This window comes from Brienomyrus brachyistius, chromosome 15 (genome assembly GCF_023856365.1).
Source record: "Brienomyrus brachyistius isolate T26 chromosome 15, BBRACH_0.4, whole genome shotgun sequence".
Classification (NCBI taxonomy): Eukaryota; Metazoa; Chordata; class Actinopteri; order Osteoglossiformes; family Mormyridae; genus Brienomyrus; species Brienomyrus brachyistius.
The window spans coordinates 20,178,802-20,250,890 of record NC_064547.1 but is presented as its reverse complement, the minus strand read 5'-3'; the positions used below and the strand labels follow the sequence as shown (position 1 = coordinate 20,250,890).

The window sequence follows — 72,089 nt, the reverse complement described above, 5'->3', positions numbered from 1 at the left end:
ATGACTTTAATAGCACACCTTCAAAGACAAAGTAAATCAAAACCTTTCCACGGTTTTCACATATTTCCAAAGTTTTTTTTCTCCTCTGAAAAACATTCCCGCTTATTTGCATTACTTAGTATTTCAGCTGAACAAGCATCAACTGGGCAGGAATTTGAAAATGTTTTTTTCTCCCCCAGTTCCAGATTCTCCAGTGTTCTCCAGCAGTCATGACACTTCAAAAGTGTTTTCTTTTAGGTGCTTCTTACCCAGAATCCTCCTGTAAGATGATGCCTGACCCGTGAATCCAAACACTCTAAATGCATCATCGATATCCATTTTCCACATTGTGTGATTATTGTGTTGTTTTCCACGTTCATGGTTCATGTGAGTGTTGCTGCTGACCCTCTCAGTTATCAGTTTCTTACAGACAGTCCAGGGAAGGAATATAAATATGGTCTATTTTGGGTCACAAACAGGGGCTGTAACACTTTACCGAAACACAGAGCGATACCCCGGTTTACCCAACACTGGTGCCTCTCTGAAACTGGAAATGACTATGACAGTCAACAGAGTGAAAATGGCAGCTGTGTGAGAGCTTCCTTGCAGCATTTTGTTAGACAGGAGCTGCCACTGAGATAAAAACTGGCATCGAATCACCAAAAATAGTCGGAAGATTCTGTGTTTTAACCACTGATTTTGTTCAAATTTCTGTCCTTGGAGAAGTAAAGCCTGTCCATTATGGGGTGGTTGTGGTCACTGAGGTGGATGAATCTTCTGAATGAACCATTTATGTCTTTCACTGATTTTAATTAAAGCCTTAAGGCTGTGTTGTGTTTCTGACGGGCAACACAAAAGCCACCTCATTCTGGGCCTGATTAAACATTGTCAGAATTCATTCAGGTATAAACAAGCTTCACTTAAGACCGTTTTGTTTGTTGTCGCTGCTTAGATGGACTGAGATTTGAAAATCACAGCCTGCCAGGTGCGATTCCCAGCTGACCTCTTCCAGAGACTCGCTTATAATCTGGTAGTAGGTGCCGACGACCCTGGATTTCAAATCATTCGTGGCTCTGAAATCTTTTCCGCTCGGTTAAGTTAAACATGGTCTGAGAGGGATTTGTACATTACGTCACTGGAGGATTATAGACTGGATGAAAGGAGTTCTCTGCTATCGCTCTTCTGTTCTAACACTTACAGGCTTTTCTGCCTTTTGAAGGATTCTGTGTCCAGGGGGTCTTGGTTAACCAGAGGACTCTAGACCCCGGAGTTTACAGTCCAGTAACCACCATGGGGGACTTCCCTGTTTCCTTGCATTGTCTTCTGGCTTTCTGTCTATAGCACGATTCATCATTTGGGGAAATCATGTAATCCATCCATCCATCCATCCATCCATCTGCGCCAATTTATTTATTTATTTTCTTTTAAAAATTTACAAATCTTAAATTTGTACATATTCCAACTGCATTTTTGCACTTTTGTCTATTTGCATTATTCTACCTCAATACAGTATTTTATCATGATTAATTATATTTAAATGTACCTGGTTACCATGACAACTTAATCTCCTTCCACAGATTAATAAAGTTATCTATCCTCTGCTTCAGCTGCCAGGTTTGCATTTTGCATCTTTTTCCTTTTGTATGCCTCACCGATTGCTTCCTCCCATGTGACTGTCAGCTCTACAATGAAGACACGTTGACAGGATCTGGACCAGGTCTGGCCGCAGGTTGGTTGCAGCGATTTCAGGTGGGAGAGTGAGCCTCTGCTCTACATCCACCTGCATTTCCCAATCCCAGGCCTGAGCCTGGAGATGCTCCTTCGGCCTGCTGCTTCCTCCCCTCCCGGATGAAATATGTTTGTAGCCAAAAGGCAGTTCCGATTTCCACGGGTATAGCATTGGTAGCTACCCTCTTGGCCTCTAGTGCAGCCGCCAAGCACCTCAGCACTTGGTTGTGGCGCCAGGTCTATCTGCCTTGGGTTAGGCTCGTCTTACAACCCACCAGGATGTGTTTTAGAGTTGCTGGACCAGCACACTGAGGACAGGCTGGATCCTCTCCAAACCAAAGACGTAAATTTGTTGGAGAGGGCAGGACATCATATGTGGCTCTGATGGTAAAGGCCAGCATATTGGACTCCATGTTCCACAGCTCGCTCCAGGTTATCTTTCTCCTCTCCACGCCATCCCACTTCATCCAGCAGCCTTGCTTGGCTTGGGTCACGTCCCTAGCACACCTGCCTACTTCCTCCTGGTGGCGCTATCGTTCTACTGGTGTAGACTTCTGCCATTGTTCCTAGTGTTCTTGTTCCCAGTCCTAGGCCCCCTGTGCCGATTTGCACTTGGCCCACTATGCCCCGATGTCTCAGGGTGGTCTTTGCCTGTACCACGGCTACTCCTGGCCTCCACTTCCTCCCTGTTTCCAGCATGGGGGCAACACCTCTGACCAACGGATCCTGGGATTCTGTAAGGGTCATTCAAGCCTTGCTTTGGAGCATTTGTACTCTTCCATCAGACTTGACATTGAGAGAGAGAGAGAGAGAGAGGCCTATGCTACTGAGGCATCTGGGTAGTCCACGCCAGTTCCGCACCTGGGCATTCAGCAGCCTCTCTAGCCGCTTGGCCTGGCATTAGGTAAGCGCGTGTCCCAGGTCCTCTGACATTTGCTCTCCTGGCCACTAAAGGCTGCAATCTGCCTGGCTTGATGGTGATTGCCACAGAATACCTTTGATGTAAAGGCTATTCTCACAGCATCAGGGGGCCGTTGCTTCATGGACTTTATTCATGAATAAGAAAATAAGCGCGACTGCTCATTAGATAACTTTCTGGACGGCTGCCAGGGACCTTTTTGGGTGGGTGATGTTTCTGCGAACAGGTGCTCCATGTGACATCATTTTGGCTCATGAGCTCGACCGCTGAGAAGCTGCAGTTTGCACCCAGCCAAAAATGTTCTCTGTTCCTCAATACCGAGGAGTTTCCCCAGAACGCGACTTCCCCGTCGACAGAAGGACAAACCCACCGCACAGCTCCACGCAGGCTTTTACCGCTCTGCTGTGCCGGGGTGTTTCTTTCTCCGTCAGTATTTTGGACTTGGGAATGCTTGACGGAGAAAGCTATTTATTCTCCTGCTCTGTTAAATGCGGTTTAGAATGCAGAAAATATATTTAGTTCTCGCCAACAGACAGCAAACGGCACCAGGAGGTCTGGCTGTGCCCGAGAACTTGCCGTGTTATTTCAGTCGCCGGGAGCTCGTTTGCTTAAGGTAACCGCTACTCGACTCCTCCAAGACGTGCTGCACCAAGAAAATCATTATATCACGATATGCCTGGATTCTCAAAAATAGCGTATGATGGCTTTTGTTCCTCCTTGATAAGCTCGGGCCGCCTCAGGCGTCTGTGGCCATTCTGTGCTGCTTGTGTTTCGGGGGACATTTGCACACCTTTCTGAAAATGCACACACTTGTGGACCTAAACACCCCAGTTCTCCTCCCCAATGCATCCATGCACGTTGTGAGCTGCATGGGAAATGGGAAGGACAGTCAGCAACTGGGGTGGGGGGCGGGGGGTGGGGGGGCACTCGGCGGAAGGACAGGCGTCCATTAGCACCAGGAGTGGCCCGTCCCTATGGCACCGGTCCCTCTCAAGGCGGGGGTGGAAATAGTGAAGCAGCTGGCAGCCAGGCAGGGGCCACGTATCAGGTGCTCGGCGTGGGACCCTTCCAGGGTGAGGCGACGGGGCCCGTGAAGATTTAAACTGACATCCCGCTTCTCAAATTCGACCCAGTGGGTACGGCTGTACCATACCGGCGCCTGAGCATGGGATCGAGGGGCCAAAACCCAGAATGGAATAAGCTCTGTAGTGGGTTTCTAACATAAGGTGCTGGACACTCGTCGGATTTAACGTGTTTCTGTGGGGAGTTTGGAACATTTAAGTTGCTCAAACAAAAACAGCTTCCTTTGCCATTATATCTTTGTGACCTAATATATTACTGATAAACATCACAGTGTTATATTTGTTAAAAAATCGTATGGATAATAAAATGTTATTAAAAGCAGGGGATGCATGTTGTTGATTTGTAGGGTGTGGTGTGGGGGAGAGGATTTAGGCATGAGGGGATGAATTTCAGATAAGGTGTGTTTGAAAAAAGAAGAAAGGGGCTTCTGCCCCTTTAAGAAAACAGACCCCCAACATGGAAGTTGTCAAAACTGAATAAAGCAAAGAACCCACACAACTGTCTCATTTCCCAAATAACCTACACAAACGGCCTCACTTCCCAAATAACCCACACAAACTGTCTCACTTCCCACATAACCCATACAAACTGTCTCACTTCCCACATAACCCACACAAACTGCCTCACTTCCCACATAACCCACACAAACTGCCTCACTTACTAAATAACCCACACAAACTGCCTCACTTACTAAATAACCCACACAAACTGCCTCATTTCTCAAATAACCCACACAAACTGTCTCACTTCCCACATAACCCATACAAACTGTCTCACTTCCCAAATAACTTACACAAACTGCCTCACTTCCCACATAACCCACACAACCTGCCTCACTTCCCACATAACCCATACAAACTGTCTCACTTCCCACATAACCCACACAAACTGCCTCACTTACTAAATAACCCACACAAACTGCCTCACTTACTAAATAACCCACACAAACTGCCTCATTTCTCAAATAACCCACACAAACTGTCTCACTTCCCACATAACCCATACAAACTGTCTCACTTCCCACATAACCCATACAAACTGTCTCACTTCCCAAATAACCTACACAAACTGCCTCACTTCCCACATAACCCATACAAACTGTCTCACTTCCCACATAACCCACAAAAACTGCCTCATTTACCAAATAACCCATACAACCTGCCTCATTTCCCCAATATCCCATTCAAACTGTCTCACTTCCCACATTACCCATACAAACTGCCTGACTTCCCAAATAACCAACACAAACTGATTCATTTCTCAAATAACCCACGCAAACTGCCTCACTTCCCACATGACCAACACAAACTGCCTCATTTCTCAAATAACCCAAACAAACTGTCTCACTTCCCACATAACCCACACAACCTGCCTCACTTCCTAAATAACCCACAGAAACTGCCTCACTTCCCACATAACCCATACAAACTGTCTCACTTCCCACATAACCCACACAAACTGCTTCATTTCTCAAATAACCCAAACAAACTGTCTCACTTCGCACATAACCCGCAGAAACTGCCTCACTTCCCAACAGTCCAGTTGATCATGGAGGATCATTAAAGGCCAGCTAAGTGTCATTTTGCAGATGAACTTGCTGCAGATCTGGATTAATCAGCATGTCTGTAACAAAAGCACAACAAGGTGAGTGCCCTCCGTCTTCGTGACACTCCTCGCCATTCGCTGCACATGCCAGGGGAATTCCATAAGCTCTGGTGTCTTTTGAGAACAGGGCGGAAACTGCTGCATTTTCTAGGAAACGTATTCAGACTTTTGTGGTGAAGTAACACATTCATTCACTGAAAAACAAAAAGGAAAACTTCGCTAAATTACGTTGCGAGGCCACCTGGAAGGCAGAGACTGGGGGGAAGCAGGGAGTGCAGGATGGAGCGGCCCCCGCAGGCCGCGGGGGATCAGCAAGGATAAACACTCAGAGAATGGGGTGGAGGGGACAGGCGGGTGTCGCGCTGGGTGGCACCTGTCCTGGGAGCCGGTGTGTGTGTGCGGTGGGGGGGTGTTGACCGGAGCTCAGCGGACCTAAAACAAATCCAGGGTTTATCCAGGGCCAGCAGAGAACAATGCAGCGGCAGAGCGGCGGTCCTCGGCCTGCAGCTAAGCAACCAGGACACCTCATTTCAGCTGGCGGCACAAAGGGAGCCCTCACTGTGTTTAATGAGCACGTAATTGCAGAGGAGCTGCCCTGTTCACCTTTGTTTGCCCGGTCCCTCATATTCCGGTTGAACATTTTACCGTTTAAACACACTGAAGATGGAGGGGATGTTGGTTAGGCCTGGCCGGTGGTGATCCTCTGGGTCTCACGCTTTCTCATGCTTTAGGTCTGATGACTGAATTACCTCGTCCGCTGTCCCTTGCTGATGGCCCCGAGATTCCACTATCCCAATGTTTCCCAATCTGGTCCTCAGGGAACCAACCAGGAGCTGGGCGGAAGCGAAAATGTGGACTGTCTGATAGGGAGCGAAAATGTGGACTGTCTGATAGGGAGCAAAAATGTGGACTGTCTGATAGGGAGCGAAAATGTGGAATGGCTTTGGGTCCCCGAGAATCGGATTGGGAAACGCTGCACTACCCTACGAACTGTCAGGGAGATTGTGGTTCCTGTGCAGCCAGATACCTAAAGAAAGCTGGTGAAATCATAACGAAAAATAACACAAAACAAAAAGAAGATACAAACAGAGCAGCTAGAACAAGCCAGTATGTGATCACAGGTGTCCGTGCCTCGGTGTTCGACAGATGCATTATCCTGAGAAGAATCTCTGTGTGTGGCTACAGATTATTCCTTAGAACATTCTTTGCACAAACTACTTTTAATTGGCTCAGAAGGCTGGCTGGTATAAAGCGCTGGCAGGCCGTCGAGTTAATGATGAACACACCCTCTAGGCAAGCATCATTTTCCAGTGACAGTAATTTGCATATGATTTATTTAGAGAACAAGAGGGTGAGCTAATTTTATCTCGAGATTTCCCTTTGTTTTAGGAGTCATTAGCAGCTCAGTCTAATCCGATTGTTCCAATTTCATCAGGCCATTCCGAGATCGTCTCGAGCTCCTGGGGAAGGCGTGCTCCTTCCTAAGTGTGCTCTATTGCATTAGTACGCAGCCAGGCGGCCTGGGGTAGCTACAGATGTTTATATGCAATTCAGTTAACACTCTGCCAATTTCGTTTTTATTGGGACACAATCAATTTTTATTCATTTTAAAAGCAAAAGCCTTTCTTTCATTGTGTGCCGCCTCTCCGCTTATTAGCGGGCTAAACAAATTACTCAGCTCTTTTAGGCGAAAAGCAAGTTTCTTCATACAGAACCGCCTGTTTATGTCGGCTTGTGTACACACTAGTAAATACGTGCCTCCTTCACTGGCTTCTCCCGCACAGAAACGCAGGTCCTACTCATCTGTTTACCGCAGGTTATTTATTATTTTTTTCTGAACGTCTTCAGCAGATCCATATTTGCTGAACACAGTAGCGCCGAAAGGTCATTCTCCACAGGAAAAGCTGAGGAATATTCTAGGTCTTTATGCCGCTGCTCTGCTGCGTGCTGAAACGCACAGCCTTCTAGCCGACAGGCCGTCCACAGGAGCTTGTGGAGGGGTTGTTTAAACCTGCCGTTATTATGGCATTACGAAGATGGATGAGCACGTTCGGGGTATTCTGCGTCTCTTTAAGTGGCTTATTTGAAAGCGATCTGAAGTGAATTCTCGAGTGAATTACACACAGAGTGAGATTTCTGAGAGCTGATTCACAGGCGATACGACTATTTTTAGCTGTTTCCTAAGGCTTGATGTGATCGTCTTTGTCTCAAGGCCTATTTTTTTTTTTTATCAGAATTCATTCTAACTGTAATGTTGTGTGCATAGTGGTGTTTTATAATGGATCCCAGAGAGTCCTTTATGGAAAGGTCACAGAATTCCCCGGAAAATCGCACAGGTGGGATGGTTTACTGGTGCTTTGTAGAGGCTGCAGGGGGAATGGCTCCCTGTCCTATATCAGACAGCATCACGTGCAGGATGGGTTGGCAGGAGGATGGCACCGGGGGTGGGGCAGGGTGTGAACCCGTGCTTTGCTAACGACATGACGAGTAGCTAATTAGTGTCACTGCCGATGAAGATGACCACAACACCTAAGTGCTTAATGAGCACTGGTGATTTGCAACAAGGACAGTACCAGGAGAACCAGATAAATGGCTATATCCCCAGTCTGTGCTGGCCCAAAGAGCACAGAACCCACTCAGCGCTGCTCCATCAAAGCAGGAGAACAGACCTTCAGAACCGCACTGACCGCTCTACACGACTGTTACTACACTTTCAGTTTCTCAGTGGGTTACACAGCAATACTTTATATCCTATATACACTGTACATAGGATATATATATATATATATATATATATATATATATATATCCGTCCATTTATCCATCCATCATCTTCCGCTTAATCCGAGGTCGGGTCGCGATATATAGGTATATATATATCTACAGTTATATATACGCTACAAGCTTACTTATTGATATTTTCTTATTGAATACTCTATGTTTACTGTTGTGTCATGCGTTCATACATGAATATGATTTATGTCATTACAGAGGCTGCTTGTAAATTTCATTGTATTTGTTTTAAACCACAATGACAAATTAAAATCGTGGATCTTGCAGGCGTAATGTTTTCCGTGTGGACTCTCTCGCTGCTCGGCGTCCTCTGCGCTCTCTGCCTTGGAAGTGGAACAGACCACCAGTGTAAGTGGTAACTCTGAGTGCACTCAGCAGGGTTCAAAACCCACCCCCCCCCCCCCCTTCCCTCCCCATTTTGGTTCTGAAAAGTTATTAGCATTCAGATTCATCAGGGACTGGATGAATGACTGCTGAATGTTTAAACGGAAAATAAACACCCTGAGGAAGCAGGAGGGGGGGCAAGCAGTTTGGGTTTGGCCTCACGGCCTGCAGGAGAGGAGAGGAGGTCCGTCCCGGCCGGAGATCATCTCAAGGTTTCTGTGGAAACACGCTTTGATGGCCCGATTGGATCCTGCGCTTTGTTCTTCATGGATTGGAAAGGACAAGCTATTGTTGTAGCAATTTACCAAAAGCAGGGGATTTTAATAAACAGCCGAATGTACTCAAAATGCGAACCATGTGTTCTTTGTTAACTTTACTAGGTAGAAAGTCTGACCCCTTCCCCCCCCCCACCCCCCCGCGCTGTGAACAGGGACAGGATGGGTCGCTCTCATTCCCCAAAGCTCTCTGGCATTCCTCTCGGTTTCTTTGCAAGGTAATATTAAAGAGAAGCACCTGCTTGTACAGGACGTTTCACTGTCTGGTTATACGGTCGCTGTCTCGCTGCCTTGTTTGGATGTCGATGTGTCCTGGTTTCAGGTGAGACCTCTCTCCTCTACCGGTAGGTGTGTCGGGTCGCTCTCCGTCGGCCGGGCCGCCCCACCCTGCTCTCAGCTGTCCAGATGTGCTCTCTGGGTTCAGTTCTCCCGGAGAGCTCCCGGCTAATGGCTCCCACATGGCTGCCATATCTGCACCTTTCCCCCAGTATCACATATACACCCCCAACCCATTACGCTTTTCACAGAGGCCCGTTTGACCCGAGTCATCCATAAAAGAGCCACTCTTCCCGCCTGCCTTCTCCCAGCACTCTCGGTGGGAACGCCGACGTTCCAGGAGGAATTCCGTTTTAAGATCCGCTGACGGATTTCGACGGGATGATGGGCTGTCATCGATTTGCAAAAAGCCATTTACCCTCAGCTGGGGCTGTGGATCCCCCCCCCCCCTGCCTTGGGCCCCCACCCTCCATTTAATTTAATTATCCCATAATGAAATCTCCCATAATGAGATTAATTTTAATTATTTATCAGCAGCTGATTTGACCCAGGCTGCACATCAATTATGTATACCAGCCCTAAACATTTTTCAATTCATCACCTTTTCCTTTTGTGAAAGGTGCAATTTATTAAGTGCAGCGAATGTGGGAGGGCTCCGGGTTTGAGGAGGCGTCTGGAGGTCAACCTCACGCCGGGGGGCCCGGCTGGGGGTTCGCGGTGACATTTTTGCCCCTGAAAGTTCTTTTGGTTGGGGGGGGGGGGGGGTGGGGGGAGCATGGCCTTAGCACACTGCTACCAGGATAAGAAACAGTGATGTCACAAGGCCAGAACAAAAAAAGTCCTGGGCACCCGGTTCAGCCCGGTTTGGTGTCAATCCGGTGGTGCAAGTGGTTCCGGTTAAAGGTCCGTGAAAACATACCTTGCGATACCGTCGTGGCGTGTGGATGGCGGGTTAGCGGAGCGTGTTCCTTCAGCAGACGAGTGCGTTTGGAACATATCCATCAGGGAACGACAAAAAAGACCCTGGGAGTAATTAGCATCCGCTTTATATTTACGCCGAACCTGCCAAGGAAGCTGATATGTCCTTATTTGAAATTCAGAAGAAAACAGCACCATCCCTTGTTTACCCGGACGGCCTGGTCCGTATGTGCGTGCGAGAAACACCTGCGGCGATCGGGGACGCGGACGTGAGCGCCGCTCGCCGCCCAGGCCATTGTTCTTTTATTAGAGCTCATCAATAAGCCATTAATAATTCAGCTGGAGTGCCGCTCTGTGCAGGGCAGAGTTTCAGATGGCTGTCATCTTGTAAACTGCAGAGTCATCATGTGACTGTCACTCTGGCTCACGCAGAGAGGCCTCTGGGAGGACGGCGCTGATGACCCGACCCGCCCCTCCCCGCCCTGTCTGCCCACCCTCCGGCAGGACCATTAATCATCCCAGCGCAGATTATTTTCAGTTTGTAGAAGGAAATACAGTATTTTGGGGGACCCGCAGTTCTTAAAATTAGAAGTTACAGTCCCGAGGTGTGCACGCTGCCCTCAGTGCCGTCAGAAAGCGCAGTGCGGGTCAAAGCAAGACCTCCTGTGTTTTTCTAAGCCGGAAGAAATGAATGATATTATTTTAAGCCGGTAACGCAGAATTGCTTTGACTTGTTTGCTACAACATTCTCCTTTGGTCACACGACTCATTGACGTTTGGGAGTCTTTACCGCCGCTGAACCCTGTGACACATACTTTCAAAGTCTGATCACTTATCAGGTGGATTCAGTTACGCTCTTTTAACACTCTGCTCGGGCTGTGCAGGGCACCCCGTGGCTGGGGGGGGGATTGTGGCGGTATTTTCATTTGGTCTAATTTCTGGCAAATTCATGAAGTGTCCACATGGTTACGGTAAAGCTGTCGCTGTCGGTAATTGTATCAGGGCAAACGGATAAAAATTACAAAATGATTTTGTCTCTCGGGCTGCCACTGTAATGACATGCTGTCATATTGACATCCTGTGTCAGGTGAATATTAAGCAGATTGTAATCAGCTGTGGTGTGCCCGGTAACCAAGGAAAGCCCATAATAAACAGGAAAGACCTGACCCAATCTACTCGCGTCATCATCACAGCAACCACTGCACAACCGCATGTGTCAAACCTTAGAGGGGAGTGCGATTAGCATCTTATGTCTTTGCCCCTGAGAACACAGCCTACAGTATTTCTGCCAAGATCACAGTTCCTGTGAAGACCGGGTGTGGTCTTTGACCCCCACCTGGCACCCAGGGAGCGTGAGAGACCCCCCCCCCCATTCAGCCAAAGGGCTGTCCTAATCGCCAAACCAGTCCTACCTGCTTCCAGATCCCAGCTATTCTTCTATCTGGTATCCACGGCAACAGGCCCGGTTGCTAAGTAGCTACCACCCTGACCCTACGAATAAGCGTGTAACTGAAACTTAGCTACTAATGTCACCCTAAAGGACCATTATTGCATTTTTAGCACACCTAAGCGTTGTTTGTACAATGTCCGAAAATCCTGTGTTTTATATGATATACAATTTACATATACAGTTTATATCGTAATCTTAAAACACTGGGGGAAAAGGTCGTCCTAGTAGCTAACTAAAGTGTTCATTTTATTATGTCAAAGCATGTGAAATATATTTATTTAGTTCATCGTCTCCTTATTTACACTGTGTGTGTGGGAATTATAAGGATTGACTGAAGCTGCTTACTAACTATGTTTTACTATGTGGACGTGTTGTTAGCCTAGATCCATGAGTGACTTCGGTTTGCAAAATGAGTTTTTTGATTAGCGCTTTAAATATTAAGACATTACAAGCCACACAGGTTACGATCCATGGCCTGTACTACGAAGCGGGGTTACTGGCTTATTGGGGTTGTTGGGTTAAGGTACCACAGTTTAAATGGACTATATGTTCGTTCACTTACATTTTGCCCAGACTAGCTTAAATCCGACAAGCTACTCCAATAAGCCAGTAACCGCACTTCGTAGTACAGGCCACAGGTCTAACAGCTTACAACAGACATCAGGGTGTCATCATCAAAGCACGGCTCTGACACTCAGCCCCACCATCTCTCCGCACCCTGTCGTGTGTTTTGCATTTAAAAGCTGAACTGATTATTCTGACTGATAACTTGATTACTAAGCCCTCGGTAAAGTTGTACATTGAAGGTACAATGATTAGACACGAATCCCGAGCAAGCAGAAGGCTGACTGTGCTGCTGGAGACAGGAGTCAGGACACGCACGCTAACGGCTTTAAGGTGCTAATCCATGGCTGGCGAACCTGATCCATGGAGAGTCGGTGTGAGTGCAGGTTTTCGGGATGACCTCTCAATCAGCCCATAATAAAGCACTCGTTCTCAGCTCCAGTCCAGGGGACCGACTGTTACTGGCTGATTGAGAGATCATCCCAAAAACCCTCACCCACAGCAGCTCTCCATCGATCCGGTTTGCCACCTCTGTGCTAATCTGTTTACAGAGTGGGAATCTCATGGGACTGTCCATCATGATTAATGTGGTGAATTCCATGCTCCAGGTGTATCGCTTAAATTAGTCGGCTAACACACGGCATTCAGGTCCAGGTGGACCATGGCCACAGGATCATCACATCATCACCTGCTTCACTGACCCCTGGATGTTGGTCGAGACTCAAAACACACGTACAGAATTTTCCTGTGACTTGCTTCTCTAGAAGTCGGAAATCCCAGCAGGCCGAGATGGAGCAGCAGCACTGCTTTCCAAGCTAACTCTCTGGCAATGCATGGAAATCATGTTTTAATGATTTTAAAGACATTTTAAGGCAATTATCTGTTTGTGTTCAACAGATCAGTAATGATATAGCTAAGATCTCCACTGACAGAAGTGTCCGTTTAAAATTTGAGCAATGCTGGTTTGGGGGGAGCCATTAATATGCTTTGTTAGCATGTGTCGTTGGCCTGCACCATTAGCATGTTCCGTTAGAATGCACCGTGGTGGATTAATGCATAAGCTATACTAGGCTATAGTCTAGGGCTCCAGCAAACATTGGGGCCTGCCCCACCGTGTCTAGGGAAAAATGGGATGGTTAGTTAAATCGGTAACACTGGAAAGTCGATGCTGGTGTCAGCCTAGGGCCCCCACAAAAGTTAATCCATCCATGAGGATGTAGCATTAGCATGTGCTGTTAGCATGCACCATTAGCATGCACCATTAGTAAGCGTTGTTAGCATGCAAAGTTAGCATGAACTGTTAGGGTGCACCATTAGCACATGCCATCAGTGCACATTCTAGCATGCGCCACTGACATGCAGCGTTAGCATGCGCACCGTTATTGTGCACCATTAGCCGTGTTTGTGTGCGTTGTTAACATGCGGCATTAGTGTGCGCCGCAGCTCCTCCATGCGCGCTCCCATTCGGTTGTTAACCTTTGGCTATTTCTGAAGCCGCCGTAACACCCAGAGTCATCCTGTACGACGCCAGCCCCAGAGCCGGCCGCTAATAGTTCACACAGCTGGTGCCAGGCCCGGGGAGCAGACTTGTGTGGCTCAGCATCTTCCGAAGGGCTGTAAAATGGATGGCATTCTGTGTCCCCCCCCCTCCTCCCCATCAACCTGCACACGGCACCGAGTGTCTCTTTATATACACACATACAGAAGGAGCAGGCTGTTCACAGCACAGCTGTTCTGTGAGTAACCAGGAGTTAAAAATGAACACAGAGCTAGTGAGGGGGGGGGGGGGGGCTGCAGGCCGTGCCCACTGGGAGATGAGGCGGGCATCACTGTCATTATCGCCGTCATCGTCGTCGTCATCAGCAACATCGGCATTCATCTTTCGACAGCTTTCGGTGTTATTCCAGTTTAATTTTTACCGGGGAAGATAGATGTTTGTTTTAATGTCAGTAGGACTTTAGGGCACTTCCTGATCAGCCTGTCTTCTACAACACAGCCAAATTAGCTTCGTGTGTTTACGCACACAAACGCAGACAAACACAGGATATAATAGTTATAAAGCCAGGGTTTATAGAGCCGTTGCCCGCGTTTGTGGCTGTCGTGTTTCGTGTTTATGCCGCACGGCGCGCGCATGTCTTCCTAAGAGCACTTCTCAGGCTTGTTTGGTGTTTTTCGAATTGCGATGTAACCACCGCTGTGGCCGAGAGCCTGTCGCCTAAGCAGGACCAAATGCCAGCAGACGTGGGCCCTCTAAGGGGGTCTCTGAGCCCCCCACTGTGCGGGCGCTTTGCATAGACATTGCATAGAAGATGCTGGCCTGGTGTACGTGCCCCCTGTCTGGGGGCCCAGGACATGGCACACATTCCATGTGTTTTCGTTATTGAGGCCTGCAGTGGGCAAATGGTCCAGGGCCATTGTGGTCTCTAATGGCGGCTCCTCTGTGCTGAAACCAATCCTGCTGGCTGGTCATCCTCCCCGCAGCCCACCACCTCATCTGAGGACTGACCCCTCCCCCTCAGCCCTGCTGAGCACTGTGCCTGACTGAAGCCCAACTGATTTGGCAGCTGTGGTCTTGGGGACGGCTGCCTCCGGGCGGGAGGGCAGGGTGGCCGACCTGGAGCACTGCGGCCAGGCAGTCTCAACCCCTGCGACTTTTATTTTTTTCTTCCTGCGGTCATTTGTCATGTAGGGGTCAAATCATTAGAAGGGATCGAAATTTATTGCCAAATATATCAGTATTTCAGGGCACAGCTAAATCTAAGTATAGTGCTAGGGTGCACTGCTGGGACAGAGTGTCATGAAATATTTGAAAGGTCAGAGTGGGAAAGTGCTGGTGCCCAGTGTAGCCGTGGCCCGCCCAGGAATTTACGTTTGCATCGCTACGCTGCACAGCCACCCAGGATGCTGAATTCATGTTGCACTTGCTAAGCAATATGGAGGGGCCACAGCCAGCCTGGAAAACTGAATTCATGACTGCACCTACTACACCTCACTGTGAGATCACGGCCTGCCCGGGAAGCTGAATTCATGTCTGTATCTACTATACTTCACTGCGGGACCATGGCCTGCCCAGGAAGCTGAATTCATGTCTGTATCTACTATACCTCACTGCGGGACTAAGGCCTGCCCAGGAAGCTGAATTCATTTCTGTATCTATTACACCTCACTGCGGGACCATGGCCTGCCCAGGAAGCTGAATTCATGTCTGTATCTACTATATCTCACTGCGGGACCATGGCCTGCCCAGGAAGCTGAATTCATGTCTGTATCTACTATACCTCACTGTGGGACCATGGCCTGCCCAGGAAGCTGAATTCATGTCTGTATCTATTACACCTCACTGTGGGACCATGGCCTGCCCCAGGAAGCTGAATTCATGTCTGCACCTACTATACTTCACTGTGAGACCACGACCCTCCTGGGAAGCTGAATTCATGTCTGTATCTACTATACCTCACTGTGGGACCGTGGCCTGCCCAGGAAGCTGAATTCATGTGTGTACCTACTACACCCCACTGTGGGACCATGGCCTGCCCGGGAAGCTGAATTCATATCCCTCTTGCTACACCATATGGGGAACCCATGGCTGGCCCGGAAGCTGAATTCACGTCGGCGCCTGCTACGCTAATCTCTGAATTAAATGCTTTTCAGAAGACAATCTGGGGGCTTTTATTCCTGAGTTCCCACCTTAGGGAGTTTTAGGGAAATATATTAGGATTATTTTTCAGCCACAGATAAACACTGAAGTGTGAGTTTCATTTTTAATCTGAGATGAGGAATGTACACAAAGTAATCAAACGTACTTTCATTAGGCTAGCTTGACTTTTGCAAGTTTATTTTGACAATTTTATTTTGAAAACGTATCACATTTTCTGATAAACCATTACATGGCCTATTACATTTCAGACAATTCTTGCAACATTTCTGCATGCTTGAGAAAAAGATATACTGGATTACACATTAAATGGTAACCATTCAATTAGAATTGATTTCCGTTTATCATTGTAAGTTAGCCTCAGCACGGCTACGAGCAGAGTGCCGGACTGTTCCGATTTCCTGCCTCTCAGCTGAGGAAACTTCGGAGGTTAGAAACAGAGCCTGATGTGAGCTGCTCTTGGGGCCTTGTGCAGGGGGGGGCGGCGAGGTTATGGCTCAATCAGTGGTAATAAGCCAACCCAAATGACAAGCGTGTTTGCCAATCATGCTAAATTAGCAAGTGCACGCAGCAGCCCTACCCCCATCCCAACTTTAGAAGAAGGCCTTTGATTAGTCACAGCACGACTCAGACTTTTAAACGGGACTTCTGGAGCGGCCCGATTGGGCGGCCTGAGTGAACGAGCGAACCGCATGAACGGGCAAAACGGGCGGGTAGAGCGGCGGCAAACTCCCAGACCTCGGAGGGAATAGCTGCAGAGCCACAGAAATGTCAGCCATCGGCGTTGCGCGGACACTGACGGGAGTGTTAGCCGCTGCAGCTGCAGACCAGCAGGGGGCGGCGGTGCAGCTTGACAGGATCGCTGGTGTCCCGGCAAAAACCACATCATCCCACAGCGGCGCTGTGCAGCCAGCGATTTTTGTAGTAGGGAAAAAGAAACGCCTTACAGAAACCGTTGACTCACTGGGGGGGCTCCCAGCGTGCGCGATATTGACAGGGATGTGAGGGTGGCAGGGGGAGGGAACTTAATTTTTCTTATTAGCTGTAATTTCTTACTCTTGTGGGTTTTCTTTTAATGAAACATTAAATATCTGCAGCGGTCCGTGAGTATTGCCAGTCCCCCAGGACTAAATCAGGTTCAGTCAAATCACCAGCCATTCTCCTAAAAATACAATTGACTATCATCTATTTTATTCAATACTGGCATTTTTACTTTACCACTTGGTTTACAAAATACACTCAAAAAATGCATGATGTTTTGCCCCTGTAGAGATATTATTTGATGCTGCAAACAGCCCTGATTGGACTGTAATCTGTAAGTTGTATATTGTACGCAGTGAATTGTTTATGCAGAAAATGAGCCCCTTGTCAGACACGGCCAGCCCCCTGTCCGAAGCGGATAATTCCCAGCATCCCGCTGCTCTTAGCATGAGCGTCTGAGAAGCCCAGCTTTGCTCTTCAGTCTGTTTACAGTTCCTTCTTACAGCGTTTCATTTCCATGAAGGCAGATTGGAGCACGGCAGTCTGGGGTCACTGTAACATTTGGTTCACCACAAGAAAGCACCTGGCCCCCCTCTGCCATCTCTCCCTGGAGGCCCCTGAAATGCATTGTTTGTTCCGTCAGACGCTTTATTGTGGAAGCACCTTGTCATCAGCTTGGGTCCTCCTCAAGGGGGAACAAAAGGAGCATTCGATCAGATTTCGGTCTGTCCCACTTGGGGGCTTTTCTGTAGGAGGGGAGAAGCCGAAGCATCTTCTATAGACAGTCATAAGGCATTGTAGTGTTGATGATAGTCCTTCATAAGCATCAATGAAGCTCTCATTTATAACACACTATAGGTATGTTCATAATGCATTATAATGGTCAGCATAAGAATTGGGGATGTTTTGTACTGCATTATGAAGGTATCTATTGTGTATTATAGATGATTATATGTGTATCAAACGCATGCATAATGCATAATACACATGACTATAATGTGTTATACCATCCATCCATTCATCCATTTTCCAAACCGCTTATCCTACTGGGCCGCTGGGGGGGTCCGGAGCAATGGGCACGATAATGTGTTATATCTTTTTATAAATATTTATAGGCATGGTCAAAATACTTTATGACTGCATTATAATGTGTTATGAATGTGTTCATAGATTCTTATAGACGTGGCATTCACTTTTTTCTCTTCAAAATGAACCAAATGTATATAAGGTAAATGTGTAACGTAATTGACTTATGCATACCTGTGTGCATTTTTAAAAACTAGCTTAATATGTCACTGCTGTAATGATAAGAGGTCTATGTGTCTCTCTCTGAGTCACTGGCCTTTTAATCAGCAGAGGCCTGACAGAGATCTCTGCTTTCTAAATGAGTAACAGCAAGTGATATACGAGATTCACCAGTCTAGTAACAGTTCCTGTGAATGGGCCTGCCTATCACGGTGGATCCCACAGCTGTAACATTCCGGAAACAGCCAGAGCCATGGGCCACGTGACTAACTGGTCACATGACCGCTCACTGTCCACCGCAGTTTGCAGCCTACCTTTCTATTCAGTGCCTTTTTTTCGCCCTGACCTCGTAAATAATTCAGCTCGTACTCAGCTCTGCTTCCAAGAAAGTGGTTCACGTGTGTGTCTGTGACATTTCATTTAAATAATAACAGTCATTAAAACTGAAATATTATACACGCCGTGCTAGACATCGCACTTTACTGTGCCTTATTTTATTTGCATAACGATGAATAATTTGCATGGTACCCTTATAATGACGTGTACGACTCTCATTATGATTATTAATAAGCTGACCTCATGCACACTTCGGTGACCTTGTTAAATTCCCCAAGAAAGTGTTGAAATGAAAATGAAAATGTAGTTGTGCTGGTTGGGAGCAGGATGCATACTTTTGGTTGGAGGCTGGTCTCTCAGCAACAGCCAGTTTGGCAAGGAGAGCCAGCCAAAGACAATAGACTCACATCCAAACCAGGGGACAGGGGTCGAGGGGGCAAGTCAATGGAGCCCGTCGGCCAATCCTCCCACCCTGGGTCTCCCGTCTCCAGTGGTCTCGGTCTACCTCTCTGGGCCAATCATATGCCTCTATATTTACGACATCAGCAAAGAGGGCGACTATTGACATAACAGTCATATTTCAAGTCATGCTGCCACCGATTATCATATTACATGATTGATTTCTTATAGGAGGCTATATTTTCCATCAGACATGCATTTTTGCGGCATGCGACACAGTCGGACGTAGTCAAATGAGCAAAATTCTGAAGTGCGTGATAAAATATGCTGTGGAGTGCATAGACGCGGGATGTAGACCACGATGTGGCACGGTCAGAGGCGGGAACAGTGACACGTGATTGACCGGCCCCCGTCCTGTTCGCAATGGCCGCTGTCTCAGTGGTTAGACGCAGATCGCTGCTTGACATAGGTACAGACGCAACAACAAAAGCCCCACAGTGAGTCGACAGGCCCCCCTCATCCACAGCACGTTTGGGATGGCCACCCTATCAGCGCTCAAACGCAAACGGCGGCCCGACATATCGCTCAGCATTCCAGGGACCGGCATCTGCATTTCCTTGTCTCTGTAAAACGTTATTGTGTTACATAGAGGCCCCGGCTGTGGCCCCACCATGGGGCCCCAGTGCTAGGCGTGGGGTCAGTCACTGTGATGGCGCCCCAGGCTCACGCCACACACTGGGTCCCGTAGTAGCCGCCCAGTCGCTTGACAAATTACTGCGAGGCCACCTTCGGGCCCCTTTGCGAAAAGCCGTGAGGATTAGAAACTTCACTTTCCTTGCGGAGGATAGAAAAACATTTGGCTGGTAAAACGTCTAAATAAATATATTATAGGTGTTGTTTTCATGAGGGTCTGGACCAGAGTTCACGTTTCCAATCCCGCGAGTCAGCGGCAGTAACAGACTTGTGTCAAAAAGGCAACTTGACACCCAGAAAGTGTGACACTGTGTAAATGTTGTAGCAGTCCTACCAAAACACTCCCTCATATTGCCACCCCCCCCCCCCCACCACCACTCCCACCCCGCCGGCCACCGGTTACTGTTTTTCTGATTCGCATCATGGCTGCATTTGCATTAACGTATTACTGCACTGCGCAGGCAAAAAGAGCATCCAGTAATGCAGAACCGGTCACCATAGCGACCTGAGATCTTTCGTTGGCCACTGTGCCTTTAAAGGAGGCCTGAAAAAAGATGGATTGAATGGGTGTCGCTGCTTGTGTGGTGACATTGACACGAGTCATGGGTGTGTCTGTGTGCTTGGGTGTCTGTATGCCTGTGTTTTTGTGTGTCTGTGTGCCTGTGTTTTTGTGTGCCTGTGTTCCTGTGTTTTTGTGTGTCTGTGTGCTTGTGTGTCTGTATGCCTGTGTTTTTGTGTGCCTGTGTGTCTGTGTTTTTTGTGTCTGTGTTCCTGTGTTTTTGTGTGTCTGTGTTTTTGTGTGTCTGTGTGCCTGTGTACCTGTGTGTCTGTGTTCCTGTGTTTTTGTGTGTCTGTGTTTTTGTGGGTCTGTGTGTCTGTGTTTTTGTGTGCCTGTGTGTCTGTGTTCCTGTGTTTTTGTGTGTCTGTGTGTCTGTGTGCCTGTGTGTCTGTGTTTTTGTGTGCCTGTGTGTCTGTGTTTTTGTGTGTCTGTGTGACTGCGTGTTTGTGTGCCTGTGTGTCTGTGTTTTTGTGTGTCTGTGTTCCTGTGTTTTTGTGTGTCTGTGTGTCTGTGTGCCTGTGTGTCTGTGTTTTTGTGTGCCTGTGTTTTTGTGTGTCTGTGTGACTACGTGTTTGTGTGTCTGTGTGTCTGTGTTTTTGTGTGTCTGTGTGCCTGTGTGACTGCGTGTTTGTGTGCCTGTGTGTCTGTGTGCCTGTGTTTTTGTGTGTCTGTGTGCCTGTGTGTCTGTGTGCCTGTGTTTTTGTGTGTCTGTGTGCCTGTGTGTCTGTGTGCCTGTGTTTTTGTGTGTCTGTGTGTCTGTGTGCCTGTGTTTTTGTGTGTCTGTGTGTCTGTGTGACATGCTTCCCGGCTGGAGACCCTCATCCCTGGTGGAATTAGGCACCTCCGACAGTCTGAGGCCACATGGAGATCATTTTTAATAAAGAACAGCTTTGCATTTTAATCTCGGCCGGCCTCTCAAATTTCTTGCCAGATATAGTTTTGGCGGGTGGCATTTTCCTGCCAGGCATGCTGCACCGGTAGAGAGAAGCAAAGTCCGTGAACAGCGGTGAATTCTCATTACGAGTGCAGCATCCTCAGCACCCGCATAACGAGAATGTATAAATGTGTAGGTCACATGATCAAAGGACTTTGTCAGATTTAATATATACATATGTAATATCATACATATCTTTATATATATATATCTTTATATATATATATATATATATATATATATCTTTATATATATATATATATATATATCTTTATATATATATATATATATATATATATATATATATATATATATTTAGGTGTATATTTTTTCTTAACTCTTTTGGTTTGTTTGACTTTAGCTTGTGCTTTAGTGGCATCTTTCTGCGCTGAAGACGGACTCTGGTCTTTATATGATGCTGAGACAGGGGTTTTTATTGTGTATATACTCCTGAAATTGTGCAACCCCCCCCCCCCCCCCCCCACCGCCAGCTGCTCCAACAGCGGCTCAGAACATAAGCCAGTGCTTACTGCAGACGAACAGCCATGGAACAAATACGATGTAGTTAGTATGGGAGACGTAAACAATTCAAGGTAATTATACTGTGCAATTTCAAAATAACTCACTTGCAAAATTACATTGGAAGTTAATTCCACGCAGCTGCTGAATGAGCGAGAGCAAATGTAATAACTCAATATGCATTTATAGCTCTCAGCTATTGCACAGAGTTACCTGAGATTCCCAGAGCCGGCATTAGCCTATTGAGTTATCGCACTGCGCTTCGCCATGTAATATGCTTCTTTTTCCCAGTTGGAAATGTGAAACTGCCAGTTTACCTGTAGGAAAGGGGGGGCATCACACTCGCACCCTCGCCCACATGGACCGGATTTGTTCGGGTCGGTGACTCCCGTCAAGCCCTGTAGGACCCTACTAGCAGAACCAAAGATGGGCCACAAACCCTTCGAATCTTTGGCAGCACGGCTGACGCTCCTGAGAATCCGGGCCGAAGCCTGGTTCTTGTGGATGTTCCTCTCTTTAAAAGGTGGTAAAAGGATGCTGCCTCATGTCCGTTCCAGGCCCTGGACTTTTTAGGAACACTTCAGCGTGTCTGAACGGTGACATTTCCAGGGTTACGCCTAAAAAAAACTGCTCCTCGGTGTAACACTTTTTTTTTAGTTTCACAGATGAGGGGAAGCAAATATTTATTGTTGTTGTGAGACTCTCCGCAGTCCCCCAGCCCCCTGAGAGAGCCCTGGGGGGCTTCGCGCTTCGTCCTCCCCGGCTTTGCCTGAAAGCTGCAGCCTTTGGGAAGCGGAAATGTTCCCCTCCAGCTTGTGTAATTCCTTCTTTACCTCGCAAATGGCTTTGGCAGCTACTTGTTGACGGAGAGCTTCCACCAGCCTGGTCTGGGACACCCCGGTCTGCTCCAGTGGGGGGGGGGGGGGGGGGGGGGGGGGCTACTCACCTAATGAATATATCCTGTGGGGGTGACTTCACATCGATCTACCCCTTTTGTCAAATTTTGACCTGACTCAAGAGAAAATCTGCGGTCTGTGTTGGAAAAATAAAAAACAAGGGGAGGAGTGAAAAAAAGCCAAGTGCCCTGGGGGGGGCGGGTAGATTGGGCAGACGAGCGGGATAGCTGAAGGATTTGCCGTTTCATTGTCTTAGGATCACTGATAGGATCTGGGAGAGAAGCCGCATTGCTTAAAGCTGTGAGTGAATGACACTCAGCACCCCCCCTCCATGTGCCTCCACCACACCAAAGCCTCCTGTGAAAGAGCACTGAGCTTGAAACTTTCTGCTGTTTCAAATAGCAGCTCCCCCCTCCCCCCCCCCCCCCCGTCGCTCCCTCCCTCTCTGCCTGTCTTTCTTTTTTTCTATCCTTCTTCCTTAGACACTCGCTAGTCACTGCCCACAGCGGTAATCGGACAAGCCTCATTCCCTTCCACCGTCCGTCACCCTGCAGAGATACGGCCTGGCGCTCTGGGCTTTAAACGCCTAAAATGAGAGCGAACAGGGCTGCCTTGCATCTGTAATTCACGCGTGAGCCTCTGCTTCAGCTGTTGGTAAAGTGCTTTTTGACCTGGAGAGATACAGGCAGCATCGGAGAGGCACGGAGCAACAGGAAGGTACCCCACTTCCCCACTTTTCCAGCAACAGTGAGTATTCCTCTCCTTCCAGCTCATTTGCCTCTTATTTCTGCTAGATTTGTGAATTTGCTGTGGGAGCCTTCTGAGCGCACCGGACAAACACGACGCGCGTTGAAGAAGGTGCTCCTCTTCAGTACACTGCTACTATCAATATTCTTATTACCATCATCCCCAACATCATTGTATGCGTGTCAGAAGTCTAATTTTCAATTGTCAGTCGGTGAAAAGTTAAGAATACTTTATTCTGTGGTTTAAGTTAAATATTTTGAAATGTACAGTTTTATTTTTTTCATTTTTGGAATTTACTGCCAAGGAGATGCTAAAATTAATGCTTTAAAAATGCCACAGTTCTTAGATTTAGCTCCAGTTTATATGATTTTCTAGGAAACAAAATTTACTGAGACTTCATAAATTAAATAACAAACTTCAGGATATTAATATTAATTGGGCGACACTTTTACAGAAGAAAACATTGTCAGTTTTTTTTTATGTAGTCTGAAACAGTATATCTAATATCTAAAAATATAGTTCCAAATTAATATTCATTTACACACTCAGAAAACAGGTAAACAGAGTAAATAATGTATTTAATTTTTAGTTTTAGTTAATCCAAAAAGAAAAGTAATTTTATATAATGAATGTTCATTTATTTGCTTTTGTAAAAAAAAAAAAAAGATTCCTTTTGATATATGCAAAAACATTTACAGTAATTTACACATTTACCACAATTTACGCATCTATTTACAATAATTTACATGCTGCATAACCGTGTAATTTCAAACAAATCTTGGGAATTTCTTTGCAGTGTGAGAGTAATAGCGGGGATGTGAATGAAGTGCTGATATGAGGGTCTGCTTTTGGTTTGTTCGCTGTCTGTCCTTCTCTTATAAATGACAGATTGCTGCTTTTCCGGCAAATTCGCTGATTACAGCCTCTGGTTTCTTCGATTTGCAAGTACCTTAGGTCGGGTCGTCCAAAGTAACACCCTTTAAATACATTGTCTGGAGGATCTTCGGAAAGCTTTTTAAATTGCAGCCTGATAAAAAATAAAAAATAAAACCAAAGCAGGTGTTCGGAGCTGATCAGCTGGAATAATCATTTTGAAAATTTTTTTGAATGGTTTCTGGGGATGGAAATCCTCGCGCTCAAAAAGTCGGCGTTTTCAACGCAACAAGCAAAAACACGCGTGCCCCTGCCCCCCACAGCACCCCTGAGTAGCCTCCCAGGCAGCCCCAGTTATCGCCAAGGAGCTGGGTTAGAGGGGTTGACATCCAGTGACATCTGCTGTAGAGAGGAATGCTGGGTGAGGCCTGTCTCAAAGCCACTCTGGCCTCCTCCGAGATATCTTTGGATTTTTACAAGGCTTACATCACCTCGCTTTTAAATAAAGTCCAATTTATTTTGCTGAATTAAAGGCATGTCCTGTTGATAAGCTGGCTCCAGCAGGATGGAACTTGTAATAATAATGAAAAACCACAAATAATTCTGCTATAAAAAAATATCATGAAACCAGGCTTTTGTCGGCGAGTTTGCTCTTTGGAGTTCGCCAGGTTTTACGAACGGTAAGGGCCGTTGTACGTGTGAAGCCACTGCTCTTCCGTTCTTAAAATTCAGTGATGAAAGTGCAATATCTAAGAGGCTTAGAAATACAGGGATTTATCGGGGAGAGGTAGCGGAGTGAGCGAGGGAGCGACTGAGGAGGCCGAGGGGAGGACAAACAGCCCCTTCCTTTGTATACTAAACAGCGGTAGCAGCAGTGACTGTGCTCCTCCTGCTTCTATTCTCCTCACACAATGAGGCCGCTTATCAAATTAATGGATAATGAGTGGCCTCCTTGCCCTGTTTGTCCTCTCTATTTGTTTTAATAAATCCCTCGTTGGGGCCGGGCCAGACCCTCAATGCGGACCGAAGTGCCGGCGCTGTTTGCAAAAGGGCCCCCCCCTCGTGTGTCACACACGCGGGGGGCTAATTGATACAGTGCAGCCGTTCACTAACAGGAGCGACCCGGGGACAGTTAGTGCGTGGTGATCAGCACGCTGTTCTGTTTACCAAACACAGAAGGAGGGCGCTATTTTGTAAAGGGGCCATACGCCCCTGCGCCGCATCGCCCCTAGAGCAGGAAATGAGGGCCGAAGGCTGAGACCGCTGCCCATCGACCCGACCCCAGTGCCTGTTTGCCTGTTTGTGGCTAATCGACTGTTTATTTTTCTTTTAAGTGGCTCATTAATGGCTGGTAGCTTTTAAGCTCAAATAGGAATCGTGCCTGATGTGTACTTTACACTGCCGTTTGTTACAAAGGGCAACGGCAACATTTTATTTATTGTAATTTGCAATGTGACGGTAGCAGGATGCAGTAAGAAAAAAACGCAAACACTGGAACACTGGGCTCCTCTTTGCCTTTTATAAATTCTTCAAAAGTGTGAACAAATTAATTTGAAAATTTGTTTGAATTTAGCACAAAATGGGTTTTTAAAAACACGGCGACATATGCAAACAATTAATTTTAATATTTGTATTTGAAATGTGTCTGTATAGTTTGGATTTATAAATGTATAATCTATACCCCACATGTCAGAAAAATGTTGATCTGCGGTGTATATATACAGGGTATATATAAGGGAAAGCTGGGGCTGAGTTGCGAATGCCGCTCTCTGTCCCTGTTCCGTTTTTGTTCCCAGATTGGTTTTGTTTGTGGCTTGTTTTGTGCCCGTGTACTGTGTGGCTTCTGCTGCTGGGGGCGGGAGGGGGGGGTTTGGTGGTGGTGGTAGTGGTGATAAAACGGCCCCCTTAAATCTCTGGTGATGGACCCTCGGACTGAAGCTGCCTTCTGGAAATAATTTCTGGGGTTGAAGAGCACAGTATTAACAGATTTAATGTAGCTATTCAGTGAATGGCCGGAGCACCTTGTCAGATTTAACTAAATGAGAGGGACAAATTGCACGTCAACAATCCAGACATCTGTGAGGGATTACACTTTTAATTAATGAAAAGTGAGAATTGAAAATGGTCATTATAGCTTGCTTTCTTGGACGCATATAATTTTCAGTTGAATTTCAGTGTAATAATGTCAAGAGTGGGGCTATGATTAATCGTGACTTTCAAACATATATTTAATATCTGATCCCACTCAGGGATCTCCAGCTGAGGTAGAATCTTTCACATATTTTGACTCTTTCTGTCCTGATTAGCCTCTCTGCATGGTATTGCCCGTAAATTCTTGCCTGGGCTGTGATTGGCGACGTAGTCGGTCACGCCGTATCTTGCCTGAAGGCCTCGCCGCCGCTTGACGCTGTCTATTTGGATGTCCATAGCGGAGAGGATCGGCTGGCATGTAGCATTCTGTAAACTTTGACTAATTTCACCCACATCTGTGTCCAATCGCCGTGTGGCGTGGTGCCTCTCTCCCCGCGGGGCCTCCTCTCGGCCACCACACGGCGACCTGAGTGCGGATTAGTCCTAAAATCATTCTGATTAAAGCACTGTTTTTCTGAGCTAGTAACGCACAACACATGGTCTGTGTACAAGGTTAAATTCAAAGGAACAAGCGCGATACGGCCTATAAAGTTAACTTCCCATAAAACGAGCTGGGAAGAGCTCTCGGGGAAGAGGGCAGGCTCTTTTCTTTTAACCAAAACACATATTTTTAATTATAGGTATAATTGTAATTGTATTTATCGATTAAGAAAATTTTGTAGTGACAATGTACCTAGATTACATTTTATGTTTAACCGAATTTTTTTTTAAAATGCAGAATTGTACTAGGTCGCATTTGGTAATACACAGAAATTTAGCAAAAAGTTTGATCTTTTTATTTTCCGTAAACACTGCTGCATCGCTGCAGGAGCGAATAACGAGTTTTGCAGTCGCAGGTAGAAGCAGGCAATGCGGCCGGGCAGGACGGCCCACCGCGGGGGCCGTGTTTGCTAACGGGATCGCGCAGCGGCTCAGCTACGGGGAGTGTAACAATGGAGCGGCAGTACGCGGCGAAGAGCCTTCGGCTCGCTGCTTTCCTTTTTATAACAGTGCTCTGAAAGCCTCGACTCCCCGGCTTTGTTCTGCGGCCATCAAAGGGCACGCAGTTCAGCCTGAACTGAAATGCACATCAAAGATGCTCCATGCCCCCCTTTAAACAATAAATAACCACTGGTGCAGGAGAAGTGCCTGCCTCCTCGTTTTGGGCCACGCTTCACCTGGTGCGCATCACCTGCGGGCGGCGGGGGCCGGGGGATGTCCATGCTCACAGCACCCTCCCCCTCCGAAAAGTAGCCCACTGCCCTCGCCATTTTTACAACCTCGTCCCTGGACGATGTCCGGCACACCGCACTCGCTTTGCTGTTTTCCGCGTGAGCGTATTCATGATGGGCTCACCACGACGCACGGCGCCATCACACCACACGGCTCAGGTTACCTGGGAGCCAGAAACGATAAAAAATTCATGCCGGGATCTGTAGGGTTTTTCAGAAAAAGACGTCTGTGCCCCCGTTGCCAGCACACGCCGCAAAATACGTGTGCCTCATTCTTCTTCTTGCAGCGGCGCTGCCTTCCCCACGCCATGGCCCCCTCGCCGGCGCCCGGGCAAGCTGGGCCTGCGGGAGGAGGCCACGCTGATCATTAGGAGCTGTCAGCGTGAGGTGGGGGGGAGTGCAGATGAGCCTCAGATAGTGTCAGGCGGGATGAAGGATCCCGCTGGAGATGCTGGGGGTGTCGCGCTCCACTTAGCGCCGCTCAGCGCACTCTCCCGGCTTCTCCCCGCCCCGCTGCCCGCCTCTGCTAGGACACCCCTTCCTGCTTACCTTGGCTAAGCCACTTTGCATGCTGATTGGGGGAGGGTTAATCCAGTTTGCAGCTGTCGTAGACCAATGATGAATCACCTTTCCGTCATTTGGCACCCCCCCCCCCACACCATCCCCCAGCCTCCGCCCCCCCCCCCCCCCCTGCATGGGGAGGAGGGAAGACCTGGAGGAGGAAACAACAGCAGAGGCTTTAGCCCACATACAATGTGCCTCTCTGTTCCTGCTCTCCACTAGAGAAGAACAATAATGTTTCCTCAGACAATGTCTATTGTGTGGCGGATGGGTTTGGACAGCAGCGCCGACCAGAGTAACAAGGAGTGACTTTGTTTCTGCTTGGCAGGTGGGAAGAGGCACACAAGCTCATTCAGATGATTCTGATCCATCCGGTTCCAGGTAAGACACTGCTGTCACTCACCTTTCTGAGATGTACAACTGTGGGCTCGGTGGAGCTCAGGCAAGAGTTGGTCGTGAGGTCTTTGCCGGTCAAAGCCGAAGCATTTCTGTGGTTCTTTAGATGAGCGGTACCTCTTCCTAAAGGTAACTGCTATAATTTAGTAGTAGGTCAAAGTTTGGGACGTGCAGTGCATCAGCAAGAAAAGGGCTTTTCTTACTCAAAAATCACCCCCAGAACAGAGAGGGGAAAAAACAGCTGTTTATCCAAATTGATAATCCGTATGTGAGAGTCCAGCCTGAGATGCTGAAGGACATGCTGTGGGCTGCAGAACTTCATTAAAGTATTTTAAATGTTCTATTTTTTTTAAGTGTTACTTTCTTGCACTTTAACAAAAAAAAATCTCCCGAAATTATCAGCAATACATACAGCAATGTGATGCAAATAATTTGATATTTAGTATTTGAATCAGTTGAGTCTTTTTCCAGTGTGAAAACTACTCTGAGAATATAAAAGAATAAAAAGCCTAAAATCATTTTAAAACGTTTTGTTAAACACCTGCTTGCTGCTGCATTCCACTTCATTTCCTCTTCATTTTCGTTATCAAAATACTTCATGTTGAAGCCGTACAAGGTGCTGAGGTGTGTTCCTGTACTGGAGACCTCCCTGTAGATGCCCGTGCATCAGAAAAGCACAGTGGCCGTATAGATGTGTGATAAACTAATGTTTGTGCTTCAGGATAAATCGGGGAGGGGGGGGGGGGGGGGGCGGCCTGCTGGGTCAGGGCTTGGGAGCAGGAGTCAGGCGGCTTGTGTGGGGGTGGGTCAGCTCAGGTACCCCAGTGCTCACCGAGTCTCCCGCGCAATTCTGATACATCCTGTTTTATACACACACATACACACACGTACCATGTGAATATATATGTGTGTGTGTGTATATATATACTCATACATTATTCTCATGTGATCCTGAAATACATACTGTATATAACTGATATTTTAATTGTTCAGTTTTTAATGTCGCTACATTTGGAGTTTTATTTTTTTAGAAAAATAAGCGATGCATACTTGATAGTAAAATCTGCATTTTTCTATATTTTTGTATGTGTGTGGGTGTCATTTTTTGTTTGTTTGGTGAAAAGATTAAATAGTAAAGTTCATTTCAAAGTGACATTCTAAACAGCCTACAAGCCACACTTGTCCCCCTCTGTCCCCCATCCCTCCACTGTCCACCCATTGTCTCCTCTGTACCGCTACTGTCCCCCATACTCCTTTCACTGTCTGCCTTATCCCCATTGCCCCCCCCCCACTGTCCCTGCCCTGTCCTTGTATACCCATCCCCCTGTACTTGGGGGGAGCTGTCAGAGTAGAGGTGTGACCCCCTGCATCTCGCTGCAGGTCTATGGAAATGCAGGATCTAACCAGCCCACACAACAGAGTCAGTGGAAGCAGTGAGTCCCCCAGTGGTCCAGGTCTCGACAACTCGCACATCAATAACAACCCCATCACCCCAAATGGCACAGAAGGTACGTCTCCTGCACTCTCTCCCTCTTTCTCATGCACACCCTCCCCCTCCTCCCGGATCTTTCTAGCATTACGGGAGACAGTTTGACCTTCGCTTGTGCTCCCTGCCGGGCGTGTACTTACATGGTAGCCGGCAGGTTAAGCTCCTTGAACACGCACTCTCTGAGCCTTACCCAGGACGTTACAGGAAGGCTCCGGAACCTGCGCAGCACAGTACTTTAATGCAGCAAAGCAGCCCAACCACCCACCCACTATTCCAGGTGACCTTGCCAGGATCACCGACAGCCCTGCAGCGCCACGGGGCCCGGATGGACGCGCGTTTCGTGCTGAAAGCGGTGATATTTGTGAAGATTGTCATGTGTCCCCTGCGATTCCTCTTTCCCACAGGTGATAACATCACCATGCTCGCCACAGCCGACTGGCTGCTAGCTCCTAGTGCGCAGGACGCTTCAGGTTTGTCCTGATCTCACGATACAATGAAAGGACAATACTGGCATCTTCCCAGCTCCTAACTCTGCTGTCATTAGCCTGATCACCAGTGTGAGAGCTTCTGCTAAATCTGCTAAAAGGCTCACTTTCACAGTGAAACCCGCCGAAATATTTAATCACATAAATCATTGCTAATTAATTATTTTCAAGAATATGAGTTATGTACTCAGTTGATTTGGCCCATGACCTCCTGCATTCTGGAAACCTGGTCCTTGACAGTCCTCAGTCATTGTCCCTTTCATTCCAAGGCTCTTCCTCCAATCCGGTTTGCTGTGTGCTGTCTGACTCTTTCCCGCATGGTTTGCGGTGGTTTGCTGGTGGCTCAATGTTGTGTGAATGATCTGGGGGGGTGGGGGGCAGGGTACATGATGCAGGTTCAGTGCCGGGGGACCCAGAGGTATGCCTGCTTTGTGTGTGCATGGCCCCCGGCCCGCCGTGGCCCCCCTGTGAGGTGTGCCCCACGTTGTTTGCTCTGACACGTGTTTCTCCACATGGTGAACATTCTGGGAACATGTCTGACATAAGGGAGAGTGGCATCTCCCGTCGGGCACAGCCCCATACCCACATCGCCAGCCTGTTCCCAGAACACCCCCTTCCCCCCCGAGGAGGAACGGATTCATTTCAAAGAGCCGCAGTCATCAGGCAGATGTTAACTTGTTTCTGTGGTCACACCGGTAGAGCTGAGGCAGCATGGCTCACACACCAACGCCCGCACACCCGCCTCCCTGGGTCCATTTGTACCTCCAAGCCTGCTGTCAGTGGCTGTACCATCACGTGCAGCGATACCATGCTGGTGCCAGAGGAGCTAGGCAATTTATAAACAGCACAGTATGCAGAAGTACACAGGAGAACAGCCTGAGAAGCAACATGGCGCCTTACAGTGTCTGAGCGGACGGCTCACACGGGATCCCCGCTGTGCCACTGGAAACCGGGAATCTGCGGACCTTTTAACATCCTGACAGGGCCTGAGCGGACGGCTCACACGGGATCCCCGCCACGCCACTGGAAACCGGGAATCTGTGGGCCTTTTAACAACCTGATGGGGCCTGAGCAGACGGCTCACAAGGGATCCCCACCGCGTCACTGGGAACTGGGAATCTGCGGGCCATTTAACATTTTACCAGCACAGGCAAAGAGCAACATGTTTCACCCCTTCGTTGTCTGACGGATCTGTATACCTCTTTTCCTCTTTATTTTGCAGAACATAGCTCTGTGTCTCTGACTCAATGAATGTATTTAATAGCCATTTCATTAAAAAATATATATACATATCCATTTTGATGAAAATCAACTTTTGAGTGCTGTTGTGGCTTCAGAACTTGGGCTGGTTCTGGAGTGGGAAATCAGGCTGTAGGTCACACTCCCATTCTGCCATGCTTTGTGTTCATGTGACCCTCTTGTTATTTGCAGTTAAAACGGAACCAATGAGCAGCTCTGAGATCACCACCTCCACAGCTGAAGGCTCTCTGGACAGCTTCTCAGGATCAGGTGAGGGCAGGGGCCCGGGGGAGGGGGGGGTCACAGGGGACTCCTCACAGCTGCAGAACTGATTAGCGGGAGACGGGTCGCAGAGATCCCCCGGATAAGCCAGGGGGCCCAGGGATCGTCCCTGCAGGAGCGAGGAGCGGCCCTAACTCGTGGGAATCACAGAACCCAACTCTGCGGCCATCGGCCAAGCGGGACGACCCCACCCCCCCAGTTTCTTATTTTGACATGGGGGCTAAGGGAGCAGCCGAGCCAGGGAATAAACACCGCAAATGCCAAGGCCCTTCAGAGATGTAGCAAAGGAACCGTGGGTCGTAGGTCGTATGAGATCACGTGTTTCTTCAAAGGGTCCGTCTGAAACGGCACACTGACACTGCGCTCGCCTGCATCGGGGTGCCCACACGTCCCAGCACATTAGATGCATGTCTGAAAAACAGAGAAACACACTCGTGGAGCCAAAAGGAGCAACGTCTCATTGCTGCTAATTGGCTTCATCCTCGCACATATTTTACTAAGGACCTGATCTCTAAATGGTAGAAATTTAAGCAGGGTTTACACTACAGGCAGAGTGAGTACGTTTCAACGCATTCTCCTAATAGAGACCTAACACTTTATTTTGTATATCATGAGCAATTTCACACACACTCTCAGAGGGGGTGAGACAGCCAGTTAGCGGACAGCCGTCCCCACAGCTGCCCTAACGCAAGACACCACTTTGCATCCAAAAAAAAAGACGATCTTTGTGTTTTCGTTGTTTATGATCGTCTGTTTAATACATTGTGCTTGCAATCTGTTAATTTGTTCTTAAGTGCATGTCTTCAGAAATTGCATTTTTTTTATTGAGAAGCTTTACGTCTTAGTATTGGTATTTGGATAGGAATTTTATGACGTGCGAGGAGATTTTTAAGGGAGATTTTCACATCCGAGTTTTGGAAGCGAGAGCAGAGACCGTACGTCCAGCTTCCAGGTGTCAGCGACGAGATGGAAATGCAGAAATTCATTATGTAATTAGCTAAAAGCCACATGCGTGTCCATTGTTTATTCATTAGGAAAGTCAATTTCTCGGCAGCTACGCTACAGTGCAGCTTCATCGCGTTTTCTGAAAAGGCCGCAGACGACGGCACTAAACTCACGCGCGTCATTGTCGCCCTCGTCACTGCCAGCGCTTGTACAAGTTCTTAGTTGTATCCGCGGTCGATGTCACCCGCATATTCACCTCGAACACCTCGCTTATGCGCTGCGAGAGCCCGGTAAGACGGGAGTCTTTGCGTGGAGGCGGCTCTCCGCCGCGTTACCGAAGCGTTTCCGGCACTTTCCGTGACCGCGCGGAGCCAAGCGGCCGCACGCGGGTATCTCGCGGCCGGCCGGTTTACGCCGGCTCGTTTCCATGACGACCAAGAAGCTGCGGGAGAGATACGAAGTCAGCAAAGGATGAAAAAAGAAAAAACAGGAAAGAAACGAAGCCGATCATTTAACTTCATCACTGTCCGTCACTGTGAACCTGAAGCGAGGGTGCGGACTTAAACAGCCGTGCGATGTAATTACTGCTTCCCTGGAACCCAGGAGTTCTGTTGGCAAAAAATAATATTTACCTTATTTTTAATGTTTAAATATGTGCTTGGCCTTTTTATTTTTCACTCTGCTCAGCTATTGGAACTGCTGGCTTCAGCCCAAGACAAGCGCACCAGTTCTCCACACAGCTCTATCCTTCCAAGTAAGGCTTCCTTCATTTCCCTTTAAAAAAATAAGCATCATCCAGCTTCATTTGGGGCCTTAATTAGATCCTTCTGCCAGATCTGGACTGCCCAGCAGCTCGCTTTGCTTGGAAGTCTGCAGCCTGCATACCCCAAAATCTGTTGTAATTATTATCTTGAAGAAATTCCCTTTGCGATTTATTTTTCTCTTGCAGGACTTATCAGCGTTTTGATATCTGTCTGATTCCCCCCCCCCCCCCATTTTCTTGTCTTCTCCAGTTTTGCCGTGCATTTACCATCAAGTAGCAGACTTGCTATGAATTTGCCAGATAGCAGCCTTAACTGTGGGTTTCATCTCCTCTCTCCCTCTTTCTGTCTCTCTGTCCTTCTCTCTCTCTCCATTTTCCCACCAAAAACAGCCGGCCTTACCCGCACATTCTACCCACCCCCTCCTCCCAGAACATGGCGGCGTACGGGCAGCCTCAATACACAACGGGGATGCAGCAAGCCACTGCCTACGCCACCTACCCTCAACCTGGCCAGCCCTACGGGATCCCAGCCTACGGTAATTACGGCCAACGGCCTGGGGGTGGCGCTGTCTGGAGTGGGGTGCCCACATGTGGCCATGCATCGTCCATTGCCCTGGAGTGGGATTTTGACATTATGCCGCAAAGTTTGGGCCACCTGAAACTCCTATGTTTACCAAGGAATCTGGTTGGTTGTCTCATGCTTGTCCCGTAGGCCTCATTACTGTGTGTTCAATCTGCTGACTGGCTGCATTTTTACTATTTTTAAGCTCCATACTTAGAAATAATATTAACAATCGCAAAGGCACTATGGTTTTCCCCCCCTACTTCTGCTTAAACGCAGAGATGATGAATGTTGCTGCGAGTGAGCAGAGCTGTAGCAGACTCTCAGTGTGTTCACCCTGATTCGGATCTGGTGTCACTAACTGATCTAGGTGCGTTGTGGGCAGGCATCAAGACTGAGGGCGGCCTGGCGCAGGCCCAGTCTCCGGGCCAGACCAGCTTCCTGAGCTACGGATCGGGCTTCAGCACGCCACAGACAGGACAGGCCCCCTACAGCTACCAGATGCAAGGTCAGGATCATGCCACCACTGCATGGTAAACAGCGGAGACAAATGTGATGCGCTGAACGGCTGTTGTGGAGTGGCAGAGAGCGTACATGGGCAGGTGACACGCTGACTGGCCAGTGTGTCACAGCAGAGAGCGTACACCGGCAGGTGACACGCTGAGTGGCCAGTGTGTCACAGCAGAGAGCGTACACGGGCAGGTGACACGCTGACTGGCCAGTGTGTCACAGCAGAGAGCGTACATGGGCAGGTGACACGCTGACTGGCCAGTGTGTCACAGCAGAGAGCGTACACGGGCTGGTGACACATTGACTGGCCAGTGTGTCAGCAGAGAGCGTACAGGGGCAGGTGACACGCTGACTGGCCAGTGTGTCACAGCAGAGAGCGTACAGGGGCAGGTGACACGCTGACTGGCCAGTGTGTCACAGCAGAGAGCGTACACAGGCAGGTGACACGCTGAGTGGTAGCATGTCACTGCAGATAGTGTATACAGGCAGGTGATGCACTGAGTAGCTAGCGTGTAGCAACAGAGAGCATACATGGGCAGGTGACACACTGCCTGGCCCACAGAGGTCTGCACCTAGTGTCTGAGCTCAGCATGATGTCACGTTTATATACGGAGAGGGTTTTAAATGCAAAGCAGCTCCTGTTGGGTTAATGTGGATCAGGGTTAAGGTTAGCCTCAGGATATCCACAAAAAAAGCCACATCCACTGGAGGGCGGATGCAGGTTTTTCTGTCTTTATCCGAAGCGATTTGTGAGAAATAACGTGACGAGAGACACGGAGCTCCGGCCTTGAATCAGAGCCGCTGCTGATCGCTGGCCTTAGCCCCCTCCGTCACTCTGTCCCGGTGGTCTCGGCGGTGGCGCTCTCGCGACGTATCGATCGAGACCTCCCAGAGAGCAGGCTGCCAGGAAACAGAGAGCCGGACAGAGCATTTCACCACCCGATACTCCCCGGGTCCGACGCAATCTCATTACCGCCAGGCTGTCCCCAGCTGTCCGAGGAAATGCAGTCAGATTAATGTCTTCACTGCGCCCTGCCAGGGAGCAGCAGGGAGAGGCGGGCAGCTTTTAGCAGAGAAGTGCCCCCGTCTCTTTTTTACATTCAGGGCAGAAAATGAGCAGAAGAAGAACCTCTGAAAAAGGAACTGTTAAGCGCGGAGTATCGTCAGGCTGGTCAGAGAAACGATGCAAGCTCGAATTCAATAAAACTGACAGTATAAGACATGCAGATTTTTCACAGCAAAAAAAAACTTCAGTCAGGAGTTAACTTTTTGTTTTTGTAGCTGTTGGTTAAACTTTTAAATCCTTATTTCTGGGGTCTCTGTTTGGATTTTCCGTAACGGGGCAGGAATAATTCAGCTCCCTGCCGCCCCCCGTGCTGACAGTAAGAGGGGCGGCTGGAGCCCCGAGCCGTACGGACGCCCATCTGGACTTGATCGAGTTCTCCCCGGAGAGGCAGCACGGCTCCTGCTAGGGATATTGGCTGCTGATGATAGACATGGCCCATGGCGACGAGGCCGATCAGGCAGCGCAAATGGAGGCCGGTGGGGGGGCAGGAGGCGGCTGCTGTCTGCTCACACCGGGGCAGGGCAGGGGGGGCCACGGGGCCCCGGGTCCCCCGGGAGCTGCTAAGCGCCCCCCAGCATGGCTCCATTCTCCAAGCCCGGCCAGAGGTCCCGTCCCTTTCATGTGGGTCTGCCGTCTCCATGGAGATGACCTTTGCCCCCCCCCCCCCCCCCCGTCACTGCTTTTATCACTTTTTGAAGTGTGCATTAAGCTAATTTGTTGTACGATGGGGGTTTATGCTTTTTACGTGGCGTGAAGCGGCAGCCAGACACGCAGTGTGGGCGGAGTCGGGCCGGCCGGGGGCAGCTTAAACAAATAGGAGAAGCCCAGCACAAATGTGGCGACCAATGACAGCGTGCAGCCGAGCAGCGCTGCCGGCTGGTGGGGCCGCACGCTGACGGCCCGTAAAGCTGCTTCACATTTGCCACGCTCCCCCCTGTCCCCGCCACCGTGGATGGGATGACCAGAGGATGAAAGGCCCCCTGCTTCCCGGACAACGTCATAATTACAGCTCCCTCTAAGCGCCATAAAGCGAATCTGCCGCCTGCTTTTCCCCGGCAGGCCACGCCAGCCTCCTCACTGGCCGCCTTCCGATTTCTGTAACTCCAGACGGACTCCAGCGCTGCAGTTTCAGCTCTTTGACAACTTTGTGTTTCTGGGACGTTTTGCTGACGGAGTCGGAACAGGTCCTGCCCGAAGGCCTCCGTGAGGCACGATCGATGATGGTCATCACAGAAATCGGACGACCCCAAGCACTCTGCATAACTGGCGTATTTATAAACAAACCGTGCATCACACCCTGCCGCCTATGTTGGCAAAAATAAGAGCAGCGTTGGGGATCTCTGATTGGATGGTGCCAAGGACCTGGAGTAAAGCTGTTAAGCGCTGGCCGAGATGATCACCTTCCTGTGCTTAGGCGCCTGTCATCCAAATGCCGGCATCTTTTGCGACAATACTTGAGGGCCTCTGGGGGAGGTGGGGGTCTTTCCAAGGGACTTTCCCTCCGACCGCCTGGCCTCCCCCTAGGGCCCCCATTTCGCAGACCTTGTCATTAGTGTCGTGTTCATTCTTAAATTATTAGATTTTATCATTGGCTGATTGATTTAATTATCCAAATGTCCTCCTGTTGAATCTCCTAGGTCTCATTCCTATGCATATAAACTGCCCCCCCCCCCCCCCCCCCTACTGATCCAGTCACCAATAAAGGGGCGTGAGGATCTGCCTTAGAGCTGCGTCATGTGTGATTTAAACATTTGTTTTACAATAATAAATCACCTTCAGAGGCTTGGGCCTGGTTTCTCACTGACCGCCACTCCGTGTGTCTTATTCCTGTCTCAGAGGCTGACTTCCTGTCGTTACAGGAAGTGGTTTCACGACGACGGCGGGCCTCTATGCGGGCAGTAACTCCCTGACAAACTCCAGCGGCTTTAACAGCCAGCAGCAGGTATCTGGCCCTACCGCCTCCTCCAGGGACCCCCTGTATCTTCATGGGCCGGGCCACGGGGCCCCACCCGAGCCACGGGGCCCCACCCGGGCCACGGGGCCCCACCCGAGCCACTAGCCAGCACCTTGGGCCCAAATCTGGAAGCATTTACATGCACATGTGCTCATTTGCATATCGTAGAATCTTACGAACCGCACAAAATGTTTGGACTAACGCTGACACTGATTATGTGGTTCTCAGGGCGCATCTGCAATAATGCTGGGGGGTGGGGGGTGCAGAGCTGGGTGGGGGCGGGGGGCAGTCCAGCTGCAGGACACTACAGACACATGTTTGCGTTTATGTTTTGGAATCTATGCCGCAAAGTAGCACCGTTTTAAGGGGATAATCTCACATTACCTTTCTCCCGTTCTCTCTCCCCCCCCCCGGACCCTCCTGGTTTAGGACTACCCCGCCATACCCGGCCTTCAGCCAGGGCCAGTACCCTCAGTATTACAGCAGCTCCCCATACCCCTCCCCCTACATGACGAGCAACAACACCAGCCCCTCCACCCCGTCCACTACAGCCACCTACACGCTGCAAGAGCCCCCGTCCGCCGTCACCAGCCAGGCCATTACGGACCCCCCAGCCGGTAAGGCACCCAGCCAAGGCCGCCGCCTTCCTGTCTGTGTCAGTCGGGGGTCACTGTGTCCTGAGGCGCACCGTATCCGGCAGGTAAAATGGGAGGTTCTATGAGAAGATCAGCCCATCTCTGTGCACGGGAGCCTTATAATTGCACAGGGATGAGATCTCACACCCTTCCGAGGAGTATTTTCCAAAACTGCTCCACATAGCACGTGGCAAGATGTGCAATAGAGCTATCAGCACATGAAAGCATGGCCCATCAACCTGGATTTTCTTCTGCAAAAGCCAGTCACGTTAACAGACATTTGTGCACGGTGTGGGTATTCCCCTTAGCTGTGTCCATGTTTCGCATTCATTTATAATTGTATTATTTTTGCTGTTTATAAACCCATCCATTTTCCATAGCCATTCAGTTTAGCACTAGGTCGTGGTTCATGATTTATAAACGTCAACAGCATACGCAAAGCAGGAACTGATGGATACTGTAATATTTGCTTTAGCCCTGCAGAAATTTGCCACCTGGGTGAGTGACGTTTTGCTTTTAAACTTGCTCTGGAAATGTGTTAGAATTTTCCAGCAAAGTGGGTCCAATAACCCCCCCCCCCCCCCCCAGCAAGATGTCAGGTAGCTTTCAGCGCTAAACACCTCACAGCGTTACTGGACACGCAGCTCTTAACTCTGACGCCAGTCAAGCTAATTACATAGAAGCTTCAAGCAGGGCACCTCTGCAGATCGAGTCAGTCAATAAGACATGCAGCTCGAGCCAGCCGTCCTCCGTCCATCCTGCTGATGGATGAAGCTCCTTCTTACTCTCCCGTGATGGATTGAATCAAGTGGAGAATGTAAAACACGGGGAAGTGCATTTTCACGGAAAAGCATTCGATGGAAACGCTCAAGGTTCTGGTCACGCCGCCTTTCTGGGCAGGCATGCGAGTCTCCTGCTGTAGCGATTAACGTCTGTGCAGGCCTGAGATCATGCCGGAAATAGCCTTTACTCGGTTAATGTCTTAATGAGCCTGATGTCACGCAGACAGTGATGACGACACCCCAGTGCGCCTCTTCGGATCTTATCTGCCTAATGTACTACAGGACACTCATTACGTCAGTGCCGAGTAATTATTCCATAACTTCAGTCGGATAATAATCGGTAAACGCTTTAAATAAAAACCAGTGTAAATATTAGAAGAATGTTTAGTCTTTGTATTTTCTAATATTTGCAATGGAAATAATTATGATGCATTTTATGTTTTCTTTACTTTAAAGGTGTGACTAGATTAGGTTGTAAAAAGGGCATGTAGTGTAAGTCAACCAAAAATGAGTAGTGTGTGTGTGTGTTGGGTACCAGCCCTCACAGCCAGTGTGGTTTAACGCTGAGACAGGCAGGCGCTCGATGGGTTAAACACCCGATGCAGTGGCAGCGGTGGCAGCCAGCTCTCGGTGCCTGCAATGTAAACGGATCCCTCCACTTTGCTCCGACATGAAGGTGAAAGTCTATTTTTTGTTTGTTCCGTTTTTTCTCTGTTCAGGAGAGTACAGTACGATGCACAGTCCATCAACTCCCATTAAAGATTCAGATTCAGATCGATTGCGTCGCTCCTCGGACGGAAAGTCACGCGGCCGGGGCAGGAGGAACAACAACCCGTCCCCCCCACCGGACTCCGACCTTGAGGTGGGCCTTAGGACACCCCCCGTCCCCCCCACCCCGCCCCACCATTCTATATTCTTCCAGTCGTGCACCTCGCATCTTCCTCTCTGAGGGAGATGTCAGCCTCATACCCAGTATTTGCTTACATCTACTCCTCTCTGCTCAGCGGCACCCCCTACAGGCCGTGTAAAGGCCCAGCTTAAAGCTCACCAGAAGCACTGTTTGGTTAAAACGCCCCTGAGTGGGCGTTTGCCGTTGGTGTTGGGCCTGAATTTCATTGAATCGCGTTCAGTCTTGAGACACGTGGATTGAGCTGGAGCTTGGTGGTGGGACGCAGACAGGCTGCTGACTGATCTGAGAGCAGACTGTCCTCGTCACGCTCATGCTGAGGACTGAAGCCCCCTTTGAACATCAGCAGCTTCCCCTCACTTCCATATAACTCCAGTGAGACTAGAACAGACTTTGCCGGTGTGAGCCATAGCAGTATTATGGCACGTTAACAAATCTGGTTAATTGGCCTGTCCTTATCGATCTCTCTAATGCACGGGGGGGAATCAGGAGCATGTCGTGGTGGGCGGGGGGGGGGGGGGTCCACAGGCCACCAGCCACGGCAAATGGAGCCGTGTCTCCATGGTGCATAAACGGCGAACTGTGCTCCTATTGAGCGGGAGATCGGCTTGCAGGGCACAGAGTGGCCCATTGATCCCTCCCCCCGCCTCTGTCTTGCAGCGAGTTTTCATCTGGGACCTGGATGAGACCATCATCGTCTTCCACTCCCTGCTCACAGGGTCCTACGCCAATAGATACGGACGGGTGAGTAACTCTCGCTGCCTCCATTACCGCCCGCGTGAATATCTGGGGTCGAGGTGTGGGGGCAGGACATGCGCGCCTCAGATAATTGTTTCTTTTTTAATAGACCCAAAGTGGGCAGCCGGGCATCCAGACCCCCCCCGCAGCTGTCCGAAATATGCGCCCCCTGGCTGGGTAGGCGCAGCAGTTGTACCCCACACATCCGTTGCCGCGTCTTAAGGGCTTATTCCGCTACGCAGAAACGGCACATTGTCGCTCTAATTAAACGTCCTGGCATGTCCGAATCTGAACACCCTCCCCCCAAAAAGAGTCTAGGAAAGTCAACCTATCAGGACCCTCGAATGAATTCTTTAAAATGTGTTCCAGTGTGTGGAGTACGATCTTCACGCTGCATTTGACGTGTGTGTTACATGCATGTCTGCCGGGTGATGCGGCCAGTCCTGTGGCCGGCTCGCACGCCAGCGCTATGGCTGCAGCCAGCTCACTTTTAAAGAATGTTACTTATTCTTCAAAACCTCACCATCTAAATAAAAACTCCCAAAACAAACAATGGGAATTATAGCAATCTGCAATTTTCTTATGGTTTGCTGAGCCCTCATGGGCTTTAAATAACCTTTAAATTTCATGCATGCAGCTCAGCAGCTGGGGAAGCCCACAGATTCCCCTCACAAGACAAGCATTCTTTATGAGTACTTAAAATGTCTTCTTCAAGAGTACCTAAAATGTGTTCTTTATGAGTATCTAAAATGTCTACTTCAAGAGTACCTAAAATGTGTTCTTTATGAGTATCTAAAATATATTCTTTATGAGTACTTAAAATTCGTTCTTAATTAGTACTTAAAATTTATTCTTTATGAGTACTTAAAATGTCTTCTTCAAGAGTACCTAAAATGTGTTCTTTATGAGTACTTAAAATGTCTTCTTCAAGAGTACCTAAAATGTGTTCTTTATGAGTATCTAAAATGTCTACTTCAAGAGTACCTAAAATGTGTTCTTTATGAGTATCTAAAATGTATTCTTTATGAGTACTTAAAATTCGTTCTTAATTAGTACTTAAAATGTATTCTTCATGAGTACTTAAAATGTCTACTTCAAGAGTACCTAAAATGTGTTCTTTATGAGTATCTAAAATGTATTCTTTATGAGTACTTAAAATTCGTTCTTAATTAGTACTTAAAATGTATTCTTTATGAGTACTTAAAATGTCTTCTTCAAGAGTACCTAAAATGTATTCTTTATGAGTACTTAAAATGTCTTCTTCAAGAGTACCTAAAATGTGTTCTTTATGAGTACTTAAAATTTGTTCTTAATGAGTACTTAAAATGTATTCTTTATGAGTACTTAAAATTTGTTCTTAATGAGTACTTAAAATGTATTCTTTATGAGTACTTAAAATGTCTTCTTCAAGAGTACCTAAAATGTATTCTTTATGAGTACTTAAAATTTGTTCTTAATGAGTACTTAAAATGTATTCTTTATGAGTATTTAAGTCCACATGCTGCCATGTGCTGAGGAAGTGTCCTAGCCCCCCCCCCCCCCGTTAGAAGTGCAGGAGTGTGTTGATACTCCATCCCCCATCTGGGTGGATTTTAGTGCCATGGCTAGGATCTCCCTTTGTTCTCCGGAGGGGGGGGGGGGGTTGTTTTAGTGGTGAGGGAGGCCCCCTCCCCCGACCCTTGGGTGTTTATTTACTTTGTGTTAGTCATGCATGCTAGCTCAAGAGAGCCCCTTCCCCCCTGTCCCCCCACCCATTATTCCCATTCCCCCCCCCAGGGGCTGGGACACCATCCTGACTTCAGAATGGTGCCCCAAGAGCTTTGGGGATGGTGACACCGTTTCTCGCGTCAGGAGCTGTTACCGAGCCCTCAGCACGGCCCGCTTTGTGCCGTCCGGCCTAATCTGAAACCAGCCTGTTAGGGTGCTTCCTGCTGGGGGCGTGGCTCCACAGCGGCACCTATAAATAGCGCTGTATCCGAGCACACTGCCGGCCACGGTTATCAGCTAGCAGTCTGTGCCCATAAAGCTGATGGCTTAGGCCAGCTGTGTGACCATTGGGCCAGGAGAGATGGGGGCGGGGCGGCCGGAGGGAGGTGGGGGGCTTGGCGCGCTGGAGATGGCACTGATGTGTGGAGACAGGTGCAGGCCCCATTCGACCTGCTCGGGCCCCTAAGCCCCATCCTGAGTGATGGCTGAGTTTTTTCCCAACACTCTACGCTTGGCTCAGGACGGGACAGCTTTAATTCAGTCGCTCCTAACCGCGAAGCCGGCCTGCACAGCGCCGTGCCGGCGTGTCGCCGGTCCGCTCTTGCCGTAAAGGTCACCTGGGCCTGGCCGTCCCTCAACTCTACTGCTCTGGATACCCAAAGTGCAGCCCTGTGCCTCGACCCTCCTCTCGGTCCTGCTTTGCATCGACACAGCCCCAATAAGTAAGCTATCCCAGGCTGGGCTGGACTGGTGCCTTTTTGGTAAAAAATGTCTTTATCGGTTTATTAGGTTCAGGCATTGCAAGGAGTGACCTATCCAAGGGTCCTGCTGTTAGAGTAAATGCTTGGAAACCTGCTCACTGCATCACGCGTTGTCATGCACCACGTACACATTATAAGCATAGGCACGCAAAGATATGCTGACAGGCTAAGCGGTAAGAGAGGGCCGCGTTACGCCCCACCAGGCGTGCATAGGGAAGCGAAAGTGCACCCATCCTTCCGGAGACGCCGCCGCTCACCAGCTATGGCCTTGAGATGCCCGTTGGGGTCGGGGGGTGGGAGGGCTGGGGGGGTGACGGTCAGGGACTCATTAAGTATTGATGCTGTGGTCCGCTTTTCTTTGGATTGTCTTTCAGACTTCCAAACAATATCAGCTTTAGGGCTAGGATAGCATTTCCCTAAAATCCATGAACCCTCTTCTGTGAAGAGCATCCATGCCTCTGTGCTGTCGAGTGAGACATTAATGGTGACGGGGTACAGAGTCAGCGCCGCGACCCCGGGGTCTTCAGATGCCGTCCACAGAGACATCTCGCAAAATGCCGACATTCCGGTATTATCATCCGACTCTAGGGTGAGCACCGAATTCGTGTCAGAGAGGACGCTGTGAGCTACCGCAGGGTTTGTAAACTTCCATTTCAATGCAAAGGACCTGGATTTCACTTTTGTTCCTCTGGATTTCTGATGAATCTTTCATCTTCGAGGAAACAAACCGGTAAAAGCAGAAGAAGAACTGAACTATTTAGCCAAACACTGGAGCCTTTCAGTTTTAAAGTAGTTTGTGAAAGTTCGGTGGTCACCCTGTTCGACTCACACGAAACGAGAAACACTAAAGCCCACCCCCCCCTCAGACGGACCAGAAACATAAATTTGAACCCCCCCCCCCCCCCACTCACACATTAGTGACCTCTTTGAGTATTAATGAAGTATTAATAAGTATTGAAATAGAGGGTCAGTAAGAACAGGTCTACCATTATAAAGCCCTGCCTGAAGCACCCCCCCCCACACACACACACACACACACACACACACACACACACAAACTAGACTGGGTCAGCAGTGTGCTTGGTGTGTGTGGGGGGGGATTGTCGAACACTTCATGAAATATTAATATAATTAGTTTAATTGACCTGTTATCGCATGTAACTGAAGCAGTGGGGGACATAGCAGGAGAGCGGCATTCTCCGGAGAGTTCTGTGACCTTCCCGCCGCAGAAAAATCGTAAAGTGATTAAAGGCACGTCTGTTCGCTGGTCTGGGCCTGGAATTTCGGACTGTGCCGTCATTCCCTATGTGACAAATCGTTTGGGCCCTCTGGTGGACTGTAAATGTCAGTCAAACCGAGCTGATTTATTCGCTCAGATTATGAGGGAGTTTCTGCGACGTGACTCGATGTTTATGTGCTAAAACAAACATTTATAATGGGATACGTGGGGAAAACCAAGCAGCCGCTCTGTTTGAAATACACTCTCATCCAAAGGCACTGGCCAAACAGAACTAAATCTTTTAGCCTTTGATTCTGTTTTGTGGTTCATTACCCGTGGAAATATCTTTTAACTTTAAACTGGAAGTTAACCTGGCCTTCAGTTAGCTATTGTCCTTCTTTGGCAAGACTTGTAATTAAGAAAGACATAAATTCTTTTGGCTCCATGACCCAAAAACATGAGAAAACAGTTGAAAGAGTAGCGTGTGAATGGACTGCAATTTGTACAGTGTATCAGCACCGCGAGTGGGCGGTTTTACGCTAAATTAAGCATTTGCCTCTTTGAGAGCTTTGTGGTTATATACATGTCTAGCCCTTTTAGGGCCCGTCTGCACTAATACGTTTTCGTTTATTAACGCAAAAATTTTTCTTCCAATTTAGTCGTCCGTCTGCACTACTGCACATTTTCTTCCCAGAAATGGAGAAAAATTTCACTGCTCTCCGACAACAAATGTTTCTGCAGATAAATGAACGTAAAAATTTTGTCACAGCTACACCAGTGAGTGATTGGTTCATACTTAGCTCACGACCCTTTCCTAATTGGCCCTCTTCCTTTCAGTGTCTCTTTTCCTGATTGGTTATCCTTCAAAGGAATGAAGAATGCTTTGCCTTTGTTTTCACAGACGTAAGCCCCATGGAGGATGTCCGGGACTTTCGCTGCCTGGCATATGTTGTTTTGTTTACTTGTGTGCATCTAAATTGTGCGCTAATTTGTGTACCTTGTTTGTTGTTTACAATTATTGTGGAGCTTTATTATTATATAATAATATAACTTTATTACCAATCAAAGTCAAAATAAATGATTCAAAATATACTTTGCCACTTCTAGAATTATAAAAAAACGCGCAAATGGCACATTGTGCTCGAGCACAAACAAAAAAATATAAAGTGAGCCACTTCTAAAAATATATTACATTTGGTTAAATGTGTATCCCCCTCACATACCAACCTCACATACCTGTCTGGATTACCAGCCTCGCTTTGGGTGCCCATCACAGTTATCCATTTCATTTCCCCGCGCCGAGTACCCGCCATGATTACCCGCTGCGCGTACCCGCCACGATTACCCGCCGCGCGTACCCGCCACGATTACCCGCCGCGCGTACCCGCCACGATTACCCGCCGCGCGTACCCGCCACGATTACCCGCCGCGCGTACCCGCCGCGATTACCCGCCGCGCGTACCCGCCGCGCGTACCCGTCCTGCTTACCTGCCCTACGGGCCCTCCATGCTTACTCTCCATAAATACCAACAGTACTTACCTGTCCCGCATATCCACCTCGCGTATCTGATCCATGTACCCGCCCTGCATACCCATCCCACATTCCCATCCTGCATACCCGCCCCACTGATCTCACCTCACTTACCTGCCCTGCTTACCAGATCCGTTTACCCGATCCTCGTTCCCGCTCCACTTCCCCAGTTGTCTTACCTGCTATGCTTACCTGCCCCGTTTACCCACCTTACATACCTGCTGCACTTACGCGATCCACTCACCTGATCCGCTTACGCGATCCACTTGTGCGATCCACTTACCCGATCCACTTACGCGATCCGCTTTCCCGCCATGTCTTACATACCTTGCTTACCCACCCTACGTATCCGATCCACTTCCCCTGTGTTGTTTTCCCATTCCTGTGGTTCCGACGGTCCAATCTCTCACTTTCCCTGTCTTCCAGGACCCGCCCACAGCTGTGTCATTAGGACTAAGAATGGAGGAAATGATTTTCAACTTGGCCGACACACATTTGTTCTTCAACGACCTGGAGGTGAGTAACCTGTCCTGTCACAGCCGTGTGCTCACCGCATTGTCCCCTTCGCTCATGTCATGCTTAAACACGCCTGCAGCACTGTGACCCACGTGTGTTCCTGTCTGATGCCAGTTTGCATGTTCGGTGAGAGATGTTAGCACACATGTGATGGCGGGGAGCCTCTCTACCGCCCACAGTGTGCTGAAATATCGCCTCCCTTCTCAGGCGACACCATGAGTTTTGCTTGTAGTGTCTGTCTCTCAGGCCGGAGGGCATCCTACCTCTCTGCACTGTGCCTAATGCCCTCCCCCAGCCCTCACCTCCCTGGGCTCCACAGCGAGTGGCCTTCTGTTTCCCCAGATCTCCCCCCTGGTCCAAACCATGAGTACATGGATGACCCAACCCTGCTCTGAGAGGAAGTGTCCTGTCTGGTTCTGACGTGTGAACAGGGTTGGCGAGTCTGTCAGGGGTGATTAACCCCGGCCCCGTTTAGCAGCACCTTGAGCGGGCCGGCTCCCATGGCGGCCTGGCTGATCAAAGTTAATTGGCTGCAATTGAGTGATAAATATTCCCGCATGTTCGTCCCCCCCCGCCCCCCCCCCCCCCCCGGTGTGTGAGATGGACTGAGCTGCACCTTCTTTAATCGACGTGCCCCTGTCATTTTTTAAATGGCAGCTTTCGACGGAGCTTAAATGTGGTTTCGCTCAACATCTGTCCTGTGTTTTGATTTCTTTTCATCTGTGATGAAACCACTCGCAGATGAGCTGGCAGTTCAGCGCCGCCCGAATTATTAAAATGTGCCATGCATATTTCTACATCTGCTCTGTCTCAATAACGGAATTATTACGTTTCATTCCGACACTTAAAAGCCAGGAATGTTCCAGTAAAACTGGAATGGCACGGACACTAGACCAACTATCTGCAGTTATTCTACTCATACATTTTCCAGTTACACCCCAAAGAGGGCATGTCCTCTCTACTTGCGATTGTCTTTGATGCAGTAAAATGCAATAAAATGGGGGCTTTTTTTGGCCTTTTCAGCCTCCGTACCATAAACACCAGAAGAGCCGCCCATCCTGGCCTATTTCCTCTCTGTCGAATTACAGAAGTAAATACGACAGAAACACAGAGCAAAACCCCAGAACCTTCACAGCTAAGGTCACATATATTACAGGAGCGTGGGACACACATAGGGGACAGACTCTGAAAGGGAAGGTCTCTCTCCTCCTCCCCGTGTCTCACACTATCCTGTCCAGGGTGTCCCCTGCCTCCTGCCCTGTAATAGGCTGGCATCCTGTCCAGGGTGTCCCCTGCCTCATGCCCTGTGATAGGCTGGCATCCTGTCCAGGGTGTCCCCTGCCTTTTGTCCTGTGATAGACTGGCATCCTGTCCAGGGTGTCCCCTGCCTCATGCCCTGTGACAGACTGGTTAGGTGCGGAGCTGTATGTGTTTTACTACAGTAACACCATGTTTGTGGTGGAGACTTTTCAGAATCACCCTCACTGTGCTTGTCAGCCCCCCGTTACCCGGGGGGGGGCTGCTTGACACCCCCTAGGGTTGATCACTGTCTCTGATTCCGCGTCTGTGATGTTTGTGGTTTCCGTTTTGTCAGGTTAGGACCGGGATGTAGAAACGGGGTGGGGGGGGTTGCTTCAGGCCAGAAGACAAGCTTGTGCGTGGTGTGGGAATGCACCCATCCCCCCCCCACCAAGCATGCCCTCACAGCAGAGAGTCCTGCGATTAGGACGGGAGCGGTTTGGATTAGCGTAACGCATACCTGCAGGTAACCTTGTGACACCCAAGCAGAAGAGTGAATTCTCTCTCGCTCCATCTTCTGCTCCATCTTCTGCTTGGGGGTGATGACTACTGGCAGCAGAAACTCAGCTTGACACTTTCAGAGACTGCACAGCGATTTGTCAAAATCCAGATGTTCCAGCGCAGCATGTCGCACTCACAGAGGAACTGCAGGCATGTGTTCAGTACGCCCTGTGTTCAGTACGCCCTGTGCTCAGTACGCCCTGTGTTCAGTACGCCCTGTGCTCAGTACGCCCTGTGTTCAGTACACCCTGTGTTCAGTACACTGGTTTGCGACACACTGAGTATGGTGCAGGCTGTGGCAAACATCAATCACCCACCTGTTCAGCTCTACCTGCCGAAGTTTGAGTTGGTTTACTAATTGGGTGCATCTGAAGGTTTGAGGCAAGCAGATATCCAGCCTGGGAGTAGGGTTAGGGTACCGGAGTGACGTGGAGGTTTGGGAGGAGGGTTCGAATCCCGGAGCAACATGGGGGTCTGCGAGGAGGGTTCAGGTCCCAGAGCACCATGGGGGTTTGAGAGGAGGGTTTGAGTCCCAGAGCAACATGAGGGTCTGTGAGGAGGGTTCAGGTCTCAGAGCGGCGTGGGGATCTGGGAAGAGGGTTCGAGTCCCGGAGCGGCATGGTTGTCTGGTAGGGTTAGAGTAACGCAGTGCTAGTCCCCAGGCTGACCCCTGCCTGCTGCAAAGTACTGACACGAAAGCTGCCGATTATCAACATTGCCTAGGGGTAGGCGGTGGCCCGGGCATACAGGTGTGAGCACCCCCCCCCCCCCCAGAGTATAGAAGAGGAGCCATGGGCTTGTGGCAGGGCGTACCGTCACAAGCTCACCGCTGACAAACGAGCTTATTTAAAATCACATTAGCTGTCGTGCGCTAATCCGCAGAACTGCACCACCTGCTCATCAGCTGCGGATGGGACCTGCACCGAAAGCGTCTAGACAGACACAAAAAGCGGCAGTGCTGCTTGGCGCGTGTAGCGCTGACCTGGAAGACTCAAAAATCTGAGGTGTTTAATAAGTCTCTGATATTCGGTTTCCTCATAATGTACAAAAGGACGAGTTCAGGCAGAGCAGGAACAGAGGAATTACTGTGCTGCCTTCACGCCTGACCGGCGCGCGTCAGTCATGGCACACAGAGGTGGGTGCGGGGGGGGGCGGCCCGCTGACAGGTAGGGGAATCGATTAGGGAGCCCGTTTTAACATGTAATATTCATATTGTGTAGAGGGGCCCGGAAAAACTGTTTTGCTTTGAATCGCCCTCAGCCTTCCAGAACTTTCTGGCATCTCCCCATGTCTGTATCCAGTTTCTGTCATTTTTTTTTTGTTGTTGTCACTCCGTTGTTCTGACAACAAAAAAATAATAATTTACACTCACACGTCCACATGTGATTAAGTGCAGACCCTTCATCTGAAGTCAGCGACAGATTTACATTCTTGTGGCGGCCATGGCGACAAGCGGACAGCTTGAAATCCGTCAGTCTTGTGCATCTAAAGGGAGATTTGAGGTCCCGGCTGTCGGCGATGTCCGGCGCGTGTCACAGCGGATGTTTGTTATCGCGGCACTCTTCTCTTCGGTTCCTGCCATGGCTGTCAGCACGCGGACATCTCCGGTTGATAAAACTCGAGGCTGCCCTGAAAGGCCCTCTTGTAGGAAGCGTTTAAGCCGACTTCCCCTTTTTTTCCCTGGGAATGTGGGAAAAGAGCCGTCTGAGGATCCTGACCGGGCTTCCGGAAAGCTCTGAGCCACATTGACTCCGCCGCTGCTCAGCACGGCTCTGAAGACCCAGCTTTGTTCCCCGCAGCCTGTGTCTGACCCGCAGGTAATATGCACCCTTTTCTTCCGCACAGAGGTAATTGGGGTGGGAGAGCAGCCTGGAGGGTCACAATCTGCTGGGGGAACCAGGTGGAGGGAGGATGACAGCTCCTGCCAATTGTGGAAGAGTGGGCAGTGGATCCAGCTTTGTCACATGGGTCGGCATGGTGACACCTGCTTTTGCTCTGGCCGGGGTCCTGGAAGGGAGGAGATAAGCCTGCAGAGCAACACTGCAATGCCCCCTGTTGGGGAGGAGGCTTTATGCTCTTGAATATTGTGACGCTCGGCAGCAGTTCCAGGCCAAACATAGACTTACCCAACAGGAAGAATCACCCCCCTCTCCCCCACCCCACAAGTGAGCAGCCGAGCAAGCAAGCTGAATGCTCTGTGACAGATGTGTGCTGAACAAAGGGGGCACTGATAACTTCCTACCAAGCCCAGGGTTTTCAACACCACCCCGCTCCCCCCCCCCCTCCCCCCAGAGAGGGAAAGAAAGGGGAAGGGGACAGCTTATTCCAATATTTTAACTATTTTAACTCACTGCGGTTACACTGACACCCACTGGGGCTGGTCTGCCTAATCACCTTGGAGTGCACCAGGGTTAGGGATGACCCCAATGCAGTGGACTCCAGTGTCTCCCCTGCATGGCTGCCAATACACCCTCCCCAGCTGCGATCTGTAATTGGAGGGGGGTCACGCATTCCTCCCAAGCCTCTACTCTATGTCCCTGAAGCTGTAATGACCGCTGCGTTAGCAAGAGGTTTTGCGGACACGGGGGATGGTGATCGCGTCCACCTTATTTTCAGGGGGTGGCAGAATGTGGGGGGGAAGTGGGGTCTTCATGTCCGGCTGGGTCATACACTGAGCAGATGTGCTGGTGGCCCAGACTGAGCACCTCCCCAAAGAGCGGCCGAGGAGCTCAACCCAGTCCGGCGAATGAGGGACACAGTGCAGGATGAGGGACGGTGAGATGCTGTGAGCTTACACAGAGAGTCCCTGAGAATGAGGGACACAGTGCAGGATGAGGGACGGTGAGATGCTGTGAGCTTACACAGAGAGTCCCTGAGAATGAGGGACACAGTGCAGGATGAGGGACGGTGAGATGCTGTGAGCTTACACAGAGAGTCCCTGAGAATGAGGGACACAGTGCAGGATGAGGGACGGTGAGATGCTGTGAGCTTACACAGAGAGTCCCTGAGAATGAGGGACACAGTGCAGGATGAGGGAAGGTGAGATGCTGTGAGCTTACACAGAGAGTCCCTGAGAATGAGGGACACAGTGCAGGATGAGGGACGGTGAGATGCTGTGAGCTTACACAGAGAGTCCCTGAGAATGAGGGACACAGTGCAGGATGAGGGACGGTGAGATGCTGTGAGCTTACACAGAGAGTCCCTGAGAATGAGGGACACAGTGCAGGATGAGGGACGGTGAGATGCTGTGAGCTTACACAGAGAGTCCCTGAGAATGAGGGACACAGTGCAGGATGAGGGACGGTGAGATGCTGTGAGCTTACACAGAGAGTCCCTGAGAATGAGGGACGCAGTGCAGGATGAGGGACGATGAGATGCTGTGAACTTGCACAGACAGCAGAGTCCCTGAGAATGAGGGACGTGGGGCAGGGTGAGCGCATTAAGTTCATTACCGGTCAATTAGCAGATAATTAGTCCATTTACAACTAAATGGGATCTGAAAGGAGCTGTGTGCCTGTGTGAAATGTGTGATTTCAGGTTCGGCCTAAATATACAAGCACGCCCCTGCGATCGCAGGGATTAGCGCTCTTTGTTAAACTTCAGAGGAGAATTCCCCCCTAAGCTTCTCTGATGCTCAGACTGAATGGGGTTAAACAAAGAGTGTTGTTGGGGGTGGGGTTTGACTCCGGGTAGGGAATCATTAGCAGATCTGTACCTAATGATTCTGGGCTGTCCTGGTGAGCACAGCTTAAGACAAAGATTGTGGGAACATTGGTGATGGTCTACACACACTTAAGGAGGTTCTGCTCCGAGTCTGAAATCTGCTTTTCTTGTGTCTAGTCTTTAGCTTGCCACATTGACACACACACACACACACACACCCGCCCCCCCCCCCCCCCCCCAACACCCTCTACACCCCCAACCCCCCCTCCAGCCTTATCTGAAGCTGTTGACCCCAGGAGAGGAGAAGAAGGTTGAGAGGTCAAAGTGTTTTCCTCTTCGGATCTGGAGGCTCGCTGGGAGATGCTTGGCGAGAGAATGGCTGCATTAGAGCAGAGGTTGGGGGGTCAAGATTTTAATTCTGTTAAAGAACAGCTGGTTTGAGTTTCTCCCCACGTCTCTCTGCCCTGCCTTCCCCACAAATTCACGGAGATGAAAAATTTGTTCAGAGGGGAACCAGTAAAATAAAGCCGGGATATGGTCTGCCGGCCTGGATCTCCCCCGATCGTGGCATAAGGCAGGAATGCGTCTACGTCAGTGTGGGCTGGAGCAGGGCCGCCGTCCCGTGTTTTGATGTGTTAACAACCCGGCCGTAACTCCATTAGAGGCCTTGTCTGAAACCGTGTGAAGGGAACCTTCCAGAACGGCGGCACTGCTCTCTGCGGCATCCCTAAACAAAAGGCTTCGCAGAGCAGATGGAACAGAACCGAGATAACCGGTGTTTAATGGTCCAGAACCGGGCGACAGTGCTAACTGGGACAGGACTGGGTAGCAGACCTTCCCGTTCTTGTGAAGTCACCAGCAGTGGGTTTCTAATGTGCGTCACTGAACTGCACCCTCCTCCCGTGAAATTTGTTGATTTGAATGCTGAAGGGTAGGCTCCCACAACTGTTGTACTTCTGAGAGGGGGAGGGGGGGGGGAGCGCTCCTATAAATTGGTAAACTAATAACAGATTTTCAGTCTGCTTCCCCGCGGCCAGTGCCGGTGTGTGGCTCAGCGGCAATCAGGGGTCATAATTTCATTGGCGGGTAGCATCAGGTTCAATTTCTCTAGTGCGTTACATTTAGCAGAAAGTCTGGTTTGTGTTACGGTATTCAGGGGCCACATGGGCCCCCGCCGCACCATTGCTGCGCTCTCCAGAAGAGGGCCCCACGCTCAGGCACGTGTGTCCCTGCCACTCGCAGACGCAGACACAGACTTCGGCCTGCCCATCATTATGGCCGGCTAGTAACATTTCAATTGATTTCTTGTTTTATTGCTCACCATCTCAACAGAGCCATCTAGTGGCAGGAGGCAGGCAGGCAGCCAAGCCAGAGGAGGCCGTGTGTGTTTGCTGGTTTGCTGGAGTGGGTGTGAGGGGCAGACAGCCCAAACAGAAGCACAGATCTCAAGGGACTGGGTGCCGCTTTCAATCACAGCAAGCCTCTTCGTTGGAACAGTGACCCTGTGGTGTTTGCGTGTTGGATGCATCTCACTCTGGTCACGTTTATCTGCCTGCAGGAGTGTGACCAGGTCCACATCGATGACGTGTCGTCTGACGACAACGGCCAGGACCTCAGGTACAGTCTCTCCGCCCCCTTCCTGCATCGCCCCCCGCCCGCTGACCCGCCCACACACCCTTACATCTCGTCTCTCTCCAGCACGTACAACTTCAGCACGGATGGCTTCCATGCCGCGGCCACCAGTGCCAACCTGTGCCTGGGCCACCGGAGTGCGCGGCGGCGTCGACTGGATGCGGAAGCTCGCCTTCCGCTACCGGCGGGTAAAAGAAATCTACGGCACCTATAAGAACAATGTTGGAGGTGAGGCCCAGGGCTGGGTGGGGGCAGGGCAGGGTCTGGTGGGCGGGGTGGGGCATAACCCTTAAAGAGTTGGGGTGTCGTTCCAACACAAATAGTGTCTCCCTCTCTCCCCGACGAAGGCCTCCTCGGCCCAGCCAAACGGGAAGCCTGGTTACAGCTGAGAGCGGAAATCGAGGCCCTGACCGATTCCTGGTTAACTCTGGCCCTCAAAGCCCTGACACTGATCCACTCCAGGTAGGGTACTGCCCCAAATACATGCAGGTGTTTGCGTATGAGGTGAACGTGGGGCTGGTTCATTCTTCTCTGCACGCATACTAGCGGATGGATCCGCTCGAACATGTATGACGCGTTTGACGTCACTCTGCCTGCCGCACTCCAGATTAGTCTCTGCGTAGCTGTGGACACACTGCGCAAGATCGATTCACTAGCATCCACTTTGAATACCACCGTGGATGCTTTTCACAAGCCTCGGGGTCGTTTGCAAACCCTTCAGACTATTTACAAGGTAATTAAACTGTTACATACATGTAAACGTGTGTGTATGTGAGCGCAGACTTGTCCCGAATTGAAAATCTCACGCCAGCCAGCTGACCGAAGTTGGCAACCCCGTGAGCTGGCTCTCTGAATTTGTAAAACATCGATAAACGAAACACAAACCTCAATGCTGTGGTATGTGTGCAAGGAATGTCAGAACAATAATTTATACTAGTATTATTATTAATAAAAATGTAAATACCACACATCTGACCGGAGAACTATGAGCGGTTTCTGTGTACACATACGCAGAGTGGCTACGCGAGAGTTGCGCTGATGCAGAGAAATATGAACCGGCCTCAGAGATGCAGTCTGGGTCATGTCGTCTAGGTCAGCCTGTTGCTGGACTCTACCCTCTGACTACGCCCTCTGAACCCACCCTCTCATACCCACCTTTTCTTTCCAGGTCAAACTGTGTGAATATTTTGGTGACCACGACGCAGCTCATCCCTGCCCTGGCCAAGGTCTTACTCTACGGACTGGGAATTGTGTTTCCCATTGAGAATATTATAGTGCAACGAAAATCGGTAAATATTCTGTGAGCCGCAGAGCAAAACGTGTGACACGTGACTCTGTCGGGCCCGCGAAGGGCAGACAGAGAGGCCTGACACCCACTCGGCGCTGAGGAGGGGGGCCAGTCACGCTGGGGTTATTTTCTTGAAGGGCAGCTTGCCCTTGGCCCCCCTCATCCAGGCCTGCATATGAAACCATTTCTGCAAATTTATGTCATTCCACAAGGGCGATTTCCCCCCCTCCGCCTTAAACGTTAAATAAACATCAACATTCACTTTTGTGCTGTTTTCAACTGGATTTCGTCTACTAGGGAGATCTATTAGCCCCCCCCAGCCCCCGCATTAGCATGTGAGCCTGATTTAGCTTGTTAAAGTCCATTTGTCCCACTTTCTTCGGCTGGGGGGGGGGGGGGCACTTAATGCCTTTCAGACCCATTTTTTGATCCAGACGCTGATCTCATAAAATCACAAGGCCAATGGTAAAGGTTTACAGTGTGTAACGCATCGTAATACGTGTCGCAGCGAACAGCACACAGCGCTGCTATCGGAGCAGGCTGATCTCCGTCCCCCTCTGTCTGCAGGCAAAGAGAGCTGTTTCGAGAGGGTCATCCAGCGCTTCGGAAGGAAAGTTGTTTACATTGTCGTGGGAGACGGAGTGGAAGAGGAACAGGGCTCCAAAAAGGTAAGCCCCCCACCCCCCGCCCATAGCAGCACGGCGAGGTGTGCAGCACACATGGAGGGCCCCCCCCCGATCTACTGTGGGGCGCTGCTGAGGGATCTCAGAGGCCTCCTCTTCAGAAACCTCCACTTTGAAATGGACAAAAGGGTTAGCGATATACACTTCATGCTGGAGTACCGCTAGATCGGTCCATTCAGCCACAATAAAAAAGGCCTACCCTTTAAGAGAGCGTGCCTTTAAGAGACAGGCAGCTTGGCAGACGGAATGGCGATATTCAAAGCTCCTGAGCATAAGGCCTTGGCCAGCATGGGGCTTTGGCATGCAGCAGGCTGTGCGTGGAGGTGCTGTCCCATCACATCACACTTACCTGTCAAACCTGCTGGCTGCTGCCAGGAGTTCATGGTTCTGTCTGCTATTCAGCTGCGTCTTTCTTTTTTTTTCTGCTAAGCTTTTAATGCAAATCAAATTCACCCACGATAAGCTGCAAGCCTAAGACTGTCGGCATCTTTAGAGGGCTATACTCTACTGCTGCAGGCTGGATTGGCAGTGTGATGCAGCGTCCTCGCTCACAGGAGCAGTCATTGAACAGCTTCCATGACTGACGTCCCTGCTGTCGAATCACTGCGTCTTTCTGCTGGGCGTCTACCTGCAGATGTCCAGACATGACCATCAGAAGTAAAAGTGATCCGTCACAGTCTAACGCAGGGAGGGTTGGGGGGGGGGGGGGGGTGGGGGGTGTTCCAGAAAGCAAGGCCAGTTATTAAATCTGTGAATGGGGGACGAGATAACATCTCAAGCTTTTAAAAGTCAAAAGCAAAGACAGTTTCACAAAGAAGAGGACAGGAGCCTTTCGGGGTCAATGGCTGCTCGACGAGGCAGGAAGCAGCTCCCTTTGATGGGCTGTGTCCCAGCGTGAGGGGGCCTCTTCACCATCCCACACATTCCCACCCGTGGCCTAAAGCTGTAGCCAGTCTCAGAGGTGAACCCATTGCAGCCGAACAGAAGCCAGTGCGGTCTCCACGAGGAGGAACCCAGTTCCACACTGGTGCCCCTTCTTGTTTCTTCTGATGTTAATGAAAGTGCGTTTTATCCCGGGAAGCTGGACATGCATTTTCGAGGACTGTTGTACCCGACGTCTGGCTGGGATTTCATGCACCATTTTGAATAAATTATGTAACAATGACCTGCCACACACTCTTGTCAAGTCCCTTATGTTGAGAAGGGCAATATATAACTATATTTAAAAAAATTAATTGAATTGAGTCAGGGTTTGTAACACATAGGTCTGTGTAGGAGTTTCTGTGTCAAGCCATTTTGGTGCCGGTCTGGTTCCTGGCTCCCAGCGATCACTGGGACGGGGCCCCTTTGTGGCCCCTCCGTGGCCCCTCCGTGGCATTTTGGGCTCCCTCGTCTTTCCCGCCACTGATGCCGCTGCTTTCTCTCCCTCTCCCCCCCTCCAGCACAACATGCCGTTCTGGAGGATCTCCAGCCACTCTGACCTTATGGCTCTCCACCACGCTCTGGAGCTGGACTACTTGTAGCGCCTGCGGCAGACGGCCGAGAAACCTCCGGGCCCCCGCCCTGCCCTGACCCCCCACACCTCCCCGCTCAGCCCGTGCCCGCCGCCCCCCCCCCCCCCCCGCTGTGCTGCCTCGGCTCATCTTAACCCCTGACCTTTCCTTAAACGGAGGACGGTGAATTATGGGCGCGCAGCTGCTGGCCCCAGTTACTGTGAAAGAGCTCCTTGGAAAAGCGATCAGGATGTTTTATGGCCACGCCTGAGCTGGCTGGGCCGGGCCGATCCGGGCCGTGGGTTCGCACCTGTGACCAGACGGGCTATTGGACCCGCCTGGCCCCACAACACTCCAACCCCGCCCCCTCCTACGGCACAGAGACACGGGGCCCACAGGCCTGCTCGTGGCAAGAGCCCCCCGAGCACCTCTCATGCAAATTTTAGAGCCGAGGGCATGTGAACGACAGCGCCCCCTAAAGGTACTTCGTCGAGAGACTTGTGCCTTTTCACAGTGCAAAGTACTTTTGATCCTATCAAGAAGAAATTCTTTATGGAAAATGGTTTTCTAATAATTTAAGATTAAAAAAAAAAACTTTATTTACATTGCTGAGACAATCGTGTACAGATGAGATCCTTTTGTGTGTCTAAATTTGTAATCACTGGATTACCCATCCCCTCCTCATTTGTTTAGGTCTGTGCTATTGAATGATGGCGATGTTTTTGAAGGCCTCTCTCCCAGCCTGTCCTATGCCTTTAAGTGTTGATGTGCTTCACATTCTCCTCCATGGTATAAATATGTAGATACAGGATTTGTGATAACTTGGTTTGTCAAGACCAAAAGAGCATGGGATGTCAAGTGTCAATCATGACTTTCTTTCTGTTCGAGTCTGCCTTTCTCCCACAGCTCTCTCTCTCTCCCTCTCCCTCTATCTCTGTCTATACCTTTTTTCACGGCCTTGAGGTTCTGCTAAAATCCAAACCCATCGGAGCGATCCGCTTTAAAGGGACACGTGTGTTTTTAATGTGGACTTCGCTGAGGGTGTCCTCTGCCCTGTGCTGTGTCTTCGGTGAAGAGTCAGTAGAACTGAACACCAAAGTAAAGGATGGAAGTTGCCACATCCATGCAGGGTGGGATCATATAAACTGAAAACCAGTATGATCTCACATGTTTCATATACAAATGTAGCTGTCATCCTTTCAACACCATTGTAACCAGTGTAACTAGTATTTGAACTAAGACTAAACCTCATCCTCTTTAGGAAAAAGTCCACTGTTTTTTTTAACAAGCTCTACCACAGACTCTTGTTCTCCAATTGTTTTTTATGACGTAATCTTTTTAAGAAGTCATGGTAATTTTGATTTTTTAAATCGTAGTCCTTGTCCATTTTGATCGCAGTAGTTTAAATTCCTACAGTCCTATAGTTAACCTTCCCCAACTACCCGATCTGGTTAACCGTGTATTCGGACCTCGAGGCCGAGAACACGAACACACACGCACACACGCGCGCGCGCACGTACATACACGATCACACACATACACGCACGTACATACACGGTCACCCACACATACACTCACGTACATACACGGTCACCCATACATACACGCACGTACATACACAATCACGCACACACACGCACGTACATACACGATCACGCACACACACGCACGTACATACACGGTCACCCACACATACACTCATGTACATACACGATCGCGCACACACACGCACGTACATACACGCACGTACATACACGATCACGCACACACAAAGACTCGCACTCTCACCCGTGTGCTCTACAATGTGAATTTCCCCTAAGAGGCGTTTGCTTCGCGGACACCCGGCAAACTGCACCGGACTTTCTGGTTTCTCTCCTCTGAAAGCAACTGCTCCCCGGCGTGGGGGCGTCATATTGCTGCTAGATCAAGGTCACCATAGGCAATGAAACGTTTTTTAGATATTTACGGCGAGCTTTTTATGTTGCAATCATAATGCAAACTGGAAAATTTACATTACTGGGGCCTCATTGTTAAACAAAAAGTTTGTTGTGTCTGCAAAAAAGATGTGTACAGATTTTTTGACTTTATTGTTTTGTGTTTAAATTAATAAAATTGATTTGTGAACTGTACGAGGTGGGTTGTACGTGTAAATAGCCTAATATGACAACATGAGTCTGGGTGTTTATAAAGATACAAACAGCTACTCGTGGAAGACGGCTTTTCCATTTTAGTGCACGGTAAATAAGAAAATATGTATGTACTTTAAATGCTTTCTCTTTATACTATAGTAAGTGGATTTGCTACGATTGTTTTTTCTTTTTTAAAAAATGTATCGTCAGAACATGTGACATGGTCATTCACCGACACGCTGCTCCCGTGCCTTGCTGTCATAACTCGGCTTCAATGGTTTTTTTTTTTATTAGTATTTCTTACATCATGTAACTTTTCCTAGACCTCCACTTCCTCGCCATTTTTGTCCATCTGCACCTTTCAGCTGCTTATAAAGCCGGCACTGCAGAAACCCGCTTACGGAGTGAACCCAGGTGTATACAAAGCGGGGTTTGTTCACCGAACACCTTCCTAAAAAGGTGCAATATATTAGTTAATATAAGCAGTTAGCCTACGGTCATGGCCGGGTTTACGAACTCAGACGCAGCATGTAGGGAAACTTTCGTCCTCCCTGAAAATAAAAATATACTGACAGGCACACGCTCACAGGCACACACAAAACAACACATATGGATGGAGTGTGTGTGTGTGTGTGTGTTTATATATATATATATATATATATATATATATATATATATATAGAGAGAGAGAGAGAGAGAGAGAGAGAGAGAGAGAGCCTGGGCTATAAATATATATTTATATATACACAATCCATCTGTAATTTATTCTATGCATTTGTTTGCATAATATATAATACATCGGTGTTATTTATTTTGTGTGTGTGTCTGCGTAAGGGTTAGTACTAAATATATATAATACTGCGAGTTCCCCCCTCGCTTTAAGCAGGATAGGACGTTGATTTTGCGGGTGCATGCCCGTCGATAATACAATAGCACCTTTCAATGCACTTCCTCCGTTCATGGGCTCTTGTTTAGTTTTAATTACAGCAACAACGGGAGCCCCTTTTCAATGAAACGGTGTTTGCGTTTAAAGAGCCCCCGAGGATTAGTACGCCGCGATGTCTGATGCGGGCGGGGGAGCACCCATACAAATTTCTCTGTCAAAACTCTGGGACAGAAAGCGATTTATGGATAATGCTTTTCTAATATTAAAAAAAGTAAATTAAATTAAGCCTACATTTCGGAGACATTCGTGTAGAAGGCGACGCGTGACCATGAGTAAGTTATGATAAATACTCACCCAAAAGTCTCCTTATAAAAATAATGATCAATGTAGTGCGCCTTCAATATAACGTCATAGTAATGTATCCCAATTATCTTAAGGACAGATATTATCTAAAACTGGTCATTTTAGATTTCGGTGCTAATAATGCCTGCTATTTCAGTATCCCATTAAACACAGTAGGATGAAGTGAAAATCGAATAACGTAAGAGATATGTTCGATTCAGGGTTATTTTGTTATTTTATTTATGAGAAAGTAGGCGTCTCCATCTGTGTTATTTTAATTTATCTTATGTAAGTTTAGTTTCTTTTTTATCTATCTATCTATCTATCTATCTATCTATCTATTTCGTGTAATGGGAGAAGACAGTCACGCGTATTAGTACAGTTAAATTACAATAAACTTTAATTCTATATTAATTGAATATTAATTTCGGTTAAAGTGTACTGCAAGGGAAAACTAAAATGCTAATAGTGGTAAATTAAACTGCCTTGTGTGTTTTATATTTGCTGTAGGCCTAAGCAGTTAATGAATGAAAATACAAATGAATTAAATACGGTCCAAAGAAACGTGAGATTCAAAGGAACGACGAATGAAAAGTGGCAACGACTGGGCTGAAAGGCAAAGGCGCCGCAGTCGCGCGCAGTGAGATGAAATTAAAAGAACAACGCAGCAAAGAGAAAGATAAAACAACCGAGCTTTTAAAAATGCCTGCTGTGTATTTTAGTGCCTAGTGTAAAACTGATATATCGGCATATACTGCAAACGATGCATTTTTTCCCAGACTGATGAGTTATGTAGCTATGTAGTATTTAATGTAGTATTAATAATTAACAATTTTGACGAACAATTGCGTGTGTGTATGTATGTATATATATATATATATATATATATATATATATATATATATATATACCTTCGATTTTTTTTTTGTTAAAAAATTAGACAACTGTAAATATTTTATTACGACGAATACGATAACAGTAATTAAACTACTACTAATAATAATTATTATTACTATTATATCATTATTATTATTATTATATTATCAACAACAACAACAACAACAACAATAATAATAATAATAATAATGCGGCCGCCGCGGTGCAGACGAGTGTAAACGCAGCTAGTTCGCGGACTTCCAGGAGCGGCATCGCGCAGGCGCGTCGTCTTTACGGCCGCTCCCTACATTCACAACACTAAGGCTCCCAAAATGTTTCGCGGAGCCTCTAAGGACGTTTCAAAAACATCAAGCTCTCTTGCCACTGGGAGTTGAGTTAGTTTAAATAACACATGAAAAATATTTATGAGTTCTATTTTATGAGCTGGTCAAAGCAAAGACGGTGCGGGATGTAACCTTATCCTGGATAAGGAGGAAAGGCTCTCGCTAACCGCACCGGAGAGTTCAGCATGCACGGAATGCTGTCCGGGCCTGTTCCCTTTAATATCGGAATCAATTATGTTTTCAGATGGCCCCTCCAGGACAGGCAGGCGGATGGGACGGTGTTCCGCGCAGCTATCCTCGGAATGTAACGGCACAATGACCTTACATTAAGCTGTGCTCACTTCCGGAGAACCGAAAGACAGAAGGTACTGTCTGAAACCCTGGGCCCCCGGGGGTGGGGCTTCACTCTGTCATGTGCTCTTCCTCTATTCACACTAAGAGGAAAACACACATACACTTACACATAGATTAGGTATCTGCAGTATATCTTTGTGGGGACTCTCTGTTCATTTCTATGGGCATAACATTAATCACAGGTATGACAACCTTAACCCATAAACAGGTTAATAAACATTAACCAGAAGTAACCAAAAATTCAAGACTTTTGGCTATTTTATTTTTTTGACTGTATCCACAAAACTGAGTTTGCTGTCGTGGGGACCAAAAAAGAAATGTCCCCACAAGGGCAAAATAACCGGTCTTTATAACATTGTGGGGACCAAATGTTAATGGGAACCACATACACGCAGACACACGCACGCACGCACAGACACGCACGTACACACACACTGAGGTTGTTTGACCTGTAATGTCAGTTTGCCAGTGATCGGGTTTAATCTTCCAGTGATACGAAAGGGCTGGATCATCTGAACCATTCACTGATTTGCTCCTGTGGCCCATCAGATGTGAAGACTTTTCCATTTGCTTCTGCTTTTATTCATTATGATTCGCGACGCGCTTTCAAATCAGCAGCATACAAATGAATGTAAGTTACTGAAACGATCTAAATATCAGTGGGAACCCCAGCATGACGATGTAAAATCAAAACAAATAGTTCGTTTCGACATCATTAATGATGTATCTTGAAAGTCTGACATTGCTTAAACTAATTCAGCTGCGCAGTTGCATTCTAATCAGAGAGCACATTTTACCTTAAACACTGACTCATTCACTGACTCACTGACACCCCCCCCCCCCTCGCCCCCATCACCGAAAAAAAGCAGAACGTCACAGCAGCCATTACAAACAGCCGTCTGATGATTTACACTGCAGGCCAGACTGCCATTTCACGCAGATTTACATAGAGGGCCAGTAACACAGCATCAGAGCCGAAAAAAATATTGTATTTCACACATATCAAACGAAAGAATCTGATCCACTGGACTCTCTTTACGACTGGGGGGCTATTATTAGCCGTAGGGTCCCCCAGACATGGGGGCTAATGTGTCTCGCGCTGGGGGAGTTCATTTCTGTGACTGTGATCCAGGGCGGGGGCCTTTAAAATGGATTCCTGCTCCATTCTCTACGGTTCGCACACGGACAGGTCCAACAGCTACATCATAAAAGCGAGACACAGGGGCCGTTTTGCCGCTTTATGACTTTGTGCTTTTATTAATGCTGCTTAACTTCAGGAAACAAAAACACACTCAAACTGATGATTACTGAAGCTGACAGACCCTTTTGGGCGGAGTCTTCTGATTTTTTTTCCCATGATGCTCTTAACTAACTACAAGTAAAGGCTAAAACAAAATAAAAACATTTGGGGGAGTGGGATAGCTGGCGCGGCGGGTACGAGATGAGGTGGGAGGTAGGGGGGACGTCCAAGACTTTGGGGGGCACCATCATTAATCCGGAAAAGAATTTAGTGTCGCCTCTTTGAGTGTGATGTCACAGAGAGGTCATGCCGCTCTACGGTGGGACAAAGGGAACGTCTGCAAAGTGCTGTCGGAATCTGCCAGTTTAACCGTCATGGAGTCGACACCTGTGGTCAACGCTCTGATGTCACATAATCTTCTGCTGACTATCGTTTATCGATTTTGATCAAATGCAATTTTTCGCCGCACGACCGTACCATAATCCGATACGTATGATATCATCTTCAAATCAATGTCTGGCTCTCCGATTGGAGGGAACTGCACAAGTCAGCAGTCCTGTCGGCAGTCAGACATGGCTGGCCCTCGCTGGCACGTAGTCGCCCCCTGTACACCACGTCATACACAGAGGGCCCTCCAGCAGTTCTCAGCTGGCCGGCTTGGCGGGCCGCAAACCCATGACCATTGCTTCCTCTGCCAGGTGATTGGGGTTCCTGACTCCCCCGGGACTTAATTTGGCCGCCCGCCCTCATGCTGGACCTCCCTGTATGGTGTTAATTGGTCCGACTTTCTCCCGTTATGGCTCAGATGTGGTCCAATCTCAGCCTCCACTGGCAGTTGCGTGAACCTCTCAGAGAGTTTAAAGTTGAAGTCAAACTACGTCGTCCGGTTAATAAAACAGAGCTGCATCCGGTCTGGCCTGATTTTACACACTGGTCCATATTTTTCGTTCTACGTGCCGGAGTGCTGTTTGCTTCAATAGCTCTGCTCTGTATGTTTTCATCTGCAGTGAAAACAGTCCAGAGTCCAACTTTTTTTTTTTTGTGAAGTTCCTTTCCCATTACCACCCAAACTTTGCTTCACCCTTTGCTGCTGGCCGGGTCCACTGCGGCTGAGAGGAGGCTTTCGGTGGAGGGCAGTGCCTCTTTGCATGTGTCATGTGAGCCCATGAAGGACCTTCGTCCCGCCTGGAGAGCTGAGGGTTGCACACAGTCGATGATGAACACAGTCGATTGTATCACACAGAAGTACAGCATGACCTGTCGTATCGACATCCACACGTTGACTGTGCTTCTACAACCTGCACTAGGCCTTGCTGCTTCTCTGGGCACTGGTGGTGCCCACTTTCAACTTCAGAAATATAACTCCAATTCACCACTGTTTTGCTTAAATGGAGAGACTCTTTCAGATTTAAATCTGGATGACCGGCTCCTCCTCCAGAGTGTTGTCCTCTGTACCTGCCTGTCTTATGTGTTTATCTGTCCTTTGTATCAGTCTGTCCTCTGTATTCATCATCGTTCTGCATTTGTATGTCCTTTGTATTCATCTGTCATCAATATCCGTCTGTCCTCCATATTTGTCTATTCATTGCATTTGTCTGTCCGCTGTATCAATCTGTCTTCTCCATTCATCTGCCCTCTATATTTGTCTGTCTTACATTTACCCTCATCGTTTTCTTGGTCTTAATCGGAATCTGTGAATGCCAACCCACTTGAGATGTCGAATGCTGAAATGTACTTAGACGTGATGTTTGGGTCGTGTATCAGCACCGGGAGGTGATGATGCGGGTCGGACTGTCCAGATGACACTCCAGTGACACCAGGTGTCTCCGAGGGACCGGTGCCGCAGGGACCGACCTATCAAGGCAAAGGCGTCAAACTCACAGATGGTTCCCCGGGTGATGTCTGTGATCTTAGTGACAGCACAGGGCTCTCACAGTTACCGGCTGACAACAATTCAATCGCCTGAAACTGAATAAAACTAAGACACAACCAACACGGCATCTTAGCAGTTTGCTGAAACTCCATCATGCTCTGTGTACGAACAGCACCATAAATAACCTCCCCGGCCAGAACGTGCGTCTCCTCCTCAGCTGCCTTACGCTCCTTCTCCTCCTCGTTCTGACATACGGATACACGTCCGCGGTGCCTTCACTCCGCGGGGGGATTACAGGAGGTTTAGCGGGCGGATGAGGGCAGCGACGTGCTAAGTGACATTTCTTCCCTGGGAATATGGCAATCAGCAGCGCGGACGGGAGCCAAGTCCTGAAAATGCTAAATAGTCTGGGGGGAGTGTAAACAAACGCTGGGTTCTGAGGAGACCCAGTCTTGGGGGACAGATCTGTTAACCATCAGCGGCTTCTTTTCATCTCGCCCCCCCACTAGTACTTCCCTGAAGGGCGGCTTTGTGTACCTGCTCACAGACAGGAACAGGAAGCCAGCCCACCACCCCCAAACTCTCTACATACAGTATGCTATTCTCTGCCGCCTCTCCCCACGCCGCCACATAGGATGGAGAGGAGGAAAGTCACCTCGGGGTCACTCGATGTCACCCGCAGGGGCCGTTTTTAAAAGTGCCCGTCCCGTCCGGAGGGGAATAATTCATGCTAAAGTAACCTTAGAGCCATGGGATCTTCCGGAAGTCTCCTCACGATGGATTCCGGGAAACCTGAGCACTGCCCCTGTCCACGCTTGAATTATTTACTCTGCTTCTTAATCATGTCGATCGACGAACATGTCAAGTCGTCAGAAAAAAAAACGCCAATATTTTTTGCACGTGGCAGTGCCCACGCAGCAAAGGTGCTGTTCAGCGTCACTGTGCTCAGGCTGCTCCCCACGTAGCCGTGACTGTGCTGCAGGGATGTGGGCGTCCGTCTCTTACCCTTGATCAATAATTCATACCAGAGCGACGCAGTGACCCTGCACGTCCTGTCAATCAGAGAGTCTGCCCACCCAAACAACTGGAAAATACTGATTATGACTGGAATTTAAAATTTCCCAGTTCCCCTCAGCCAAATTGGATTCCCAAATAGGGAACCGGCTTGGTGTGTCAGGTTGTGTTACTGACAGAGACCAGCAACTCTCCCGCTTTGTGTGTGTGTGTGTGTGTGTGGTGTATATATTACAGGATAAAAACCTGTAAAAATCTTTGACTGCCATAAAGAAACTAAAAATTCCAAAAGTCTTGTAGCTGTTACCTATAGTTAATTTTGGGACTGGGTAGGGGTTAAGGTTCTCATAGTTGGGATTAGGGTTTTTCCCAAAGAAATTAATGGAGAGACCCCATAAAGACATGAATATAAACATGGGCTTTTGTATGTATGTGTGCGTGTGTGTGTGTGTGTGTGTGTGTGTGTGTGTGTGTGTGTGTGTGTGTGTGTGTGTGTGTGTGCGCCGGTGCCCCTACACCTGCAGCCGGGAGGGCAAATCATGCCGTGCGGTAAATGCAGCACACAGATCAGGGCCCCTGCTGATCCCCGCTGACTGACAGTGCTCATCCTGGACAAATCCCAGATGAAACACTAATGATTACAAAATGCCTCTTGGCTCCAGCAGACCCACCTCACCTGTGCGGCTGTGTGGCCTCCTAGAGAGGGCTGGGCTCGCCAGCCGCACGCGTGCCGGACCCCCCTCTGCAGGAGACGCAGCTCTCAGTGCATGGAGACGCATGTTTTCTAATTAAAATGAAGTGTCGCATCATTCCCCAGCATGAAAGGCCCATTGTTACAATCTCCGTGTCTTCCTGCATATGATATTAAAAAATACTTGTAACTCAATAGGATCTGAGAGCGATAACATCTAAATTCAGAGCCTGGCTGTATGAGCCCCCACCACACCGTACGTATATAAATGACAAGCGGTGTTCAGGAGGCAGCTAGAGCGCCTAGATCGGCAGATAATATTCACGCAAATAAAAAAAAAATCATTCCTGAACCTTAAATTACATTTTCAGCTCCAAAAATATGTCCCCCCCCCCCCCCCGCTCCCCACCCCTCAGGACCTTTTCAATTCATGGAAAAGGTGACACGGTGAACACTGTCTGTTAGCTAATCGGTGACTCTGTACCTGGGCTGCAGCGCCATGGCAACGGCAGGCCTGCCCACCTCTCCCGGCCTGTTTATAAGCCGTAACATGAGCTGCCTCTCCGCTGTCGCGTACCCTTTCACACGACAATCACTTTTGAATTTGTTCCCCGAATCCGCTGAATGCCTGTGAGGACTTAGGGGTGTGGACTGGGCTATTATGGGGGGAAAAAATGACACAAATTACTCCTCCTTTTTTATTTAGGTTGGTACGCTCCTGTTTTCAGGGGCGGGAATGTATGGAGCAAACCAATTGTCCTTCTTGCTGAGGTTCTCTCCGGCAGAGTCCGTAATCCAGCCAGGTTAGCGTAAATGTGACCTTGCCACTCTTTTGGTTTCAGCAGCCTAGACACCTGCAGAGCACTTCAGAGCCCCACCTGAGGCTAAGCGGCTAACGTCGCACTCCCTGCTGCTCGTACTTCCTGGTTTACTTAGCAGCTGTGGACTTATTTCAGGTGGGTGTTTGGACACCTGAACTGCTCTGGCAGCTTGGCATGGTTTTTGGTAGTTATGGACTCCTGTAAAAGTGGTGAGTCATTCAGATTAATTCATACCAGCTGCAACTAGCTGAATACCCCATCAGTGTAGTCCAGTTCATATCTGCTGGGTCCAGGTCATGAGGTGTAATGGTTTTAGGTAATTTCACTACACCAGATGACCCTAGTGTGTGACGCATGACAACTCTCCTCCACCACTGCGTACGCTGGTGACCCTGCAGAAGATCTCAGCTTATAGCCTCTTTCGGTTGTGACATCAACCCAAAACTTCAAACTTCACACCAAGAGAAGCGAACCCTGACTGTCAGGCATCCAGTTACGCTTCTGCTGCAGGGCAGTTACGCTTCTGCTGCAGGGCAGTTACGCTGCATCGAAAGTTAGTCATGGAAAAGTGAAGCGATGCTGCAGTCTGTCCCCAAAGCGCAGCTGGCGGTGCAAGTGGAGCGTCCTCCTGCCTCGTCACCCTGCTTTCGATCTCCCGGGGAGGCGCCCATCGCATTAATGTCCCTTGGTGTCACGCAGCCGGGCTCATCTGCAGCTCCACTGGCTCGCCCCGCAGTGGCAGCTGTTAGCCTGGGTAATTCAATTTGGCATTTTACCCCCGGAAAGGGCCCTTCTCCATCAGCCAGGACCGTACGCGGTGCCTTGTAGGTTGGCTGAAAGACTCCCCATGACATTAACACATTTCAGAGAGCATTACGATTTGAAAAGAGATTTGTCTAGACAAAGACCTGGTTTATTTGTAGTTTAAGCATCATTTCCTGTCTGCCGCCCCCCCCCCCCCCCCCCCCCCACAACTCCTACACAAGCTCTATGCCTGGCAAGCTGACAGGTAAGAGGATTTCAATTAGTTTACCGCTGAATGCACTCACAAACGTGATTAATGAAGGCAATTAGTCTTTGTCATGTCTTCTCATTCTGCTCTGTAAATCACGGGGTGGCCACTCACCAACGTTAAACGTAAATTACATCACCTCGCTCTCTCTCTCTCTCTCTGTTTTTATGAGTTTTCCACTTCTTTGTGAAGCGAGATTAAAAAACACGCTCAGCCATAGAAACGTGAGATGCCCTCCTCTCCAGGGTTGACACACAGTGCAGCGTGTCAGTCATCGAAGTTAAAGACTGGAGGGTTTCCTGCCCTTTTCCTGATGAACTCGCAGGTTCACGTTCATTTAGATGCCATTTTAATGAGCGGTTTCTCGTATTTTGTATGCATGTTTGTGCTTGACTCCTTGCCAAAAAACACAGTGCTTATGTTTGTCACCTTGTGGCGTGAGGCGCTGAACATAGTTTGCACACGCTTAATAAATGACACAAGTACTGCATGTGAATCCTGTCAGGAAATATATTACCTACAATAGGCTCTAAGTGCTCAATCGTGATTGTAAAGGCCAGTCTCTGATTTACAGTAAAGAGGTCTCTTGTCTTACAAACACAAAAAATTCCATATTTACTGAAACACCACAATCTGTCCATATCTACTAAAATTTTACAGCCTGTCCATATTTACTGTAATGCCATGACCTGTCTATTTACTGGAGTGTCAAATATTTACTGAAATGCTCTGCTCTACCTATGTCCCAAATCATTACTGGATCATGTTTATTCCTACTGAATTGTCATACATCAGTCTACTTGAACATAATTGTTTAGGGGTTTTGTGGATTGTATCTATGCTGAATTGTTTTGTGTATTTCTGTGGTTTATTTGTAATCAAGGAGTTGCTGTGGTCTGTCTGTAAATACTGAGTTATGTTTTGGGCTAGATGTTTTTATGTATTGAAAGAATATACATCTGTCTATAAGTACAGGTTAACTGTTTACTGAACTGTTACAGGATTCTCTGTGTTTCCACATGTGTTGAATTGTAAATACAGGAGGAATCAGTAAAGAATGTGTTTTCAACAAAAGGTATTTGTGTTACTTTGCAGAAATCAGTTTTGCATTTACTCATTTATGCAGCACAAGCCAGTAAAAACCTGTTTAGGTTTCTGAGCCGAATGAACAAATCGCAAACCCACTGAATAATCAGGGCTTGCTCTCCTGCTTCTGCGTCTCGGTGATCTTCAGTCTTCAAGATTAGGCAGAATGCCAGTTAGCAGTGTGTGTGTGTGTGTGGGTCCCCACAATGTGATAAAAACCTGTTACTTAGATGCTGTGGGGATCATTTTTTCAGTCCCCACAAGGGGAAAGTCTATTTTATAAAAATAGAAAAAATAGAAAAAATAGAAAAAAATTTAAAATGGCAAAAGTCTTGTATTTTATTTGGTTACTCATGGTGAAGGTTAGGGCTGGGGTGGGGTTGAGGTTGTCACTGTTGGGACATTTCCCATAGAAATGAATGGAAAGTTAATTAGCTCTTTGTCTTCAAACCTAAAAGGAATGGACTCTAACTCCTAGTAGAATCTGAGTTGGACCAGAAGACACACAGACTCATTAATAGATGCTGCAGAAAATTGTGTGATTATTATTAACAATAATCAAAAGTTCGGTGAACTCTCTCTTCTTCAAATCAGACCCCAAGTATGACCTTAGAGTGAAGCCCTAGTGCGTTGTGTGGGTTACATGTCCCCAGTTGCTTGTGTTTGTTGCCAAAGTGAGACTTTTCAGGAGGTCTGTGTATGATGGCAGGATCTGCGAGCTTTACCCCTTTTCCCAATTTCCTCAGGGACGAGGCGTCGAGCTGGGGGGGTCAGGAGGAGGACGGCGCTGCCCCTTTTGATGAGTCTGAGGAGTTTGGCTCCCGCTCCTCATCGCCTCAGGAGGACAGTTGTCGGAGGGGCGCATCTCCTGTCCGCTCCAACAGCCTTGTTTTTTCTCTCCTTGGAAGAAATTCCTGGTGCTCCCCCCCCTACCTTTTAGTTGCCAGGACTTGTGAGGAGCCGCTGTTTACTTCCTGAGTCGGACTAAATGGAAGCTCACTTGTCAAGCTGTCATGTTGCAGGATGGCCTGACCTGAGGCCGCGGAGACGTGCCTCATCTGCGCGAGCGGCCCTCTCACACGGCCTTCTGGAACAATCCGTAACCGGAGACGGGCCGCGGACCGCTGACGTGGGGGGGGGGGCTGAACACCCCTCCGCTCCTCGCTCCTTTCCTCCTCCTTCCCCTTTGTCACGCAGCCAGCACCTGAGCGTCCACAGCTTTGTCACCCCGTAACACTTTGATATTTTTCCCAGGCTTCAAAAGAGTACAGCAACAATGCAGTGACTCGAGGGCATGCAGGGGTGCCCCCCGCCCCGCCATCCCTGGGTTTTTGTGGTTTTCCTGGCGGCATGTTCGTTGCCCCAGGATACGTTCTGGTTTGCACAGGTTCGGAATTAGCACAGCGGGTAAAGCAGAGGGCACACGGGAAACAGACACTGGGGCGGGGTGACGCAGAATACCATCCAGCCACTCTGCCAGTGATCCAGGGCAGATTAAGCAGGTATGCAGGTCATGGATAGCACTTAAATTATTCCCCGATTAAGTTCATGCAGCAAAGGTAAATGAGACGATATTCCACAGCAGATTACCCTTATCACTGCTTGCAATTTTATTTTGTATTAGATTTGAGTTTTTTTGTTTAATTATAAATGCAATATGTTTTCAAAGCGGCACGAGGCGACTCGCCGGGTTCTGCTGAGGCCTCATAGTCAGCACCGGAACCGCGGGCGTCTGGGTCACCGACACCGTGACGTTAATCTGCATCTCCTGAGGAAGGGCGCTAAACCCGAAGAAAGCACCTGAGTGACGAGGAACCACGACTGCGAGTCGAAACTCACCCACAGGGAGAGATGGACACTTAACAGAACGGTTGCCAAACACCATCAAAGCACGACCTCAAAAACGACCGCGGAACTGAATCGGTACCTCTGTCATCCGGCCTCTATGTCATGAACTATGCTTCCGGAAGGCTCTCAACGTTGCAGTTTCTGCAGAATTGAAAGTCTTTTTGGGTTCTGGCTTTGTTAGAAGTTGTCGTGTAGCTCCTGCTCCCCATACTATGTAGACTTGTACCTTCATTGGAAACTCACCCTGACCACACTTTTGCCTAGTCGATGCCTCGACAACATGTTTGTTTGTAATCTGCAGTTTGCTTCACTTGTAGGAAGCTTTGGACAAAAGCGCCTGTTAAATAAAGTAAATGTAAATGTGAATGTGAGCTTCACAGCGCTAGTCTTTACGACAGGGCTGCGGTTCTGAAAGGCCTCGTTTCCACGGCTGGCTGCATGGAGCACGAATCCTGTACCCTGAGCCAGTGGAGAAAGAGTAATATCTGATGAGTTATCTTCCAAGCCTTCTCCCCACATCCGCTCGCTTTTGGGAAAAGCCAAAGGCTGCGTTCAGCCCACGGTGTCTGCTGCTAGGGGCAGGCGTCCCACGGGCTCCATAATGTGCAGCGATGGCTCTGCATGGTCATATAACAGCCAAGGATTATGGGGCTGTTTTACAGGGCCAGGTGCTCCCGATGGTACAAATACTGCTCCCTCATGATGTTCCCATATTTCAAGATGATAATGTCCCCATGCACACCGCTAAACAAACTCATGAACGCCGCGATGAAGTCAAGCAGGTCTAGACATC

General features: G+C 48.8%; 1 protein-coding gene across 1 annotated transcript; it reads left to right on the top strand.

Annotated features, from left to right (window-relative positions):
- The first annotated feature begins 22,671 nt into the window (after positions 1 to 22,671).
- Positions 22,672 to 56,892, top strand: eya1 (EYA transcriptional coactivator and phosphatase 1). Its single transcript, XM_048977243.1, is given in 21 exon segments — positions 22,672 to 22,938; positions 28,063 to 28,115; positions 29,511 to 29,638; positions 30,024 to 30,089; positions 31,536 to 31,613; positions 33,258 to 33,324; positions 33,724 to 33,869; positions 34,281 to 34,403; positions 37,331 to 37,415; positions 37,858 to 38,042; positions 39,562 to 39,704; positions 40,410 to 40,493; positions 46,132 to 46,221; positions 53,243 to 53,301; positions 53,383 to 53,443; positions 53,445 to 53,544; positions 53,664 to 53,778; positions 54,485 to 54,582; positions 54,585 to 54,605; positions 55,172 to 55,272; positions 56,730 to 56,892. Coding segments are annotated over 19 exon segments (1,827 nt in total). The 5' UTR covers positions 22,672 to 22,938; positions 28,063 to 28,115; positions 29,511 to 29,514; the 3' UTR covers positions 56,811 to 56,892.
- The last annotated feature ends 15,197 nt before the right edge of the window (positions 56,893 to 72,089 follow it).